Raw genomic sequence first — 72,089 nt, forward strand, 5'->3', positions numbered from 1 at the left:
ATCTATCTGCACTCTTTTCAGGTCTCCTCACATCCAATGGCATGTACTTAGGAAATAGCTGGCAAAGGTTCAAGGTGCAATCTGTGGCTAAGAATGGAGAAACATCAACTGGCTTATGGACAGATGGACCAACAGCTCTGGCCTGATTAGCTAACTGAACAAAGACACAAAACTAATCACATGCTTCCTCTCTATGCAGACCATTTGTCTTTAAAATCAAGTGAAAATTTGCATACTCCCTAAGGACAGCAACCAGAGAGACTCACAGCAACGCCCCCTCTACTAGCCTGCTGTTTATATTTCCCAAACATTACCTGTGTACCCAGATGAATGAATGGTTAGTGAAGGAGTAAATCTCTACAATATCTATTATCATGCCTACCGTTTGGGGAGTAAAAAGATGAACATATAGCATCACTGCTGTGCTTAAAGGGCAATAGAGAAGGCAAGAAAAAATGGCCACAAATAAATGTAATCCAATAGCATTCTATTCTCCTAGGAGAGCTGCCAGGTTTGAAGCCCTGATTAAATAGGACTGTCTTTCTGTGATCCAATTTTTTCTCTGTGCCACTCTGAATAAGCTATGCCTCTGGCCTCCAACAGCTGGGTTCTAGTGCTGATCAACATGGAATCTTAGATGTATACCTTTAAGCAATCAGACTCACATGTATACACACACTTAGCTTATTCACCTGGAGTTGTGCCTAAGTGCCCATGCTGTTTCCCAGTTCAAAAGAGCAACTTCTCCCTACCCCTCAATTGTCCTCACAACACTTAAAAACAAATGAATCAATCTGGCATTGCTCTCCCAATCCCATCAGACTAAATGGAAGTCAGCACAAAAGTCAGAGTTTCAGAACCAAAATAGGAGATGCCTTAATGTTATTTCTTGCAGATTTTAAGAGTCAAACAGTTTATTAAATACATGAGATGAAAAATTAACAAAGGATAACAGTGTTTGTGCTACCTCTCCAGAAAGTTAACACTTTTCCAGACGATGGCTTGATTTCTAAGAGAATTTAAAAAGCATGGGAGTAAATTATGCATGGAAACATACAAAACAGTTTAAAAGCAGGCTATTTTCTAAGAATCTAATTAAAGCCTCATTGAAAATTTTAAACATTTCACTCTAGCAGATATTTTGGCCCTGGCCTCAATTACTTTTCTTACTGATGGTCTTTACTGCTCAGTATTTTACTTCTGACCTTTTTACTGCGGAGATGAATCTGATTTGGGTTTTCAATTGCTCCTGTGTTAGCGGCGGCACTAGAACCAGAAGGATTTACTTTCCAAGTGACCTCTTTGGGATACTTGAGGGTATTTGAAGATACCTGTATCCTTTGTCCACACATCCACCAGCTGGAAAAGAAAACAGTGGTCATATGTGAGGATCAACAGTAGGCTGGCAAACCTGAGTTCACAATATTGTAAATTTGAAAGTCAACAGTTTTGTATGCTGTCCAGCTGTTTTCCTGACCACGGGGAAGTAGAGAGGAAGGAAAACATCTGAGATCATTAGTAGATCTGTCTCTCTTTTTACTTCCATCATTACCAAGAAAGGGCCAAGACCAAGGGAAAGATAAGTTTTGAAACATTTCATAAATTGTAGCTAATGATGATTTTTGCAAGTCTTCAATTGACCTTATAGCAATACTTTGTAAGTCTAAGTGTTTTCACATACAATAGCACTTACTGTATAGTATTGTTTGTGTGTCTGTCTCAGACATCAACTGTATATTCACGAAAAAAAGGGGATGTGGCAGTCTTTTTGTTTCTTATCTCCAACAACCAGGCATACAAAACAGCTAATATTGCCATTAGGTTAGGAAATCAGAGAATAAGAAATGCATGATTTTGTTCAAGACCACCTGATAATAACAGAATGAAATTAGGGTTTTGGGATAGGTACATTTATATATTTTTCTTCAAGTCAACTTTTTTTCCCGTTATACCATTCCGAACAGGATTCATTCATTCATTCGTTCCATTTATTCAATAATTTATCAAGGGCCTAATATGAGCCAGGCATTAGGGATTCAGTAATGAATAAGTTATCACCCATAAACAAATGAAAATGACAGTCTATTAATCAACGAACTATAAAATTAATAAGGTAATAAGTGCAATTACACGTGGAGTAAATAAAACAAGACTATATCTAGACTAGTCTAGGGGTAAGAAAAATTTTCCTACAGAGAGGCAATGTCAAGTTTTCCTTGATATTTGAGTTATGTTCTGGAGGATAAATAAAATACAAACTAGAAGTACATGTGTGCATGGGAAGTAGGGGTTGGAGGGAGAGAATGTTCATTTCTGGGCAGAGGGAACAACACTGCAAAAATCAAGGCATAGGAAGGATTGCTGCTCTTTAGAGCAGTATTTTTCAAATGTGGATACCAACTGGGGGATTATGAAATCAATTTATGGGACATAATAACTATTACATAGAATAATAAAAAAATTAGATATCACATTTACTAAGGGTAGGTATTGTTTTATAAAACTTCCCTCAGTCTAATATATGTATTTATTTTTTTAGCATTGGGTCATGATGTAAAATATTTTTCTTACTCTGTAGCAGTCAAAATAGTTTGAAGCTACTGTTTTAAGGGACTGAGAAAAGGCCGGTGGGGCTTGAGGGTGACATAAAATGAGGCTGATACAGCAAGAAGATAGCAGATAATGAGAGCCATATTAAGGATTCAGTCTTTAGGCTAGAAACAATAGGGAGCCACTGAAGGATTTTTTTTAATCAGGGGAGAAAAATGATCAGATTTAAACTTGAAAAGATTATTCTAACTCTATAATATGGAAAACAGGTGGGAATAGGGGGCCAGGGATAGTTATAGGGAGAGTAAGTCAGAAAATATTGTATTCTGGGGCGCCTGGGTGGCTCAGTCGTTAAGCGTCTGCCTTCGGCTCAGGTCATGATCTCAGGGTCCTGGGATCGAGTCCTGCATCAGGATCCCTACTCAGCGGGAAGCCTGCTTCTCCCACTCCCTCTCCCACTCCCCCTGCTTGTGTTCCCTCTCTCGCTGTCTCTCTCTCTCTGTTAAATAAATAAAGTCTTAAAAAGAAAATATTGTATTCATTAAGGGATGGATGCTAGCCTGGGTAAGAATGGTGGCACAGAAGTCGATGGATTCAAAACACAGAATATAAGATAAATTCAAAGAATATAAGTTGGCATCGAAAAATGGTAAAAGAGGGCACCTGGGTGGCTCAGTTGGTTAAGCGACTGCCTTCGGCTCAGGTCATGATCCTGGAGTCCTGGGATTGAGTCCCGCATCGGGCTCCCTGCTCGGCGGGGAGTCTGCTTCTCCCTCTGACCCTCCCCCTTCTCATGCTCTCTCTATCTCATTCTCTCTCTCAAATAAATAAATAAAATCTTTAAAAAAAAAAAAAAGGTAAAAGAATAAGAAACTTCCAAAGATGAAATAAGTCACTGAAATAAGAAATTCCATGGAAGCTTAAGAGCAAATTAGACACAGTTGATGAGGCCATTAACAAACTAGAAGACAGAACTGAAGAAATTATGCAAAATGTAATGCAGCACAGGTGGCAGAGATACAAAGTATGAAAGAGAGGGAGGTTTGGGGGGGGAACTCAGAAACAAACAAAAACCTGATGAACCAGGAAGAATTATCCAAAGAGATAACTTTCCAGAACTAATGCAAGACAAAAGCCATTTTCAGAATCAGAAGACCAATGAATCCCAATCAGTATAAATAAAATTCACACTTAGACACATCATAGTGAAACTTCAGAACACCAATGAAAAGGAGATCCTAAAAACAACCTGAGGAAAGTCTCATTACAGGAGGAATGAATAAGAAAAAAGGCATTATTGTATAAAATAATGTCTAACTTATGAAGTTACAATAAAAAGAAGAGAATGGACACAAATAACTGGGGAGGAAGATCACTGCAGTAGAAGTTTTCCTTATATTGTTAGAGAAGGGCAGAGATATTAATTTTAGGACATTAAGTTAAAAAAACATGTTAAGATTTCTAGGATGATCACTAAATAGAAATAGAACATTTAGTTGCTCCACCAGAAGAGAGTAAAATCAAACCATAAGAAGGCAAGAAATAGGGGGTGGGGTAAAAAAAAGCCAAAGTGGGACAAAGAGAAAGCTTGTAATGAGATGGTAGAAATAAACCCATATAGGTTAGTAATCATAATAAAAGGAAATGGATTTAACTCACAGTTAATAAACACAATTGTGAGACTGGTTCCAAAAACTCTAGATAAACGAGAACATGGAAACACCATGTGTTCACCAATATTTGGTTGAATTACATATGGTATATTCAGACAACAAAATACCACAAAGCAGTGAAAAAGAATCTACAGCGGAATACACCAACAGGAATATATCAACGTCGATGAATCTCAGTGCTGGGAAAAGCAAGCAATAGATTACTAAGTATGATTTCAATTAAATACATGTCAAAAACATGTTAAGTATACATGTGTCCGTAAACTAGACAGAAAAGCAAAGGAATTATTAACACAAAAGTCATGGTAGTGGTTGCTTCTCAAGGGCAAAGAGGAAAATGCAGTATGAAGGCCCACAAGCTTGTTAAAGTTACTAGGACTGTTCTATTTCATAAGGTGAGTAGCAAGTAGGAATATTGGGTAAATGATCATTGGTTTTTCTTTCAACTTTTTTGTATTTTTTATATTTTGTATTTTAAAAAGCATAAAGACATGCTTGTGAATGCATAGAAACTTTTTAAAAAATACACAAGAAACTATTTACTTAATGTAAGCCTTGTGAACTCTTGTACTTCACTGTGTTCCCAGTGCCTATAAATGTTGCTGACACATAGGGGGATCTATTTATTGAATGGAAACAAAAGAGCACAAAAAAGAAAATTAATCACTACATAATTTGTGCTCAACATCTTACTGGGACAGTTTACCTGTTATCAAAAGTTATGATTAAATCCAGAACCAGGTAATTTGTTTTTATGTAAATTTCAAAAATGCACTTTAACAATGGCCAAGTGTAGATAATGTGTAAAAATAGCCATTATAGTTTTTTTTTTTTCTGATTGATACTAGTAATCTATAGTGGCATCATCTTTCAAGTTCAAAGGGCAGCAATATGTGAAAAGTAAAAAGTGGTAGGAAAAGTGAACATTAATTATTCATATAATGGATAACCTTGAAGGAGCAAACCGTAAATAGAAAAAAATCAAAGAGATGTTCATCAAAGTTTTGTCTGTTCCAAATAGATTTTTTTTTTGGTGGGGTCACTAGTATCCAATGATTATACTGGTAGAAAAAAATAGAGAATCTTTTACTCTAATTTGAAGATAATGGTGCCAAGAGACTTGAATAGTTTTGTGGCTCAAGATCCTCCTTTACAACCAACCTACTAACCATATACCACTTAACCCTTTGTAAATTTAAGGCAATAATGTTGTAAGAAGGAGCAGTGTGATGTAATTGAAAAAGCCTGTTTTCAATTCATTGCTTTAACGTTTAGCAGGTAGGACCTAGAGTAACCATCTGTTTCTTCATCAATAATAGGCAAATATTAACACCCAAATTTCAGTGTTTCCAGGCAAAATGAGGCACTCAAATGTTAGCTTTCCTTCTTAAAATTCTCTAGATACATAAATGTGAAAATGCTTGACACATAGTAAATGCATAATATTAGCTTCCTATCTTTCCTCCTTGGTTTTTTTTTACTGGTCCACTAAAGCACATTAAATAACTGTTAAGACTTGCTTTTAAGTGCTATGTAATCACCTAGAAATCCTTGCCATTAATGTGGTTTGGCTGAACAACAGTCTTAAGATAAAAAGTCATTAATGATGCCTCTAAGAACTTTTTGCCTTTGGATCACTGGTGGGGAGGGAAACAGGCAGCTTAACATACTTCCCATTTCTGTATAGCTTGAGTAACAGGTAATTTTATCTAGTTTTGTGTAACTATTTCTTATAGATCTGTACTTCTGATTCATGGAATTAGCTCTTGCACTCAAGGTAAAATGGACCTGTTCTAATCTAGTTACTGATATGCCCCTTTTTGGTACTTCCTCTATGAACCTTGACCATTTTGTACTACAGATGAGCCTTTAAAGTTGGCATTTTCACAACACTGGCTAGAGAGGAATAAAAAATTAGCATTTGGCTTACCCTAAACCAGCAACCCTCCCTTTACTTCAGAACCTCTGGGCTAGTTTAGAAGAACCAATACCATAATCCAGGGATCTGAAACCACAGTACATGGACCAAATCTAGCCTATATTCTCTAAACTTAACTGCAGGTTGAAGGTGACCTGATCAGATGCCAAATAAAAACCCAATATGCATGTATCTCCTATCCTTGCACCAGTCTTTGAGTGCAGAAACAGAAATGTCTGTTGTCTGACTAGGTTTTAGTTCAACAACCAAAGCGACAATCAAACCACTTCTGTGTAAAGGAGACCCAACCAGAGCTTTATATATTTAAAGATCTTGGGTATCCAGTAAACCGTGTGCGTGTGTGCATGCGTGTGTGCAATATTCAAGAAGTCATTTATAAAATTCAGCTTATACTCCTTTTTAGTCTCTGTACCTGCCCAGTGAGTGACAAGGAGCCACTTTAAAAAGTTAAGAAACAACAGCTTTATTTGTAATAGCCCCAAACTGGAAACAACCATAATATCCTTAAAGGTACATGGTTAAACAATGTGGTGCATCAATACCAAGGAATAAGACTTAGCAATAAATGGGAAAAAACTACTGATATATATAAGAACTTGGACAGATCTCAAGGGCTTTATAATGAGTAGAAAAAGTTAAACTCAAAAAGTCATGTTGTAGAATTCCATTTCTAGAATACTCTACTGATGACAAATTACAGAGATGGAGGACAGATTAGTGGTTGCCAGGGTTTAAAGCTGGTGGAGGTAGGTATGACCACAGGGGAAGGAGCACAAGGAGAAGGTCATGATGATGATAGTTATCTTTTTTTTTTTCCTGAACAAAAGGTCTCACATACTTACTACTGAACCAACCTACTGGTGCAGAAGTATAGTAACAGAAAAAATCATTTCCCCCATAAAATGTCTATTGTTCAGGTAGCAGTGATGTTCACAGAGTGACAGGATATGAGCACATGACCTTCATGCAGCATAAAGAAGAAAAGAAGATAGTTCCTTATCTTGACTGTACTGAAGGCTACACAAATCTACACAAGTGATAAAATGGCACAGAGGTATTTGCACACATTGTCCCTATGTCTATATCCTGGTGGTGAGAATGTATTATAGTAACACAGATGAAAAACTAGGGTAAACTAGTTCATGACACCTCTCTCTACTATTTTTGCAACTTCCTGTGAATCTACTATTCCAAAATGAAAAGTTAAAAAAAACACACACTTGGATATACAAGGAAATTCACAACAAGATAAAATGAAACACAGCCAATTTTATTCAAATTCCCCCAAATTTATACTCAATATGTTAATTGTTCCTAAGATGTACGTCACCCTTTATATAATGGTTTTATTATTTCATCTTTATTTTATAGTTTTTTCATCTTGTCTTTATACAGTTCTTCAGTAGAAGCCAGAGTCCTGAGTTGCCCAGTTAGGAGCCTAAAACATACAAAGAGAGATGGACAAGGTGAGAAGAAAGTACTTTCTGAAAAAGTTAACTTAGAAAAAAAGTGATACTAGCATTTCCTTTTAGTCCTCCAGCCCAAACCACTCTCGAAGATTTTAACAACCTCCATATTTCTAAATGTCACTTGTGCCACTTAGAACAAAAAAACACACATCAAAATACCATCTAAACCAGTTTTTGACCAATTATAAAGTGTAACAATGACAGTACCACCAATACTGTAACAAAAGTCACTACAAATTGATCCCCAAGCATACAGAAAAGAACATTATATAAAAGTTGTTTTAGGTTGAGTTATTCTGAGTTGGTTGGAAAAGGCATAAGCATAATTTCCCAATTCTTCCTCTCTTTTAAAATTGAAGAACTATTCAAAGGACACAAACCTTTTGCTAAAACTTCAATCACATGAGGTCTCTGAATGTCCATCTATTTCAGGAAGCAGCTGTGCTTCCTAAAAATAAAAACTTCCTATCCTCCAGTTACACATAATCATAATGGCTAAAAAGCATTAAAGCTCATTTGGGATTCCAAAATTACAAGGCCATTCAAGTTCCTTTAATATCTAATATGCACAATCTCTACCAAAAGGGGGGGGGGATATATTTTTTTGACACAGTTAAATATGAGTATCAGATAAAATCAAGTTTTTAAAGATCAACACTAATAGATAATAAGACCAACATTTTTATAGAAGTATTTCTTCAGATTTAAAAAGAACACAATTTTTTCAGTTTCCTTAGCTAACACATATATCTAAGAAAAATTCTTGTCAGTTTAGTAATGTATCTTTAAAAAAATGTTCGCACCCCCAGTTAGAAATACAAAATCAGATATAACCAATATATCAGAATGTTCTCAAATGAAGTCCAGTAATAATTATGTTACATTATTGCTAAATTCCAGACAAAACAGAAAATGTGTGGTTCTTACCTCTGACCTACTATTCTGATTAAGTTTCTTCTCAATATTCATGGCCAACATCTGGCTTCTAAACGAAAGGCTTTTGGTCTTTTCAATCACTTGCTGATAGGGTGAAACTGCATTGTTACCCATAACCACATGACCCTAAAATGAGACCAAGGGAAATTGATCCTGTAGTATTACAACTGGGTTTCCCAGGTAGGTCATGAGCATGACATCACAACACTACATGACTGCTGCACACATTGTCATGCACTGTACAGAGATGACAATATTCATCCAGCAACAACAACAAAAGGTGACTGCTGTAGCTTTAACGCAAAGCAAAAATTCTTAACAGAACAGAATAAAATGTCCTAGTGAAAAGTTCTCAAAAAAGTATTAAAGTAGTCAGCAATTTACAGATATAGCATAACTAATTTAATACTCACTAATTTGGAATCAATCTTGGCATCCAGCCTTGCATTTCTAATCAAATTTACAATCCACCTTTCAGCTTCTTCTGGAGTCATGTTCAGTTTGTCTGCCAACATGCTAATGAAAAAAGTAAAAACAATGTTAATGGAGTCTAAACACTTAGTTTCATACACACAATCTTTGAACCACACTCTGCACAGAGACTTTCAGATATTTATGGATATGGTATTTATGGATAAAAAATACCTTCTTTTAAATACTATGACTCAGTAACTGCACTGTTCATATTTGTGCTATTATCTTGTACTGTGCATGACCTATTCCATTTCACCAACCAGTAACAGAGGAGAGGGGACCACATTTCACATTTATAGAAACTCTGGCCTCTAGAATAGTACCTTACACTTAGGAGGTGCTCAATTAATAACAATCTAAGGGAGAAAAAGGTTTTATGATGCATAATGATTACACAAATTAAATCTACTACAAGGAACATCAGTGATAAGTATAATATAATGAAATAACCAAACCTTAGCGTTAGTGTGCATGTTTGTGTTGTAGACTCTGAGGGCACTCTGGGAATTGCATATTATATAACCTAAGTGGCCACTGGATTTCAGAGGAAAGAGAAAGACACACATATATACAGGATGAGAGAGAGGGGGAGAGGGAAAGGAGCAAGGGAGATGACTGGGTTGAAAAAGAGGCATTACAGGGCTTAATTAATCGGAACTAACAAAAGCACCCCTTGGTAGTAGGTAAATACATCACCCAGCTGATGGAAGAGTATGCATGTATAATATTTAAGAGTACACAGTATACATGTATGCATATATGGGTGTTTAAACATTAACTGTTCTCTTTTCACCTCTCTTCATTGAAGACATTATACACTTGCCAGGCCCTCTAATGTTATCACTCGTTTGATGAAGAGAATTAGAATACCAGTAATAGAATCTTTCCTTAGAATATTATGAACTAAAATTCCTGATCTGATAGCCTTCCTGGTTTCAAAATATAGTCAAGACACTGGCAATCACATAATTATGTAATTCCTTATGAGAATAGTATCTGTGCTATTCCTATTTTATATATTTACTGAAAAAGAGTTAATAGAATTTCATTCAAAATGTAAAAATTAAGTTAGGTCATCAATAAAATAGTTACAAACTAAATCTACAAAAACATAACCATTTAAAATTTATCCTTAAAACATGCCTGGAGTTAAAAACATCTTGATGATGAATATGAACCAACTCAACCATAAAACTCCCTGGATTTATGTGTCACAATTTTGTTCTCTGTGTTTTTGCAATCTATTTTGTTCTAAGCACACTTTCTCAGCTAAAATAAAGAACAATTAATCCATGACTATTATTTCAGTTTCATGGATTTCATTTTATTCTCTTTATCACTGTTCTCTACTAACCCTCCTTTTATTTAAGCTACTAAAAATAGGGAATTGTGTCAATTTACTTAAACAAGAAGGCATTTTTTTTTTGACTGGTAAAAATTCCCACAGCTGGTGTTTCCTGCTGGTGCCTGACTTAGTTTAGAAATGTGTAAATTTCATTGTCTCTGCACTGCTATAGTTAGCAAGTATCTGATACTCTTACCTAAAGCTCAACTCTAAAAGTAAATAACAGATTTTCCAAAATATACTCATTATTTTATCACATCCTATAGCAATTTATCTTTTGTGTGTCTCCTGCATCCCCCAAAACACAACTCTTTAAAGTGAGGCCAAAAGCATTTTACTCTGAAAAGCACAGAAGAAACTGTACTAAATATATTAAAACTCCATGTTTAAGATCACTTATATTTTGTTTTAAAGAGCAGAAAAATTATTCCCAGTAAGCTACAAATTATATGGAGTTGGTATTATAAACATGTTTTTTAATTATAATATAAAACCTACTTATGAGGGCTGTTTAAAATTTTAATGAAACATTCAGTCTTGAAGCCTAGGTTATCTGTTGGATTCCTCTTCTTGCTGCCATATACAACTGAAAAGACGTAGAATTCTCTTTAACCACTGCCTCTTATCTAACCATTCTACTCTTACATGGAAGACTCCTCTCTACCAGCCCTACTAAACCTCTCTGTTCATTAAACATGCCAGGTTTTTAATCACTTCAGGGCCTTTGCATATACTGTGTCTTCTGCTTAAAAGGCTCATCCACCTTCTTCTTCATTTAGCTAGCTGTTACATGAGTCTCAGCTAAATCAGTACCCTCATAAGCCTTCCAAGATACCTCTGCAAACTGTAACATATCTGTCTGATACTTTCATAGCCCCTCTATTTTCTTTGGAGCAGTCATAATAGCTGTAGTTTTTTCTGTTGAATATTTGCTTTCATAATACATTGTATATATAACCAAAGAGCATTCACCATGGCTTCTTTGTTCACTGCTATCTATCCAGCAATTAGCACAATGCCCAGCTTACAGGAGGCAATTAATAAATATTTACTGTATGATTTCTTAATTGGTCAACTCCCCTAGTCCAGGCTCCATTACTATTTCCCAGTTTTTTTAACTAATCTACCTCTCTAGTCTCTCCTTAATCTATTTTACATAATTGCCAACTAACCAGTTTATGCCCAAATTCCTTTCAAAACTTTAACAAAGCCCTTCTAACAAAACAATAAAATCCAAACTTCTAAATTTCTCATTCATAGTTCTCTACAATTTAGCTACAACCTCACTTTCCAAACTCTCATTATTCTCCCCCATGAGTACCACATGCCAGCCAAACCAAACCAATTATCTTCCTTCCTTGCCATTCATTCAACAAAATATGAACTGTTAGATGCTAATGACAAAATACAGTCTATTCCCCACTTTTATAAAGTTTAAGCTGGGGGGTGGGGAGTAGAGGACAATCACTTCATCCCCAAAATATATAAACTATTCTAAGTATAAAGATGAAAAAGAAGAAGAAGCTATGTGAGATGCAAAAGAGTTTACTAGTTGTAGTCTGGAGGCTTGGGGACATATTATTTAAGGAAATATTTAAGGTCAGATTTTAGCATAAAAGAGAGAAAAGTCTATTCTGCATAATAACTCCACGTAGAATTCTTCATCCTTTCTTTCTTTACATCCATATTCTGTCTCATTTTCCTACGTGGCTGGGGCAATACGGCAACATGCATCAAGACCCATAAATATTTGCAAGCTCTGACCCATAATCCTACTTGGGGGATTTACTGCTTCGCATTGTACTTGTTGATTCTTTATGTATTACATCAGGTCAAAGCAAAACCGGAAATAAGGTCCAAGAAGTATTAGTAAATTACTGATGGCATCTCAGGTTATCTAGGCTACCATTCATTCTGAGAGTGAATTAAAGAATGTGGCGACAGTCCAGTTTCTTTAAAATAACAGGAAAATATACAGAAAAGAAATTAAATGATAGAAATGATATTTCTCTTACAGTCTACTGATTTTATGCAAAAACAGTAAAGATTTAAAAATAAAAATATAAATCCTATTAAAGCTTAAAAAAAACAAAAAGTTGGCTTAAGCTATCCTATACAATGCTTGTCTTATTTAAAATAATTCAGTTGATCAATAAACTAAAAGACAAAATGTATCAAAATGCTGAATTTCTGAGAAAAATATCTAATCTGATCAAGATCTTAAGCACAAAAATAATTTCCTGATTATTCAGACTGTATAGAAAATCTCAACCTTGTCTACAGGCAGCTTAAAGCAGACATTTAACTATTTTGTGTAAATATCCCTTATACATATCTTTAAGTTGACGAGCACTCCTTTCTCAAGTGATGCAACAACATATTGAGTATGTTAAATAAGAAATATATATGGAACCACAAAAGACCCTAAACAACCAAAGCAATCTTGAGCAAGAAGAACAAAGGTGAAGGTATCACACATCCTGATTTTAAATTATATTACAAAGCTATACTAATCAAAACAGTATAGTATTGATAAAAATAGACAAATGGAACACAACAGAAAGCCCAGAAATAAACCCACGCATATATGTTGAATTAATTTACAACAAAGGAGCCAAGAATATACAATGGGGAATTGTATATTCTCTGATTATATATTCTTTAATAAATGGTGTTGGCGAAACTGGACAGCCACATGCAAATGACTGAAATTGGACCAATATCTTATACCATAAATTAACTCAAAATGGATTAAAGACTGATTAAAGACTTGAACATAAGACTTGAAACCATAAACACCTATAAGAACACACAGGTGGTAAGCTCCCTGACATCAATTTTGGCAATGATTTTTTGGATCTGACACCAAAAGTAAAGATGACAAAGGCAAAAATAAACAAGTGGGACTATATCAAACTAAAAAGTCTGCATAGCAAAAGAACCCATCCCACAAAATGAAAGGGCAAGCTATCACCAAATGGGAGAAGATACTGCAAATGATTAGAGCTAAGAGGTTAATACCCAAAATATATAAGGAACTCTTACAACTGAATAGCAAAAAAAACCTAAATAATTCAACTAAAAAATGGGCAAAGGATCGGAATAGACATTTTTCTAAAGAAGACATATGGACAGCTAACAGGTACATGAAAAGATGCTCAACATCACTAATCATTAGGGAAATGCAAATCAAAACTACAGTGAGATATCATCTCACAAATACTAGAATGGCTATTATCAAAAAGATAAGAAATAGGGACACCTGGGTGGCTCAGTGGGTTAAGCGTCTACAGTTGGCTCAGGTCATGATCCCAGGGTCCTGGGATGGAGTCCTGCATCGGGCTCCCTGCTCAGCAGAGAGCCTGCTTCTCCTTCTGTCTGCCACTCCTCCTGCTTGTGCTCTCTGACAAATAAATAAAATCTTAAAAAGAAATAAAATGTGATATGGGTAACATTTCAAATTAATGGGGGAAAAGATCATTTTTCAAGTGAATACATGAATGATAAGAAGCCAACATTGCCTTACTGCTGATAAGGAGAAATTTTCAGTGGTCTGGAAAAAAGATCAAAATAGGCACAACATTCCCTAAAGCCAAAACCTAATCCAAAGCAAGGTCCTAACTCTTGTCAATTCTATGAAGGCTCAGAGAGGTAAGAAAGCTACAGAAGAAAAGTCTGAAGCTAGTAGAGGTTAATGAAGTTTAAGGAAGGAAGTTATTTCTATAACATAAAAGTACCCAAGATGAAGCTGCTAATGTAGAAGCTGCAATGAGTTATTCAGAAGATCTAGCTAAGATAATTAATGAAGGTGATTACACCAAACAACAGATTTTCAAGGCAGAGCAAATAGCCTTATATTGGAAGAAGATGCCACCTAGACTTTCATAGCTAGAAAGAAGTCAATCCCTGGATTCAAAGCCTCAAAGGACAGACTTACTCTCTTATTAGGGGCTAATGCAGCTGGTGACTTTAAGTTGAAACCAATGTTCATTTACCATTCCAAAAATCCTAGGGCCCTTAATTTTTTTTTTTTTTAAGATTTTATTTATTTTTTGTCAGAGACATAGACAGCGAGAGAGGGAACACAAGCAGGGGGAGTGGAAGAGGGAGAAGGAGGCTTCCCGGCGGGCAGGGAGCCCGATGCGGGGCCTTGATCCCGGGAGGTCCTGGGATCATGACCTGAGCCAAAGACAGATGCTTAATGACTGAGCCACCCAGGCACCACCCTAGAGCCGTTAAGAATTATGCCAAATCTCCTCTGCTTGTGCTCTATAAATGGAACAACAAAGCCTGTATGATAGCACATCTGTTTACCAAATAGTTTACTGAATATTTTAAGTTGAGATCTGCTAAGGAAAAAAAAAGATTCCTTTCAAAATATTACTGCTCGTTGACAATACACCTGGTCACCCAAGAGCTCTGATGGAGATATACAATGAGATTAATGTTGGTTTTGTCCCTGCTAAAACATCATCCATTCTGCAGTCCATGGATCAAGGAGTAATTTCAAGTCTTATTACTTAAGAAATATATTTCCTAGGGCTATTGCTGCCATAGATAGTGATTCTTCTGATGGATCTGGGCAAAGTAAATTGAAAATCTTCGAGGAAGGATTCTCCACTAAGATGCCATTAAGAACACTTGTGATTCTAGGGGCGCCTGGATGGCTCAACTGGTTAAGCGACTGCCTTTGGCTTGGGTCATGATCCCGGAGTCCTGGGATCGTGTTCCGCGTCCGGCTCCCAGCTCAGTGGGGAGTCTGCTTCTCCCTCTGACCCTACTCCCTCTTGCGCTCTCTCTCTCAAATAAAATGAAACTTAAAAAAAAGAACATTTGTGATTTATGGGAAGAGGTCAAAAGAGCAATATTAACAGGAGTTTGGAAGAAGTTAATTCCAAGCCTTATAGATGACTTTAAAAGGTTCAAGACTTCAGTGGAGGAAGTAACTGCAGATGTGGTGGAAACAGGAAGAGACTAGAATGAGAAGTGGAGCCTGAAGATGGGACTGAATAGCTGCAATCTCGTGATAAAACTTTAACAAATGAGGAGTTACTTCTTATGGATAAGCAAAGAAAGTGGTTTCTTGAGATGGAATCTACTCTTGGTAAAGATTACTGGAAATGACAACAAAGGATTTAGAATATTCCATAAACTTAGTTGATAAAGTAGTAGCCGGTGTGAGAGAATGGACTCCCAATTTTTAAAGAAGTTCTACTGTGTAAAATAAAAAAAAATAAACAGCATCATATGCTACAGAGAAATCATTTGTGAAAGGAGGAGCCAATGGATGTGGAAAACTTCACTGCTGTCCTAAGAAACTGTCACAGCAACCCCAATCTTCAGCAGCCCCCACCCTATCAGTCAATAGCCATTAAAATCGAAGCAAGACCCTCCCACCAGCAAAAAGATTATGACTCACTGAAAGCTCAGATAATGGTTAGCATTTTTTAGTAATGAAGTATTTTTTAATTAAGGTATGTACACTGGGTTTTTTTAGACATAATGCTATATTGCACACTTAAAAGACTACAGTATAAACACAACTTTTATATGCACTAGGAAACCAAAAAATTTGTTTGACTAATTTTATTGTGATATTCACTTTATTGCAGTTGCCTGGAACCAAACCCGCAACATGTCTGAGGTGTGCCACATATTACTTTATAGTTAGCACAGAAATACAAAACGGCTTTTGAAACTATCTTATCTCCATCTGGAAATGCACCTTTCTATATTTCTCTTTAATATCAGGAAGTATAATTATGAACATAAATTGCTTTGTAGTAATAAGAACTTTAAGAAAAATATTAAGATCTAAAATGTTACTTAATAAAATAAGCAAAGTAGAATGACTTCATAACTTAAAGAAATGCAAGAGTAGTTGGCAAATACCTTCTTTTGTGAAAAGCCAAACTAACTAAAGGAAAATTATATAAATGTATGCTCCAACATGTTTATCACACACATTCAAAATATTACTTCCATACTTTGTTTTATCTACAACTGAAAACTGGTCCAAGAATTATTCTAGAACAGCTTTTAAATTTCAGACACACACCATATCTGATTAACTATTCAGTGATAACTAAATTAAATCCCACCATAGTAATCTTTTTTGACAGATGTCGCATACTTTATGGTACACAGATTGGTAACTTATCCTACAAATCTATAAGGCTGTATATAAACTGATAAAAACATTCTTAATATGCAGTTTTATAAAGATAGGACTATCGTAAGTGCTTACAGCCATTAGTCAAGAAACCTATCAACTGAGAATGTTCCAAATCACAAACGGAAAGAGTTGGTTTAATAAACAACAATTGGTTTTATAATACGTACTATTCTCTTCAGCATTTAAAATGTGTCCACTGTTGGACAGAAAGGACAGAGACAAATCCTTCCCCCCTTTACCCCCCCCAAAATAGAATATCAAGTAATTTTAAATTAGAGGCAAAGATAGATCAGCGCAAACTAGTGAATGGAATAATTTGTCATAATTAGTATACAGTGGAAAAGAGTCTACTTTGCAGCTTAAAAATATTCCATTTAGTGAGTTATCAGGGTTCACTGAAGCTTCAATCTAAATTACTTCTCTGATTTTCCAACACACAAATTATGTCCATGTCATTCTAATTACTCTATATTTTTCTTCAAAATACCTATCATAATTTGTAATTTTGTCTTTATTTAGTATGTTTCTTCCTCTGGACTTAAAGCTCTGAGGGTGTGCTTCCTACCTTCTAGCCAGCGCTTGGTCAGAAGAGCCACTCATTCACATTCGTAGTATTTCCTTCTTTGAACACCTGTACTAGTTATACTGCTATTACTAATTACATCATAATCATGATACATAGTGTATTTATCCTCTCTGGAAAGTTGAACATTACCTTCTAAAAAAGTTTCTGCATATTCTTTTTTTTTTTTTTAAAGATTTTATTTATTTTTCAACAGAGGGAGAGACAGCGAGAGAGGGAATAAGCAGGGGGAGTGGGAGAGGGAGAAGCAGGCTTCCCGCTGAGCAGGGAGCCCGATGTGGGACTCGATCCCAGGACCCTGGGATCATGACCTGAGCTGAAGGCAGACGCTTAATGACTGAGCCACCCAGGCGCCCTCTGCATATTCTTAAAATGACAAAATTATAGAAATGGTTAACAGATGAGAATGTATCAATGTCAACATGTTGGTTGTGCTATTTTACTACAGTTTGCAAGATGTTATTCCAAGATGTTATATTGAAAATGTGAACTGTGTAAATGGGAAACTGCTGAAGAACAAAGGGGATCTATTTATTATTTCTTACAACTGCGTGTGAATCTGTAACCACCTCAAAATAAAAGATGTAATTAAGAAAAGCGGCTTTATATCAGAATTAGAGGAACTCTAAAAAAAATATAGATGCCAAGATCTCCTCCCAGGGAATGTTTCAGATTTTTAGGGGTTGGGCTCAGTCAGAATGTATGTATGTATGTATGTATATATGTATGTATTTTTAAGATTTTATTTATTTGCAAAGGGCACCGTAGCACTCGGGGAGGGAGAGAAAATCTGAAGCAGACTGCACTCAGCACAGAGCCTGACACAGGGCTCAAACCCACGACCACAAGATCATGACCTGGGCTGAGACCAAGAGTCTGACGCTTAACTGACTGAGCCATTCAGGCACCCCTCAGTCATCCCTTATTTTTATTTCTTTTTAAAAGCTTCCCACTTGATGCTAATGTGCTGTGAGGACTACAAATCGTTAATTTAGAGCAATGTTTCTACCCAAGGCTGACTATACCTGGGAAGCTTTAATCTCAGATTCTCAAGCCTTGATTCCAGAGATTCTGATTCAGAAGATCTGCAGTGAGGCCAGAAAATCTATTGTTTTTAAGTTGCTGTTGTTTTAAGTTCTGTACAGCTAGCTTAAAAACCTGGTTTATAGAACAATGATTTTTTTCTATGTATTGTTTAAAGGTAAACATTAAACTTGATTGGTCATTATCACAGATTTCAAATCCTTGGAGTCTGAATGAAGATGTTTTCTGTATTTATAAAAACCCAACTTAAATACCTAACATTATTTTAAGCCATATTCCTAACCCATTAAAACAGCTTTAAAAAATGAAAAACTGGGGCACCTGGTTGGCATAGGTTGGTCATCCAACTCTTGGTTTCAGCTCAGGTCATGATATCGAGTCCCATGTTGGAGCACTCCGTGCTCAGCACACAGTCTGCTTAAGATTGTTTCTCTCTCTCCACCCACCCCCTCCACTTGGAAGCGTGCTCTCTCTCAAAACAAAACAAAACAACAAAAAAACAAAGAAAACAACAACAACAAAATCCTAAACCCTGGACTAAGTCCTACTGGATACAACCTCCCCCCTGCCAATGAACCTTACAGAGATCTCGTTGTTGCTCTAAGATGAGTATTTCTTTTTTCACCTGAAGCTATATATTCTGCTTTGCCCCATCTTCTTAATTCTTTATATACTAAAAATATTAAATCACTGATTTTTCTTTCCATTACTTTAACAGGCTGTAAATGTGTGCCTAAAAATTGGCAACCTGATGCAGGTTCTTAATCCTGGATGTGCTTTGGAATAACCACTCTGAAGGTATAGTATAGTAGCTCTGTTACACATCATAGCAGAGCATACTCAGAAAATCTGACCCGAAAAGTCTGAGGTGGCTTCAGGGAATCTGTATTTGTAAAACAAAACAAACAAAACTCTACAATGATTCTGAGACACAAAGTTAAACAATGACTTATGGTTTCCATCTTTACCCTCTGGCTTTTAGTGAAAAGACTAATGACAAATTAGTCTAAATCTGATATTTCTAAAAATATCAACTGTGCACAATGAAAATGAGAGAATTTATAGTGAGGTACAATACAATGAATGTCAGAAACCTATCAGTCCAGGCTCTGTCATTAAATAAGACCTAAGCAGCTTAATGTCTCTGAGTCTTTAAGTTTCCCAGCTATAAATAAGGAGCTACAAAACCACTAGAAAACAAAGGAGCTGTACTGGATCTTTTTTTTTTTTTTTTTGAAAACGGTGTTTCCAGAAGTTTTAGGGTTCCACAGAAGTGTTTCAGCTGTCAGGAGGAAAGCCGAAGAGAGATAAGCTAAACAGCATGAAGGGGCTCTGATTTGACTTACACAGACACACAAACATATATATATATATAATGCCACATCTGAAAATAAGTTATTAACATACACACACGATTTAAAAACCATGGTTCTAGAATTTGAAACCTGAGCCACATTTAAAGTGCTCAAAAGCCACAAATGACTATTGGCCACTACACTGAACGATGCAGATATGAAAACATCTCCACCACTGCAGAAAAAAGTCCTATTGTTGATGATTCAGTAACTGTTCACTGTTGGATCAGAAACTCTCAAAGATTTCTTCCAACTCTAAAAATCTTTCTTAATATTTGAAGAAAATGCATTAATGTACGTATTCAAAATCTCCTTAGTTAGAACACATTCCACAGGTAGCCAAAAACATTTAAACAATTAAAACAAAAGGGAAACACTATCACTGGAAAAGAGAAAAGATTTCTGGACTTTAGTTAGTCTGAAAATGCTTTAGACTTTGTCCAAAACTTTCAAAAAACTACAGGTATCAAAGAACTACAGCAATCAAAGAAAAACATAAAAACTATACTGATATCAGCTTTAAAAAATTCTTAGATAATGATAAAGTCACATAAAAGCTTCTGGAAGCATTATCCACTCTATTACCTCCTTTGAGCTATACTTCTTTCTTGAGTACACAGGACAAATAGTTTATTTTACTGTTAAACATGGTAAACTGAATCTCATAAACATAAAATAATGAATGAACAAGTCAGAAGTGGAACAAAACCTTCTTACTCATAGTACCTCTGAAGCAAACACCAAAGTGAAAAAGCATTATCACGGATGAAAATACAAATTCACTAATACAAAGAAAAGAAATTTATTCATTTAGCAAATATTTATTGAACACCTATACTGTACAGAGTCAGTATACTAAGTACTAAAGATATAAAAAGGAGAATTTGCTTTCAAAAGGGTCATAACAGGGTTAATTAATAAGGTCTAGACAAAACACCCAAGTGACCATATCATAATGAGAAATGGGGGAAAGTCCACAAGGAAAAACCAAAATATTAGCATCCGTTTTTCACAAAGCTGAATTATAAATCTTTAAAAAAAAAAAAAAAAAAAGGCAGTGCAAGAATTCAGTTATCTATTGTCCACTAGCATCCCACATATAATTCATCTCTTTATTTCACAACCAATGACACATTAGGAATCTGCATGTATTCTATAAGAGAATCAGATTTTTTTAATTATATGTTTGCTAGCTGTAATAAAGTACTAATAAAACTGGTCAAGGCTTGGGCGCCTGGGTGGCTCAGTTGGTTAAGCAACTGCCTTCGGCTCAGGTCATGATTCTGGAGTCCCGGGATCGAGTCCCACATAGGGCTCCCTGCTCAGCGGGGGCTCTGCTTCTCCCTCTGACCCTTCCCCTCTCATGCTCTCTGTCTCCCATTCTCTCAGATAAATAAATAAAATCTTAAAAAAAAACAAAAAAAAAAAACAAAAAACTGGTCAAGGCTTTAAATTCCCATAGCAAAAGCCCCATGATTACACTATACTTCTAACTCTGAAAAACCACTTCAATAACAACCCAGTAAAAGTAGGCAAACAAGTGCGGATGCCTCAGAAAAAACAAATGGCACTAAAGAAAAATTCTGGTCTACACACAATTCCAAAGAGGCAAACATTAAAGTAATTTTTTAAACATTTATGGAGCATATTTACTGTTTGACCTCATCTGTGGCCAAAAGGGCGCTAGTTATTTTTCAAATTCTAATATGTAAAATTAGTTTCTAATAAGTTATGTAAGTTTCACAATTTTTCTGCCAATAATTTTCTCACACAACAAAGAAAAATTTCAATTGAAATTCCCCATACTTTCCATGTTTCAACATTTTAGGATGTCACAGTTTACTATATGAGAATTCAAATATATAATTAAATAAAACAAACTCAATTAACTGAAATGATTACCAAATGTGGTCTTTCAACAGTATTTCTGATTCACTAATGGCTAACTTCTTCCTTATTTGAACTCCTGTTGAAACCATTCTAAAACTGGCTATTTCTCTTTTCTCCCTACATAGGGCATAAGAGTACTTTTTAAAAGGTTAACTGACAATCATAATACTGCCCTGAAGTTACCATTTTCAAAAATCATGCTATGCCACACACACAGAAATAAAGAAGGTATTTCTGAGTCTGTAGCATCCCCAAATAGAAACAAGTTAGGATTTTTATAAATCACTATCAGATTGTTTTTTTTCTTCTAAAGCAAAGGGAAATAAAATAAAAATCCAATTAACTGGAATCCTATTAAGTATAATTTTACAGTCAATAGAAATTTCCAGGAATTTAAAAGTAGAAAAATACAAATCAAATCAGTGTTCTTACTTAATGCTGATACACTGGTGGATGCGACAAAAAGTCTCAAATATGAAGAGACGAGCATTTTCAATGAAATCCTCAAGACAAGCCACCAAGAAGAAGTCATTCACAAGTACCTATTTATGTAAAATATAACAAAAAAATTAATAGCACTGACAAGCAAGTTTCAAAAATGCAACCCAAAATACTTCCTGTGTGCTTTACTTGTTGTTCCAGTTACAATTCTCTTACTTAATATCAACAAGTTCTACACACAGCACTTTCTAGAACACTATGTTCAAGCCTCTGACAATTTAAAGAAGTAAATGAATGCTACGAGAAAAAAACGCAAGCACTGCCATGTTTTCTTGTTCTAATGAGGACTTAAGCAACCTTGTGACAAAGTAGCTTTGTCCTATCCATTACCCTACATAAATGCTTTGTAGATAACGTAACTTTTCTAGCTTTTTAAAATAGTTATAACAGACTAAAAATATGCGTATTTCTGTGAAGTAGACTTGGAAATAAGCAAAGGAAAAAAAAATTCAAGGGGTGGCTCCTACTCCACAGATGGTATCATAATTAAAAGAGAATTATTTTAACTTCATTAGTGTATATTTAACAAATATACACCAAAACATAAATATAACTATATGAACACAAATTATCACATTGGAATCTATTTTATATTTTGTCCAATGTGTGAAAATCACCTCTGAAGTTATACTTACATGATAAAAATCTTAGTCCTTCAACAAACTCTTCATATTTTGTGTTAACATTTGGGTTCAAAAATGAAACTGACAACTAATAACATGGATATGGTAAATGTATTTAAAAGGTAAGTTTTTAGTTTAATTTCTTAAAACTCTGCAAACTAACATGAAAAAAACCCCCAGAAATCTAAACTCTTTCAGTTGCTCCAAGGTACTTTAGTTTCTACCAATCAACAAGACATTACTGTTAAAAAATTCATGCCCTTATAGCTTTACTGGTTTATAGCAAATGTGAAGTACAATCGTGTGAAAAATTCTGAAGATAGGTCCATTTATGAAACAAATTGAGAATCAGTTAGTATGTGTAATTCTATACAATCTTATACATACATATGAAGTACTTCACATATTTACTCATATAGGATAAGACACAGAATTATGGGCATATGTGTGAATTTATAATGTCGCCAATGTTTTAACAAACTACTAACAAAAGGGATACACATATGGCAATAACATTAAAAATGTCTTTACCCTAGCACATTTCTAAACAATCATTTTAAGATTGTTTCTGATACAATTACTTTAATAAAACACTACAAGTTAACTCTCACAATATCCAAACCTTAAAGAATGTTATTAATTTATAAGTAAAAATTCATACTTACTGATTCACATTCCCTCAGCTTTTTCTGAGCCCCATCAAAGTCAAAGTTAACATATAAGCATTCAACAAATTCTGTAATTGGGTCTTTATATGTGTAAGACTCCTGTAGAATTAAGTCAAAGGTCAAGTTGGATCAGATTCAACACTGTTTGGTAGACTGCCCCTAGAATATCCCAATCTTCCTGTTTTCTCCTCCCTTACCATTAATTTCTAGCAAATTACCTAGTGTCATCTTTTCGAAGCAACTGCTCATATCCTGATTCCAGGCCATACCTTAAGCTTATAATGCCTTCCAGACTGAGTTCTCTAAATTCTCATCCTAGAATCATTCCAAAGGCTTTCAAGTTCCTTTACTGACAAAAGTCTCCCATAGTCAATAAACAGTGATGAACATCCCCAAGTATAAGAGTATTCATACACTGAGGAATTTGTCTTTTTATATTTAATTTACTCTTAGGTCAAGTAAGTAAGTTATTTTTCTAACCCATAGTTATTGCTGAGAAGCTCACTAAAAAAAAACAATCAATCAGTAGGGCTGCAGCTTTTGTACAACTTGGGGACTATTAATATTGTATCCTACATAAAGATCACTTCTCTGGAATTATGCAGGTAAGCCATATCCCAACAAACAGTGCCAGGCTCCAAATCTTCTTCACTCTTTGCAATAAAGGCAACACTAATATACAATGTATATTAAGTATCCACCCAGCAGAGAGCAGTATTCATTCATACCACATCTAACATAAGTATATCTTGGAATTAGAGTAAATGCCCATCTGAGTATCCTGGGCTCCTCTTTCTCTATGTATACTGCATGTATCCTTTCTCCTATTTTTAAAGCATTTTTACCTTAAGAATTAAGAGTCTTACTCTAGAAACAGATGATAGATCTAGTTTAGACACATTTTAAAACACAATAAAGATTTTAGTTTTTACCTGTTGAATAACTTTAACAAGATCTTTTAGCACCTGTCGGCGTTTCCGAACATCTTTGTTTGTTATGACGGCTGTAGTCAAATAGCGCAGAATATGTGGACACATTGTCTGAATTGCATTAAGATACCTGAGGTAAAAATATAAATAATTTTAATATTAATAACTTACCCAGTTTCTATAAATCTGTAATTAACCACATGTGATTTAAAGAAACACTTGAACAGCCCATTACACTGTGCTGCTTCAGTAACGTAAGACTGCAAACACTTAAGAATTATTATTATAAGGACCATCTCCTCCAAAGAAATGAAAAAACAGGAGTCTGCAGAGAATGCCAGCTTATATTGCCCAGTTTGAAGTGAATTGGAAGATTCACTTCAGAGGTAAATAATCCTATTATTATTGTTGAGTAAAAGGATTTTGGAAGGCCCCTATACATGCTGTCAGTCTGTTCCAAAAGACTGCTAAGCTATGGTGTTCAGTCATTCACCTTTTGGAAAAAGTGTGTGAAAACCTTCTATGTGCAAATCAGTCATCATAATCAGAAAATGAGGCACTTAAAGATTCAGAGGATGAAAGACTTAAAACTACAGGGAGAAGGAAACTGTTACAGTATTATAAGGCTCTGATTAAATTGGTAGCACTGGGAATTAGAAAGGAAGGATTATATGTCAGACAAACGTCAACAGGGGCGTTGCTAATATTTAACAAATCCTGCTATTCTGATGATCAGCAGCTGGCCACCCTCTGTCATTTCGCGTTTATCCTGTATTCCTCCTGCTCAACTCCTTAAATAGCTCCCTAATTTTTATCCAAGAAGTACCTCTGAGTGTCAGGCACTATGACAATCTTGGAAATATATGTCAATAAAGTCCATTCCTCTTGGCTGAATATATAAACCCCAAAGTACCATCCAGCTTCATCTCCCACCAGACCATCATTGACTGCTTCCTGTTTTTCTCACTTAAAGCTCACTCCACATGGACTGCTCTCTCAAACACATCCTTCTGAAAGCCTAAACTCTACCCATCCTTCAAGATCCAGCTCAGATACCTTATCTTCCAAATTCTTCTAAACTATGATATTAATAAATCTTTGTATTTCATCACATTGTAGATTCTCCATAAAATGTTGTTTGAACTCCCTAGAGGACACTAGAATCTGATAGTAATCTAACAATTAATAATATTTAGTCCCCTCCTTAAATTCCCTCTAAACAAGGCAGGGAATAAAAAGAATCAACACTCAAGAATAAACCAATTTCTAGGGAAAAAATAACTAAATAAATCAGCTAAAAGTTGCATTATCTGAAATATTAAGCCTGATTTTCAGGCAGAAATTTTTAAACTGCAATCTTCATTCAGAGTACTTCTTTGTCTCAATACTCTCTTGCCAGAGATCTCATGTACAAGCACAAGAAAGGACGACTGTTTTTCAATACTGATTTTGAAGTAATTTTAGTAAGCATTTCTGGAACTCAAACTTATCCATATGATTTAAAAAACTAAGTTTATTGTATAAGATGTTAAACATATTTTATTTACCCTAGCTTTATATCACTGCATCACATGTATCTTCATTGTTTTTAATGGAGGATAACTTCTTGGGAAATCATATCCCACTCTTTTTGAGAATATATGGTAGGTGTTAGCAAAACTTTTGTAAAAGGCCAGATAATAAATATTTTAGGTTTTGCAGGCCAGGAGGCACAATTGAGAATATCATACAGGTACTTGTATGAAAAGAAAACAAATTTCCAAAATATTTTATTGATAAAACTCAAAATATTAATAGTGAAGTATGATTTTTTTTATAATTATTTACTAATGAGAACAACAGCATTTATCTATTGGGGATAATTTTGCTTAATTGCATTCTAAGTTAGAGATCCTAACATTAAAATTTATTGCAAATGTTTATCTGTTAATGCTGTTCTGTAATGAAAATTTACATACTCAGTCTTTGTAAATGTTTTTCATGAATCTAGTATTACCAAAAACTGATATCAATTGATAGAAATATGATTTTAATTTATCATATTTATCACCTGGAAGGCATTACAGAACTCTGTTAAATTCTTCTTTTGATACTGTCCTTTAGGGTATCATTACACTGCATAAAAATCACTTCCAATTCAATAGCACAGTTAAGTGAATTTAGGAATATGGAAATTCCCGGGTGCCTGGGTTGCTCAGTCGTTAAGTGTCTCCCTTTGGGTCAGGTCATGATTCCAGGATCCTGGGATCGAGCCCCGCATCGGGCTCCCTGTTCAGCGGGAAGCCTGCTTCTCCCTCTCCCACTCCCCCTGCCTGTGGTTCCCTCTTTCCCGGTCTCTCTCTCTGTCAAACAAATAAATACAATCTTAAAAAAAAAAAAAAAAAGAAATATGGAAATTTCCTTTGTATTTACAATGAGGTCTAAAACTCTGGAATTATAATTTGAGCTTGAAAAAATATATCTGCTACAAATCTGTGTGGGAATGAAGGTCTCCCTTCTTGTTTTACCATGTGAAAGAACAGAAAACATATAAAGCAGCTGGACATTATTTGTTATTCATGCTATGTTAGTTGTCATCAAAGTGACTACTGCAATATAGTTTTTCCATATGAACACTATTTTGTTTTGTTAATTTTAGGGTGATTTAAGAAACATTAACAAGGTACAGCAAAAGTTAATTTCCAGAGCCACCCAAGGCTTGATAATAATGTTTGAGGGCAATTTTTCTCATTCAGAAAAAATTCAATCTTGCCCCAGGCTCAAAAAAAGTCACACTGGAACTGCCATTGCTAAGCCACCCAACTGTTGTTAAGTAGAGAAAGCCAAGACATTCTATTTCTGACAAAAATTCATGGACTGGTAACAGTGAAGTCCACAGGAGCAAGAGAAGTTCACTGCTGACAAAAACGGTTCAAAAATATACCACACGGGGTACCTGGGTGGCTCAGGCAGTTAAGCGTCCAACTCTTGATTTTGGCTCAGGGCACGATCTCAGGGTGGTGAGATCAAGACATGCATTGGGCTCTATGCTGGGTGTGGGGTCTGCTTAAGATTCTCTTTCTTCCTTTCCCTCTGCTCCTCCCCCCTGCTCGCTCACTCTCTCTGAAAGAAAGAAAGAAAGGAAAGAAGGAAAGAAAGAGAGAATACACCACAGATTCAAGTATTTTCCACAAAGTATCTGGTGATGAATAATGTAACAAATAACCATAGGCTTTGAAAAACCTCTTTTTTTTTCCTCCATTACATATTTGCCACCAAGTTTTAACATATCTTAGCAGATTCCACTTCAGGTTGTATTAAATTAGTGTTTTATCAACTTTGAAAATATTTTCATCTGTAGCTGTTCCACAGAGACTACTTATTCATAAAGTCATATTCTTTAATCACTTCAAATCCAACAATGATTCCTCAAATCAACAACTAAGCCACATTGGTAACATCTGTTGACTCCTCAAGAGCCAAGGAAAATCACTAAAAATCATGTGCCTTGTTTTTTAACCAATTGATGTTGCTCCAGATAACTCCAACTGTTCTCACCAAAAAGCTAATATTTTTAAACAAGTTTATCTTTTCTGGACATTATTTCTTTGGCTGCTGCAACTGAACATGATTTAGAATCACCACTGGTAAATGGCTTTCCCTACCTGGCTAAACAAGAGCCACTCAGAAACTTACCTGCTTGAGCCTCATTTTCATTAATTTTTGTGAGGAAATTCTGCTATGATGAGATATTCTGTTTTAAATTTCTAATTTTTCCGATTGTTGCTTTGCTGTCAGTTGGAGTATTATAATGAGTGATTACAATCTTGCAACGTGAATTGAACCGCATTCTTTTAGCATACCTACGGTGTCAATTCAATGCTTTGCTTTCTAATTCAAACAAAATAATCCCCACTCCACTGTGCCTTAAAAGCACATTTGAAGTCTACTTGTCTTGTTTTGACATGACGAGTACATACTGGTAATAAAGTGCTGCAGTATGGCAATACACAGGACCCTTGAAACATTGGCCAGGTGTAACTGCAGCATGGCATCACTGGGATTCATAGGGCACTGAGGAGCAGTGTGAGTCAACGAGAATGCAACATTGTATGATCTCTGTCACAACTCAGCTCTGCCTTTACAGCTTAAAAGCAGCCAAAGACACTATATAGATCAATGAAACTGGCTGTGTTCCAATAAAAATTTATGGGCACTAAAACTGTAGTCTCATATTTCACACGTCACAAAATATTTTTCTTTTAATTTCTTCAACCATTTTTTTTTAAAAGATTTTATTTATTTGAGAGAGCAAGAGAGAGAGAAAGCACACAAGTGGGGTGAGGGGAGAGGGAGGAGAAGCAGGCTCTCCCCACTGAGCAGGGCCTGAGCCCAAGGCAGACACTCAACCAACTAAGTGACCCAGGCGCCCCTTTTTCAACCGTAAGAATGGTAAAAGCCATTCTTATTAGATCACAGGCCTTAAGAAAAAAGGCAGTGAGCCAGATTCAGCCCACAGTTCAGATCCCTAATATATAACATTACCATGGCTCCTGACTTCCCTACCTTCTAGAACAGAAGTGATCCTTCCTATGTATGTAGATCTACATAGATCAATACATAAGGAAGGGGATTGGGGATTAAAAGTGACTTGAAGTTATCTTAGTTCACAATCTTATAGGATCAGTGATGATATATTTTATTTTAGTTCAAATAGAAGCAAAACCACAGATGTGGTTTAACAGTCTACACGTCTGTCGTGCTCTTTTGTTCTCTTTCTTTCTTACAATCTCCTTTCCTGTCAACCGAAATTTAAGGGTCAATTTTCATCTTTACTGGACTCTTCTAACTTTTCCAGATCTTACTGGTTGCTGTTATACCTACTGTGTATTAATAATGCACAATACATCAGTCCTTAGTTAAATATGTTCTTAGGCTACTTCTTGTATTACTTGTTTGGATTATAAACTATTTAAGAACAGAGGCTGTAACTCTCCTATTTTGGAATCTAATTTTATTATTTTTCTTTTTTTTTTTAAAGTAGGCTCCACACCCGGTGTGGAGCCCAACATGGGGCTTGAACTCATGACCCTGAGGATCAAGACCTAAGCTGAGATCAAGAGTTAGACGCTTAACCAACTGAGCCACCCAGGCATCCCTAGTATTTTTTCTTTTAAATAAGAGCATTGATATTTACTGTGTTCTGAGGTATAATTTCATGATAGGTAATTAAAAATGTTTTAGTATATTTTTTCTCTAGTACAACCCCACTCCAATTGTACAGCTTTATGGAACTTTTTTACAGTGTTTTCTAACACTGAATAGCCCAAAATAAAAAAATATTTAAGTATCTATCATGTGCCAGATACTACAAGAACAGAGAGAATAAAAATTCTGCCCTCAAATATGCTTATACTCTAGTAGGAAAAATAAAGCAATTATAAATTATTTTAAAGACATTAAATAATTAAATATCAAATATAAAGTAGGCACAATATACAGGACTTCATGAACGATAAAGTAAACCTGAACTGGATCTTCAAAAACAGGCAGGCTTAGATGGAGGTTCAAAAAAAAGAGAAGGGCATTTCTGGAAAGACAGGCTAACAAAAACAAAAACAAAAACAATGCAGGACACTTAGCAGAACATCAGAGGACAAATTTTTATTTTTATTTTATTTTTTTAAATTAATTTATTTTTTTTATTCTTATGTTAATCCCCATACATTACATCATTAGTTTTAGATGAAGTGTTCCATGATTCATTGTTTGTGCATAACACCCTGTGCTCCATGCAGAACGTGCCCTCCTCAATACCCACCACCAGGCTAACCCATCCTCCCACCCCCCTCCCCTCTAGAACCCTGTTTGTTTTTCAGAGTCCATCGTCTCTCATGGTTCGTCTACCCCTCCGATTTCCCCCGCTTCATTCTTCCCCTCCCGCTACCTTCTTCTTCTTCTTCTTTTTTTTTTCTTAACATATATTGCATTATTTGTTTCAGAGGTACAGATCTGAGATTCAACAGTCTTGCACAATTCACAGCGCTTACCAGAGCACATACCCTCCCCAATGTTTATTTTTATTTTAGATGGAAACCTTAAAGGTCATCATCTTGAGCTAGAATAGGTAAGATACCTGCATGAAAAAGAGTTTTCTTATCAGGAACAATTAGAAAATAGGAAAAATAAAGATGGAAAGGTCAGTCAGGACAACGTATGAATAGCACCCAGCTGACTATTAATGGTAAAACGTGAAATTTCTTAGGGTGTTTATGTTATTTTTATTTAGAAAACACTCAAAGGAGTGTTTAATTCAAACTGAACTTTCAATCTTTTTACAATGGAGAGTAATAACTAGGGCACTGTTTACAAATGCAATCTTTTCTCTAATAGCATCTACATTTGGTGACAAAGCCTCATCTCTTATTAGTCTATGAACACTTCTCTTACACCTGATACCTTATCTTCTGTATAATGTTACATTTAAAAGTTCAACATTTTTCAAATGTGTAAATCATCTCCATTTTAGATTCAGAATAAATTACGGCAGAAATGGTAATATATATGATGTAAGACTTTATTTAACCTGCACTGGCATCTGAACTTTCACCTCAAGGACAAAAGTATAAATTATCAACAAAGTACTTTTTTATTTTACAAAAATCCTAAAGTCCACAATCCACATGAACTATCAATTTAACACAATTTTATCAATTAATATACTCAATGAACTACATTTAACTGTATTACTGTGCTATTAGAAATTGAAATCAGGAAGAATAAAACTTCACCAGTTTTTACATTTATCAAAGACAACTGAAAAGCACATACTGATTGTAGACATACAAATGCAAATCACTACTTTCTAGTAGCTACTCCACTTGAAGAATATACAATCTAGAAAAATGGCTGAAACAATGATCTGTCAAGCCAACTGGGTCTATTCTCATATGAAAAAAGTTAGAATCAAGCAAAACTCTAAACAAACCATGAAGGGATTACTATTGAGGGAGACTACTGATGGTAACCTAACCTTACAGAGAGAAGAGTAAGCACAATATTTTAGTGAAAAATGAAAGCTGTAATCCTACTGGAGTAGTTTATTTTCCACATTGTGCTAAAAGGCTGTTTCTGTTTAAAAAGTTCCACGGCTATGAAGATTCTTAGTAGCCAGTTGAAAATGTTCAAAAACTGATTTATGGTGATGGTGCCAACACCTGGTAAAGTTACTAAAATTCACTGAATTGTAAACAAACAAATAAATGAAATTTTGAGTACCTTAGAACAAATCAGGATAGTGGCATCATTCTATACTAGTAGTAGTCACTGTTTTTTTTTCACTACCACACTCTTGCAGTTAAAAAAAATAAATGAAGCAAGTTTCAACTGCCCTTGATTAGCAGTACAGATTGTTAATTAAAAAAAAATTTCAACTCCTGCATACTAATCTTTTTAATATTCTGTATGACTTAATGGGATGTATAATGCTCTTCTGCTATATACTTCAGTATCACAGTTATCTTAAGGAAAAGCACTTGTACAACTGAGTTGTAAGCTTAACTGTTTTTCTCACAGAACACTATTTTTACTTGAAACAATGAGTGACAGATACACCAAAGCTATTCAGAATTGGGTATTTGGCAGACACTTTCTAGAAAATAAAGTGAGCCTAAACTTCATGAAAAAAAAAAGATAAAATGAGACCTTTCCCATGAAAGTAGAATTTTGGAAAATATCTGTCACCAAGAGCTTGACTACTTTCCAATACGTTAAGCCTTTTCTAATGGGTTTAGTGGTGATACAGATGGGTGATTTTTTGGGTATTTTATGTATGTCAACATATTTGGAATACCTGAATAACCCACAGATCCAAGATTTCCCAAACAATCAATGCATGATAATTATAAGGGCATGGGTACAAGATCCACTAAGGTGCAAGACTGACCACTATAGTTTAGAATACCAGTATAGTTTAGATCCAAAAACTGAATAAAGTTTCAGATTCCACTTAATAATAACCTTTAAAGTACTACTACTTGTTTTGTTGGATTACCAAAAAAGAATATTCACAACTATCTGAAAAGGCTAGTAAAACAGCTCTTTTGTAACTACATGTATGCGTAAGGCTAGGTTTTCTTCATATCCTTCAGACAAAATAACATCAGGTATGAAAATATAGTTTATGCCAGTATTGAAAAGTCTGCAAAAATGTAAAACGTCACTGCTCTAACTAAATTTTTGTTTTTAAGTTATTAAAAAAAAAAGTCAACTATAATCAATTTACTACTTGTCAATTATCAAATATATTTTTATTTTCCCAGTTTTAATTTCTAATACAGTATAGATAATAAATTTAGCCAACACAAACAAAATTACACTCAACAATTCTTCATAGTATGAAAGGGTTCTAAGACCAAAAAGCTTAAGGACCATTCACTTCTAACCATTACATTCCAAAGATAATTTTAATGTCTACTTTCTTTTTTAATAAACATGCAATAGCTTCTCTGTATTTATATTAATTTGGGTCTTGGAGGGAGTGCAAAGCTCTTTTTGGATACTCCAATAGAGTCCTATTTGCCTTACAAAGATAAATGAAGACAATCTCTCTCTATACACATACGTTCTTTAATGCACCAAAATGAGCAATAAATCGATCAGAACCCAGAGTCCTTTTAGTGGAATCACTGAAAAACAAAACAAAACAAAAACATCTCAAAATTCCTTCCTCACTTCACTGATCTGATAAGGTAACAACTTGTGTCACCTAGGGCATTTCAGGTTTTGGAGAATATGGTACAAGTACACATAGAATTCCTTGTAATTTAATTATATCACTTGTCATATAAAGCCATTTTCATTTCTCTCTCTTCATTCTTGAAATGAAATTACCAGTTTTAATGTTAGTAATTTCAACATTTTATATTGCTAATTTTCACTGCCTTTATTGTTTTTTTCTGTACTTTCAATCAAGGTTTTAAAAGCTGAATAAGTACTCAAGGCTATGAATTAATCCGAGTGTTGCTTTCACAAAATTTTGTTTATTAACACTTACTCTCTTCTTTGATTCAGTTCTTTTTAAGACTTCGAATAATTTATAGGTTTATTGTATTCTGTCCAGAAACTACAATCTATAAAATTTATATATTTTTAAACTTATCAGATTTTAAATGGCAAAAGGTATGGTCTTTTTTGTGTATGAACCATGGAATTACAAATGAATTGTACCTATTAATCTAGAATAGCTTCATAATAGTCTTAATTCTAAGTTGTTACTTCAATTATATTTCTATGACCATGAACCTCTATCTTACCTTAAAATTTTTTTAAAAATCTACCTTTTTTTAGGAGGAGTTCTGGGGAAGACAGCAGAGTAGGAAGATCCTAAGCTCACCTCATCCTATGGATACAACTAAGTAACACCCACGACAGTGTAAATAACCCACAGAACAACCTGAGGACTGGCAGAACAGACTCTCCACGGCCCAATGTAAAAAAGAGGCCGCAATGAAGTGAATAGAAAGGGCAGAGATGTGGGTGGGAGCTAGAAAGACCAAAGGGACTGTTCATAAAACAGGAATGCCTTGGGCTTGAAGTGGGGAGAGAAAACGAACCTCATGCCAAGCACCCCAGGCACAGAAGCGCAAACAGGGAAGACAAATCCCTATAACATTTGGCTTTGAAAACCAGAAGCATGGAATTTCATCAGTTGTTCCATCAGTGCTTAACACCTGGAACTTTAAAATCAGTGTGTGGCTCTGGGAGAGCCAAAAGGGAGGGAAACTGAGTCATCACCCCTAAAGAGCACAAAAAACAGCTTCTAGAAGATACAGCCATAAAAGCAGCAGTTTGAAAAAATAACTGGGGTATGCAGGAGGGAGATCTGTTTACTAATCTCAAAGCCTATGCTGGAGGGGCAGGGACTGTTGGAAGACTTCTCCCAGAACAAAAGAGATGGCAGGCGCCATTTCCCTCCCTTGCCTCTCAGATACCTGGGTACCTGCAAGGAACCAGTGCAGCCAACACTCTCCACCTAGCTTGCTAACAAGGCACCACACCCCCACATTCTCCTGTGGACACACCCTCTCCAGCCAAGAGTTGGCACCAGGTCTCCTCCCACAGTAGACAATGCACAAACCTTCCTGACACTACCCATCCTCACTGGCCACCCCCTGACCTTCTGAAAACCCACCCCTTCCAACCCCTCTCAGCCTCCCTCCCAAGAGGCTGCAGATCTCCTCCCACGACAGACCAGCTAGGACCAAGCTGGCACCATATACCCACCCCCTCCAGCCCTGCAGCAGGAGTTTTCTCAAGTGGCTCCAGGCTCCCATCACATGAGACCCATGCAAATCTTACCAACTACCAACGTTGAAATTCAATCAGTAATCAAAAGGCTCCCAGCAAACAAAAGTCCAGCACTAGAAAGCTGCACAGGTGAATTCTACCAAAATTTAAACCTATTTTTCTCAAATTATTCATAAAAAATACAAGAGGAAGGGAAGCGTCCAAATATGTCCTATGTGGCCAGCATTACCCTGATACCAACATCAGATAAAGGCACTACTAACAAAGAGAACTACAAGTCAACCTCTCTGATGAAAATAGATGCAAAAATCCTCAACAAAATATTAGCAAACCAAATTCAACAATACAAAAAAATCATTCAGCACAATCAAGTGGGATTGATTCCTAGGATGCAAGGATGGTTCAATATTTACAAATCAATCAACATGATACATCACATCAATATGAGAAAGGATAAAAACCATATGATCCACTTAAATAGATACCAGAAAAGCATTTGATGTTAAAAGCATTCAACAAAATAGGTCTAGAGGAAACACACCTCAACACAATAAAGACAATATATGAAAAACTCACAGGTAACATCCCACTCAATGGTGAAAACCTTAAGAGCTTTCCCCCTAAGGAACAAGATAAGGATGTGGACTCTCAACACTTTTATTCAACATTGTCCTGGAAGTCCTAGTTAGAGCAATCAGACAAGAAAGAGAAATAAAAAGCATCCAAATTGGTAAGGAAGCAAAACTTTCACTATTTGCAGATGACATGACATTAAATATAGAAAGCCTGAAAGATTCCACTCCAAAACTACTAGAACCGATAAATGAATTCAGTAAGGTCGCAGGATAAAAAAGCAATTTACAGAAATCCGCTGCATTTCTATACACTATTAATAAACTAGTAGAAATAAAATAATACCAGTTATGATTGCACCAAAAATAGTAAAATACCTAGGAATAAACTTAACCAAAGAGGCAAAAGGTCTGTACTCTGCAAACTATAAAACACTAATGAAAGAAACTGAAGACAACACAAATGAAAGATATTCTATGCTCACAGACTGGGAGAACAAATACTGTTAAAATGTGCAATCTGCAGATTTAACACAATCCCTATCAAAATACCAATAGCTTTTTTCACAGAATTAGAACAAATAATCCTAAAATTTGTATGGAACCACAAAAGACCCCAAATAGCCAAGGCAATTTTGAAAAAGAAGGCATAACTGAAGGTATCAGAATCCCAGATATCAAGATACGCTGCAAAGCTGTAGTAATCAAAACAGACACAGAGATCAATGGAACGGAACAGAGAGCCCAGAAATAAAAACACATATATAAGGTTAATTAATCTTTGACTAAGCAGGCAAGGATATGCAATGGGAAAAAGATGATCTTCAATAAATGGAATTGGGAAAACTGGAGAGCCACATGTAAAATAAAAACTGAACCACTTTCTTACACCATATACAAAATAAACTCAAAGTGCATTAAGGACCTAAATATGAGACTTGAAACTATAAAAATCCTAGAAAAGAGCATAGATAGTAATTTCTCTGACATTGTCTATAGCAAAATTTTTCTAGATATGTCTCCTGAGGCAAGGAAAAAAAAACAAAAGCAAAGTACTACATCAAAATAAAAAGCTTCTGCACAGCAAAGAAAGCAATCAGCAAAACTAAAAGACAACCTAGTGAATGGGAGAAGACATCTGCAAAGGACGTATCTGATAAAAGGTTAGTATCCAAAATATATAAGGAATTTATACAACTCAACACCAAAAAAATCCAACAAAAACCCAACAACAACAAATAATATAAAACTGGCCAGAGACATGAAGAGACATTTCTCCAAAGACATACATATGACCAACAGAACATAAAATGTTCAACATCATTCATCAGAAAAATGCTAATCAAAATCAAAATGAGTTATCACCTCACACCTGTCAGAATGGCGAAAATCAAAAACACAGGAGACAACAATTGTTGGCAAAGATGTGGAGAAAAAAGAACCCCCATGCACTGTTGGTGGGAATGCAAACTGGTGTAGCCACTCTGGAAAACAGTATAATGATTCCTCAAAAACTTAAAAATAGAATTACCATATAATCCAGTAATTCCACTACTGGGTATTTACCCAAAGAATACAAAAAAACTAATTTGAAAAGATAAACACACTCCTTGTTTATCGCAGCATTATTAACAATACCCAAATTATGGAAGCAGCCCAAGTTGTCCATTGATAGATGAATAAAGATATATATATATACATATATATATAAATATATAATGGAATATTGCTCAGCCATAAAAAAGAATGACATCTTGCCATTTGCAACAACATCGATGGATCTAAAGAATATAATGCTAAGTGAAGTCATTCAGAGAAAGAAAATACCATGATTTCACTCATATGTGGAATTTAAGAAACTAAACAAAGGAAAAAAAGAGATAAACCAAAAAACACTCTTAACTATAGAGAACAAACTGATGGTCACCAGAGGAGAGGTGGGTGGGGGCATGGCTGAAACAGGTGAAGGGGATTAAGAGTACACTTATTGTGATGGGCACTGAGAAATGTACAGAATTGCTGAAATCAATATATTGTACACCTGAAACTAATATAACCCTGTATGTTAACTATACTGGAATTAAGTTTTTTAAAATAATCTACTTTTTTGCATTTTTTACCTTTTGCAAAGTTTATCTTTTTTTAAAGATTTTATTTATTTCAGAGAGAGAGAGAGAGCACGAGCGAGAGCATGAGTGGGGGAAGGGGCAAAGGGAGAGGGAGAAGCAGACTTCTGATGAGCAGGGCCCTGGGATTGAGCCCCGCATCGGGCTCCCTGCTCCGCGGGAAGCCTGCTTCTCTCTCTCCCACTCCCCCTGCTTGTGTTCCTTCTCTCGCTGTGTCTCTCTCTGTCAAATAAATAAATAAAATCTTTAAAAACAAAAAATTTCATATAAGCCATAAGGTTGTCAGGAATTGATGCATCTTGTTCCCCTCTTGTATTGTATTACAGAATTTTCACAGTGGGTTTGAATACTTTTATTTTTCTTGTTTGCATGCTTCTTTTCATTACTTGAAAATATTCAAAGAGCCTGTTAAATTTAATATTCCTTTCTAAATACATATGTAACTGCAAAAAACACAGAAGAGTGGGCCTACTAGTAAGTAGTACCATGGAAAGCCAATTCCTAATGGTTCCTATGGCTTACTTCAGGAGGAGCTGTTCTTATCCTTAACCCATCCCCTAAGTGTCAGGATCACAGCCAGGTGTTAACAGGCCAATGCCTGGGTCCAATCTGCACATTCCGAATAGGCTCTTCCTCCCACACCTGATTTTGGGGCATTAATCAACTCTTAAGAAATCTTACAGAATTTAATAATCAGGACACAGACAAAATACTAACGTTAGTGTTATTTTATTTTATTTTTTTAAGATTTTATTTATTTGGTAGAGAGAGACACAGCGAGAGAGGGAACACAAGCAGGGGGAGTGGGAGAGGGAGAATCAGGCTTCCCACGGAGCAGGGAGCCTGATGCAGGGCTTGATCCCAGGACTCTGGGATCATGACCTGAGCCAAAGGCAGACGCTTAACAACTGAGCCACCCAGGCGCCCCACGTTAGTGTTATTTTTAATCTCTTTTCATTTGAATGAATGTTTGGTTAATGTCCATAAATACTGAGAAATATATCCTTAATTCTTTTTTAAAATTCTCAGAAAACACCTTTTCTATAAGAGGCATAGATAGTTTAACATAAAAGACAGGTATGTAGCTATTTTACTAACCAACATTCCCAAATTTCTCGCAGTGATTTATTAGTCATTTTCCTGGATACTCCAGATTCATCCAATATTGATGTGTCTCAACTATTGCATGAGATTGTAATTGTCAGTATCACAAATAAAAAAGCCTCTTCTAAAATGTAATGGTTGCATAAAAGTACTTCTCAAAGGGTACCTCTCAACAATCACTGCCCTGAGAAGATTAAATAAAAAGTGTACCACAGCAGAAAGAGATTAATCAATTTACTCTCTGATACGAGAAAGCTCCCAGATCAGGAAGACTTGAGAACTTGATAAAAGACATTAACATATTTAAATCAGAATGGGGGATGGGAGTAGGAACACAGTGAGAAGTACTGATCTGAAATGGAATTATGAAAAGAGAAATAAAAAAGCAAATCTCAGAAATGCCCATCCAAATGTTTAGGGTGACAAATCAAAAAATGTTCATCATCTGGTCCTAGTGCAAGAACAGTCCTACTGTGAAGATACATATGTTAGGCCAACTTAACCTGATGGTGCCATTAACGGTCCAGTCACAAATTAACTTTCCATTCTGATTCCAAGTACTCTTAAAGCAACCTTCTCTTTATTATATGGCTTCCTATGCGTGAAACTTACAGACTCCTCCTCAAGAAGCTAACATTGCCCCTGTAATCTGAATCAGAAACTCACTCCTACCACTTACACTCCTCATTATGAATTACTGATGGCATTCTGGTTTTATAAATCAGTTTTTCTGAAGCTGGTTCAGCTTTGTTCTTCATAAATCTACCTTTAAGATACTGCCAAATAAAGTTGCTTAGTTTACCATGCTAAAGCCCAGAACCAAGTACGACACCCTTCTAGGATCTCATTTTAGTGTACAATTAATTGTTTTTGGTTTTTTAAATCCTTCCCACTAGCCTTTCACTTAATTCAACATACAGACGATGATTTATGTAACTTTTCAGATTATAAACAATTTATCATGGCATTCAGCAAACAGTAAAATATATACCAAATACAATTTAAAAATTGTATATATACAATTTTAACAGTGAATTTCCCACAAACAGGATGTGCTTAAGGAATAACAGCTCAGAACGAGGCTATTATGTATACATTAGTGAATAATGTGAATCTAGAAGGCATACTTAAGTACTATAAAATATCTCTAATAAAAAAAATACAATGCTATGTAAATTATAAAATTTCACCTCTTATCATTTATATTTAAAATGGGATGCAAAGATCATATTGTCTTTTACCTTACCTAATGCCATGTAGTTGTTTTTTTCTTTTTTCAAGGAAAGAAAAACAATCCTGTTACAAAAACTCCTCTGCCTATGTTTGATTTTAACATACTAGGTCACCATGTCATTAAAATACTGACTAAATACATTAATATTGAACTTACATTGCAATGTTTATATTTCTGTTAAGACTGCTTCTTTTTACCAGATTCAGGGGAATATTTAGCATTTAATGCAGAAAACAGAATATACACCATTTAAAAACGGTTCCCTGATTCTCCATAAAAAAAGTTACTGGCATTTCTCAGTTGGCTGGATATTTTTCATCTGTATTACCACTAATAACTTAATTTCTTTTAAATTCCAAGTGCTGTTGATTATGTTAACAACTTCACTGAAGAGGTCAAATATTTTAGAGTCTTAAAAAATCTTACTAAAATGAGCATTTAAAGTACATTTATTAAAGTACACTTATTAAAGTCACATTTATTTACGTGACTCAGTTTAGAATATCCTATCAACTTATCCAAAAATATTGCCATAGATACTATTTTCAAGACTTTGGAAATTACAAAACAACTTAAAAACAGGTTATTCAATCTTCACTGATGTTTTAATTCAGAAAGGTATTACACCATCTATTTCTAAGCTATACCTTTATAAATTAAAATATATATGCATTTTAGAGAAAAATATTAAAATCATAATTTGACAGAAAATAATAAGCAGAAATCAAGTGAAATGTAACAACTATATCTTCATTTAGGTTAACATATAACAAAAGTATGGCCCAAGGATGTTTATACTAAGTTTAGCTAACAATATAGTCAATATAAGCCACACCATGTAGGAAATGCGAATGTTACTCCAATCTTGAACTATGTTTATATAAGCACACATACAGGTCAAGAAGCTAACACTGCCCCTGTAATCCATAAAACTCAAGTAACAATCCTGGGAATTTTAAAGATCCGTATTTTGAGAAGACTGTGGATAAACTGGCAGTTATCTAAGGAGGGCAACCAAAATACTAAAAAGTCTGAAAAATAACACACTTGATAAAACCATAGATATTCAGCCTGAAGGAAGAGATACAGAAAAATTATCTTCAAATATCTAAGTGTTTCCACCAAGCAGTTTTGTTTTCTGTTGTTCTAACCAAATAAGAAATAAGATTCAAAGGCACTTAAGCTCAAACGGAAAAATAAATTTTTAAAAATGATTTGTAGCTAACAATAGAATAGTCTAGTTCATAGTGAATTTCTCAGCACCAAAAGTTGGATAATTGAGCAATGATATAAAGGATTCTGGGATGTATTTATTTCTTCCGTGTAATTTGGCCTGGAGCCCTAATTCTAAAGCTTTAGTTAATATATTAATTACCTGGGATCTTGTTAAGATGGAGATTCTGATTCAGTTCTTCTAGGGTAAGGTAGAACCATGAGATTCTACATGATGCCTATTCTGCTGGCACAGGAAACACACTAAATAGCACTTCAACAGGCTTAAAGTATGTTTTTCAAATAATTTACTAGAATTACGTGTAAGCTTTTTCTTTTCTTTTCTTTTTTTTTTTTTTAAGATTTTGTTTATTTGAGAGAGAGAGAGAGGGAGCACAGGCAGGGGGAGCGGCAGAGGGAGCCCCACGTGGGGCTGCTCATCCCTGGGCCCTGGTATGATGACCTGAGCCAAAGGCAGACGCTTAACCAACTGAGCCAGCCAGGTGCCCCACGTAAGCTTTTTCAATTAATAAGCTAATCTACCACGTGCAGGGGAAAAAAAAAAGGATGACAACAAATTCAAATGTTAGAAGTGCATTTTTAAGTTTAAAAAAAAAATCCATGTAATTTCATATAACGAAAGCCAGAATTATACAGTGAAATAACTTACTGTGGCTGGTAAAGGAAGAGATCAATTATGTTATCACGCCCTTTGGGGTGGTTGAAGAAAACGAACAGAGACCAGTGGATGAGCCATGTTCGCTGCTGAAGAGACTGAAGTGGAGAACTCACAGACTACAGGGTTAAAAAAATACATACATAGGAAATCTTAATATATGAGAAAGAGGCAAGAGAATAAACACAGCTGATCTCCGAATTTTAGTTAAAAATGAGAACCTTCTGAGGCATGATCTATGGCCATTAGGATCTAAGTCCTATCCCCCAGACCCTCTGCACTGACCTCAACATTAGAAATTACCTCCCTGCTCTGAGAAATAGATTCAATAATGTCTGCTAAGCCATTTTTATAGAAGCCGTAAATTATACTCACACCAGAAAACATTTTAAAAGGACTGAACTAAATACTCCATAAGTTGTTTTATTAGACATAATTATAAGTGAAAACTGTCATCTTCTACATAGGACTTTATTGAGGACCTATCACTGAGGTGGCACTAATAGTATTATGCCCTTTTCACTGTACAAATAAAAAAGGTACAATAGTTATAAGAGAGATGAAAACTTGAGTTCTTTTCTCTAAGAGCCAAAAAATATTTGACAGTTTCTTTCAGGGAGATTCAGTGAAACTAGTCACCCCACAAACCCACTGTGATTTTTATGTCAAGTCAACAAAAGCTAATCTGAACATTTTTGTTTCCCTTCTTCCCTCCCTCCATCCCTCACTCCTTCCTTCCTTCCATTCCTCCCTCCCCCAGCCCCACCTTTTTAAAAAAAGTACACAGTGTTTTCTTTATCAGAAAGTATGAAGGATACACAAAAATTTCAGAAAATCACCCTGGAAAAATGTAACTCACATTATTATCTATGGTCTCTTTTAACCGTGTAAGGTCTTCCATAGCTGCATCCCAATTCTGCATTAAGATTTCAGAGGCCAATTTCCCCCAGAGTGAACTCAAAGCATTTCTATCTGTTGCTGGAACCTGTTTAAGCAATCATAATTAATTATATTCTGAATATTCTAGGAAAAAAAGATACTGTATATTTTATACCTTACATATTCACCTAACCTACTAAAAGACCTGTAGCTTTCTAACCCAAACAGTAATTATCTAAGTCCTTATTGGATCACACTGCTAAACGGATTCAGTTTCCATTTAACTTAATTTACTAAAAATATTAGCTCGGAGCGCCTGGGTGGCTCAGTCAGTTAAGCATCTGCCTTCTGCTCAGATCATGATCCCAGGGTCCTGGGATTGAGCCCCACATCAGGCTCTTTGCTCGCTCTCTCTCGCTATCTCTCTGTCAAATATATAAATAAAATCTTTAAAAAAATAAAAACACATAGCTTTTTGATATTCAAGTCTAAATCAGAAAGAGTAACTTAAAACTAGAATACAGCACTAGTGTTAAAAGTATTATTTTCAGAACAAAAAATACCCAGGGTGCCTGGGTGGCTCAGTCGGTTAAGCATCTGCCTTTGGCTCAGGCAAGATCTCAGGGTCCTGGGATCGAGTCCCATCTCGGGCTCCCTGCTCAGCAGGGAGTCTGCTTCTCCCTCTACCCCTCCCCACTGCTCATGATCTCTCTCTCTCTCACGTTCTCTCAAATATATACGTAAAATCTTTTAAAAAAATCCAAATTATGACACAAATGAAAGGAGTTAGAGAGAGAAAAGCAGGTATACTAGTTAATAACAATTAATAATTATCAAAGGAATAACGTACTGAGGAATAAATGTTCATTTTTCACATAATCCTAATAGAAACATTATAAAAGGTAAATATTTTTTAACCCCATTTTAATTAAAGAGGGGAAACTCATGCATGGAGAGTATAATCTGCCCAAAACTACACTTCTAATTATGAAAGCTATAAATTTTTTTAAAGATCTATTTATTTTTAGAGACCAAGGAGTGGAGGAGGGGCAAAAGGAGAGAATCTTTTAAGCAGATTCCCAACTGAGCACAGAGCCCAATGGGGGGAGTGGGTCAATCCCCACAACCCATGAGATCATGACCTGAGTCAAAACCAAGAGTCCAATGCTTAACAAATGAGCCACTCAGGTGCCCCAAGATCTATAAATTTTATACCACAATCTAAACCACAAAATAGGAGGGCTAAGGGCATCTACCTCTTTTTGCCACTGATGGAAAAGGGTCACAAACCCAAAACATCTATTAGGGACTTTGACGGTAGTAATTAACTCTCATGCACTCAATAACATTAAGCAAACTCTAACAAACACTAAATTCGTAAACTAAATTTTGAAACATATCCATGAAACCACTGGTTCTTATTGTTACAATATATGTCCACAAAAAAAGAGTTGTATTTGAATATTCGTGGCAATTTTTTTTTGTAATAGACAAAAACTAGCCTTTTTTTAAAGATTTTATTTATTTATTTGACAACACAAGTAGGCAGAGCAGCAGGCAGAGGAAATGGGAGAAGCAGGCTCCCCGCCGAGCAGAGAACCAGATGCGGGGCTTGATCCCAGGACCCTGGCATCATGACCTAAGCCGAAGGCAGACACTTAACCAACTGAGCCACCCGGGCATCCCTAGAAGTTTTTTAATTCATGTTTCTAAAACCACAACCAATTCAAGACACATCCCAGTTTGATATTAAAATGTGATAAATTATGCATCTGAAAATCAATATGAGACATCTTTTACATAACCAACATTACCAAACAGGGCACATCAGACCCAAAACTTCAGCCAAGTTCCCAAAGCTTCCAAAAGTCATCATTACTTAAGCTTTCTTGAGTCAAGGAGAAGTACCTTTAAATCAAATGGCATGTACTTACAGGCGATCAATTTTAAATTCTGAATGAAAACAACAACAAAAATCACGCTACTAAAATATGATCACCAACAGTCCTAGCATCTTAAAATCACTTTTATTTCAAGTAGCTGCTGGATAAGGGGAGGGGTTATATTTTCAAGTCAGATCAAAAGGACAGAGAATGCAAATTTTAACAAACTAATTAAAATACAGTGTTAATTCCTTTTATTTTTGTAACTTTTAAAACAAAAATTTTCAAAAATTCCTGCCAATTCTCCTCCACCATTTCATTCCAAATTAATGCATTTCTTAGAACACAACCAAATAGGATGCATGTAAATATTCCTTGATGTATTCTAAAAAGCCATCACATTTTTTAAAAATAAAGGTAGATTCTGGGGTCACACAGCTTTAATTTACACAAAACTGACCTACAATAGGTCACCTGGAGAGTCAAATTCTAATCTCAGATCATAGTTACAATGGTTCTTTCATAGCTTATGTTTCCCTAACTATAGATTTAAAAGAATAACCAACCACCAGACAAGAATTTAGAAATGAAAAAAAGGCTATTACAAAAAAATAAAAGTAAATAACTAATATGTAAAACACTGATATTTTTCATCCCAAATCCAATCCAGGATTTTTAATCTTTGCTATTAACAAGATTTTGAACAAATACATAGATTTTATAGTAGTGCCTATCTAAACAAAAGAAAAAGCTAAGTAAAATTATCCGTTGTTTTAAACTTAGCTTGGTTAGCTCCTATCAATATGCCAACTCCCAGCTACTCAAATGTTCTGTCACACAGGTGGGACATAAATTTAAAATAAATTTCACATAATTTCTAAGCACTATCCCATCACTATATTTTGACTACTCTTAATGTAAAACGTTGATTTTTGTGTTCAAATCATGGTAATCAATCACCTAACCAAATGCCATTTGAATTCCAACACAAGACCTGTTAGGCAATGCAAAAGCTTAAAACTGAGATTTTTTTTTTAAGTTAGGGAACAAACCAGGATCTTCACATTTAAAAAAAAAAAAGGAAACACAAAAACTTCACAAACCTTTAAGTATATATACCTATCATTTGTAGAAATTTTCAGACTAATTATAAAACCACACTACATAAATGTAATATGCTGTTAAAACAAGGATATGTTATATTTGTTAGGATAAAAGCTTTTTGTAGCAGCAGAGCAAGTTTTTTAATCCCCCAAAGGTTCATGCGTACTACTCTGGCTCAAGTCCATGTCATTACAGTTGGCTCTTCATACCAACCTGCTTTCAAGGGTGGATATGCTAGAAGAGTTTCAGTATCTGGATTTCCAGCAGTTACCTTAAGTTTCCATGTCTTAGCAAAATGGCACATTCACTCACTGACCAGCAACAATAAATTTACTGTGCTAGAACTCTAACATGACACTAAATCTTCATTCTCAAAATTCACTCCCAGCATTAACAAATGATATGAATAACCAACTCTTTTCATGTACCTGTAATCATATCAGGCTTCTGATTTTACAATCCTGGTTTAAGCTGTTTACATTTCCAAAGTAATCAACTTTTGCTCTCCTAAATCCTTCGTAATATTCAAAGTAAAACTGATGGAATTTTATGATAAGCACTACAAGTTTAGAATCACTGATTACCTTCAATGCACTTGCAAGCTAACCAAGCTAATCTATAAATTAAGAATATTCACAAATGGGAATAAGAGAAAAATAAATTTTTTTCAAATCAAACTTTGAAATAAACTGAAAATCTTTATTTCCTTTTGAAGGAAGGATGGTAGCTTTAAAAAACGAAGCTCTCTAAGTACTTTTTAAGTGTAGAAATTAGCTGTATTAATAAAACACAAATCTCTTCCCCTTCCTTGCTGCCCCAAAAAGAAAAATTTAATTTCCTAGAAAACAACCAAAGATAGCAGCCATAAGTCTTTTCTTTGTGGCAGGCATATGGAGCTAAAAGAATAAAGGCACCAGAAAGTAGAGACAGAAGAAATAGACTCTTCCAAGGTTAGAAAACAAGAAGTCCCTGTCTTAAGAGGTCATTTCCCAACATCTAGGATTAACTAGAGAAATCAGAGACTTAGGTACTTGCTTACTAACCCAAAGTGAGTAACAAATTATAATTTCTCAAATGAGAAGTTCGTTAAAACAAGGGCATTTTGATAACTCTAGAAGGCATTAATACAATTACCTACACAGAAGACAGAATGAGAAAAAAATCTTTTCATTTGAAAGCCTTATTTTTTTCTTTGGCTTCATGCAATTTTCCTTTTTCCCAGAAAAAGCACTGAATCTAGGAACTTGTCAATAGGCAAATGAAAATAACAACAGGGCTCTTTATGGTTAGAAATTTGCTCTAATAGTACAATTTAAATTCACCTTCCTCCTACATTATTAAAAAAAAATCATTGAGTTTTATTTTCTAATAGCTAAGGCAGAAGTAAATGGAAAAAAATTACTATTAAGGCATAATTTTTTTTTTCAAATATCATTAGAACTCCTTAATTGTTTGAAACAAACTCAAGGGATATATATAGCATAAGATATTTAATTAAAATTAGGAATAATGGATTTATTCAATAAATATTTAAGCATCCACAATGTCCTGCTCACTGTGCTACACAGTAATATAACAAATTGATTACATGATAGAATTCTGCTAATGCTTATCATTTAATTATACATAAAATAACAAATTAACGGGTCCTACTTTTGGATTTCAAGGAAAGTTAAATCTCCCTCCAAATTTTGAGGTCCTGATATAAGCTTTCCTATTTCTATTTGTTCTTTGTTGAGAAAGTTTTTCTCCTTTCACCAAGGATTCTTGAAAATTTATGTACAGAATCAAATCTATAGATATGTTTTGACAAACCAAGGGAATCCTACAAAGTCTGAGAGAAGAAAAAAAATTTACTCACCAACACTCTAAAGAAGTAAAGATATTCTGCGGCTCCAGAGTAATTCCCACATTCATATTGAAATTTTGCATACCTATAGAGTGTATCTAAATATTCCTGCCTAAACTAAAAAAAAAAAAAAAAAAGCGTCAGTTCTGTTTTTAACTTTTGAGTTTTAAAATTCAAACCATTTACTCCTTTAAATGTCCCCAGACGCGTCAATTCTCTCAGTGTACCCCAAGTGTCACAAAAAAACCAAAATAAAACAAAAACCATGATCAGAAACATATGACTCTTAAAACATACATTAGCAATTGGTAGATTTTTCATTCATAATTCTGGTCTCAAAGAGTTATGAATTGTAACAATACCTAATTTGTTGCAGTGAGAATTTGAATTGCAGGGAAAGGTCTGAGGTGAGTCTCTCAGTTAGTGACTAAGCTTAGACAACTACCAAACACATGAATTCCTATAACGTTTGTGATTCTGTACAAATAACATGCACAGTAAATTTCAGTTCTCTGTGAAAACTGGCCCCCAAATTACAGCAACTTTTAAAGTTAGCAATGCAAGGAAAGTGAAAGTAATGTAAGAGAAGGGCTACGAACTAGAACATTATTAAATATACCAAACATTCTATTTGGAAACCAGAAAGAATAATCTGCACAGTGGTCAGCATACCTCTTGTTACAGTTGTTAAATGAGAGAAGAAACTTGAATGCAAGTAAAGAATTAATTACATGCAAATCCTCACACTTTAAGTTAACACAAGGGAAAATGAGACTGGGAGACTACTAGGGAAGTCTACGATAAAATTCCTTTATGGGGGATTTATGAAGACCTTGATAATGTCAAGAACTACTATATTCCACAAGGCAGCCAAAGTATTACTTAATTCTACTGCTCAAAACATTTCTAATTCAAATTTAGTTCTATCTTTGTTAATCCATCAGAAATATAAAATGGTACCCATTACTTGATTATTCTAAAAAAATAAAAAGTTTTGAAAATTTCTATGATCTAAAGTATAAGCACCTCATTTTCCCATCAGCATCAATTTTTAAAAACTGAAGTTTCAAAAACATACTAGGTCTTATATTTAATAAATTAATCTAGAAATTATAATCTTGCCAAGCCTCAAACCTATCTATACAGCACTATTCTTTAATTAGCCTTATTAAAACAGGACAACTAAAGAAAATTTTTAAAATACCACTTACACCATGCTTGTCTGCCAGGTAGTCAAACAGCATCCGACCATCTCTTAATTAGAAACAAAAATTATTGTATTTTATAGGTCATAGAAAACAAAATAAGCATAACCAATGTTCATCCTATTACCCACATAAAGCCATTTAAATATCTTAATACTTAAACAGTAGAAATAGGACTTCCAGAATAAACAGAACAGTACAAAATTAATCAATTATGCTTAACTTACATTTCTATACCACACACCCTATATAATTATTACCCATATCAGTGTCAACCCAACTGAACTTTTCTTAAATTGGCTTTGCGTAACTAAGACGTTGCCAGGCTGGTAAAAGACAAAATGATAACAAAGACACCAAGGAACAAGTGATAGATGGGCACAGTGGCCCACTTACTGGGCATTTTCAAAAAAGAAAACATTTTCTTACGCTTATCACAGAGGGAATGCTGTGGCATGTTTTTCCAGAGCATAATTTTACTTGAAGATTTAATGGGGAGGGAATATATCATCACCAACATTAACATGGTATATTATAATAGTGAATATGAAATATGCATGAAATTTTAACAAGATTTCAAAAAAAAAAAACAAGTGTGGATCACAGTGAATAACTTTGTGTTACACTCCTTGTATCTTTCAGGTACATAATCACTATCCTTTGGTTGACTGGGTATTTCTGGGAAAGTATGAGAAGTAAAATGTTATACATTCAATGAAATTTAAAAACAGGAATTGGCAGGAAGAGGTTATTCCTTTGCAAATTTTTAAAACACAGTTCCATCCTTTCATTCATCTCAATGCTATGCCTATTAAACCGCAAGGAGTCTTCTCTTTCTAATAATTGGTGAATAAATCTATATTCATCTTGATTCATATCCTAATCACATTAATTTCTAGTATTTAAGTAACTAGACTAAATTTAGAATTTAAATTCTAAATTTTCTGTTGTACCCTAACAGCTAGATTATTTCAGCTGTTCCTTTGGGTGCACTTACATGTGACCTGCAGGTCTAAGTCATTATATTCTATTCTGTGTAATAAGTAGTATAGTGCGCGTGCACGCACACACATAGCTATATATGACTGCTTTGTAAGATATAGCTATCTGTGCATATATGTATATATCTATCTGTATATACACAGATAGATATAACATGGTGTAGTTAGTAATGTAGCAGGTTACATTATAATGGTATAGTAATCGTGTAGTATTTGCTGTTTTGCTTAAAATTATCTGGTTAACACTTCCCCAAATCACAAATGAAAATCTGGAGCTAATCTCTCTAAAAATTTGTTCTGGTCACATATTGTATGAACTAAAGACACAACACGGCAAAATCTTCAGCAATGTCTCTAGTAAATACATTGGCAGCTAAGATCTACCACAATGGCAATATTCAATTTTAGTAGATTTTGTCTTAAAGAATTTCTAATAACCCAAAGGGTTTCAATTAATGATATACATTAAGTCAGAATGAGGCAACATGCATTCTTTGGAAACCAAGCAATAAGTTTATTTCTAGTTAAGAGGAAATTAAGAATAAAATAACCTTATCAGCTCTACACTATCCTCCCTTTTTGGGCTGGGCAATGAGGTTAGAAGGATACAAGAGAATGCAGTCAAGTGATAAAGTGAGCTCAAGTTTCCCTCTTGGTACTGCCCAGGCACAGGTACGTCAACCTCAGTACTGACACTTTTGGGTTGGATATTCTTTGTGGAGGGGGTAGGGTACTGTCTGATGCATTGCAGGATGGCTAGCAGCATCCCTGGCCTCTCCTTGCTAGGTGCTAGTCGTACCCCTTCAATTGTGATAACTAAAAATGTCACCAGACATTGCCAATGTCCACTGGGAAGAGAGGAAGAAGGCAAAACTGCTCCAGCATAATCAGATTTGGATAACTGATAAAGAAGTTAAAAATAAAATTAGGATTAATATTTATTTAGGAATTCCTGGTCCCTACACCATAAGGACAAATGAAAATAAACAGGTAAAGTAATCAATTAAGCCATGAACTTTTATGATGGGATATTAGATAAAATTTGAATTAACATTAGTCTTAATCCAGAAAAGAGAATTTTCAGAATTCAAATTAAGGGAGGTTACCTGGTTGACTGCATCTGCCTTGTAGTTTCTGGATCTTCAAACATCTTCACAATTGGTTCTGTTTCTGCCTGAAGCTGTTTCAGTTGTGCAACAACTGTGGTTCTTTTTTCTCTCAAAGCTAATTAAAAATGCAAAGGAGTACTCTAATGTTAAACTATACTGCTCACCATGAGGATGTCTCTGGAAATTTTTCAATTTATTTAAATTATTCATAAATTTATTTACCCCCAATATATTCATATGCCAGGAACCACCAATTCAATGTCTCACAGATCCATTTTTTACTTTCTAGCAGTGCAAACGCACATAAAGAGGGAATCTTCTTACTCTTAAAGAAAACTGAGGAAAATACAGATACAGCTGGAGGCAGGGATGGCTGCTGAGAAACAATTACCTAATTCCACATTTCAGAGACTTCGCTCCTATTGTTTTTATATTTGTTCTCATTGAATTTTCTCAGGTGAATATTATCCCAGAGTTTCTGAACAGAGACTGAGAGGGTTTACATATTACTATAGATTTTCAATTAGGTTAAATGGAATTTAAATCCAGTCAGTAATCTCTCTTTTCACTATAAATCTAATTCTGTAATCTCTCAAACCCAGTTCTAGTTTCCTTTTACTGCATTATGAAGAGTTAGAGAAAACTTGCAGATAACCTACACTGCAGGCATGTTTTAAACTTTCACTAAGGAACAGTTAACTTTTTCATCACAAACTAAAATTTAAAGAGCTACTGTCATTTACTATAATTTAAAAAGGTGATTATGTTTAGTGTAATAATGTGTTATACATTAAAAAGTATTACTACAACAATGTTTCTCAAACATAAAAGGGTATCTGTGATCAAATTTTGGAAAATGTCAATTTAAACAAAGTAAATTATACTTCTCTACTGAAAGCATTCTTAGAATTTTTTAAAATACCAGGTTCATAAGAGAAATATTTTTCAAACTTATGGGAAAACCTTTTTTTTTTTTAAAGGAACATCAATTACCACAGAAAACAAGAATGTGGAAAACACCATACCACAGTAGTTCTCCAATTTAAGTGCTGGGCCTCAGCCAACACTTTCTGATTAAGTAGATCTGGGGTATGACCCCAAAATTTGCATTTCTAACAAGCTCTCCCAGGTGAACTGATGATGCTGGTACTGGGGACAATACTTTGAGAACCCTGGCTATTCCCAGATGCTTCAAGATGAAAAGAAGTCTCTAAGGCACACAGATGCTAGCTCAAAAAGTTAGCAGACCAAAAACAGCAACATTCTCAGATCATTCTAAGGAGACAATCTGATTCATAAGCACAATTTTGATGAAACATACTATGAACTGAACATATTTGAAAATCATGTTTTAAAGTAGTATCATACCTTCTGTGATGAGAAAATATACTTTAGATGACATGTAACCTTCATATTACCTTTCATCCAGAAAACTTTTAAACCATTCAAATAGTTATTAAAGACTTTTGACTAGAGCTCTTTTATAAATCACAAAACTTTAACACACACACATATTCAGTTCATGAGAGAAGCTGACAAAACTTACCATGTGGAATATCATCAGAATAAAGGTTTTTGTATACATCCATAGCAAAGTCTACCATGTTGGTATCACTAAGTAGATCCAATTTCCCTTGTAATAATTCTTTTTCATTATATATCTGCAAGAGAAAATTACTTTCTAATGAATATGTTGAAGTTCCCCCAAATAAAATGATAAACAGCCACACCAACTCTACTGACAAGCACATATAGTTGTTTCCTTACCACACCAGGTGATTAGGAATCAACTCAAAAATTTTTATCTTCTATCTCACATCCACATGATACCTACTCATCTCTCCTTGAGGTAGCCTTTTATCTACCCCCACATATTTTTTCACGAAATCATTTGAATCCTTTCTTTATAATCCTTCCCCATCCACACCATTAAAACAGAACTAGCACCTATTCTCTAAGTCAACCATATCATAGGTTTTTGCAAGGACTTAAGAAACAATTTAACCCACAGGACAAGGACCAAATAGATATACCAGCAAACTCACATAAACTTGAAGTTTAGGGCAATGAGCAGTATGAAAGGATCCTACACAACAGTATTCAAGGAGACAGAAACCAAAATTTAAAAAAATTTTTTTAAATAAGCAGTCAGCAAGATAAAGTTTCAGCAAAAGATTTGCATACTAAATTTTATTTTGTCAAGGAAAGAGAAATGCAGGAAGATTCCACATTTAAATGCCTGTGAAAAGATGAAGGTGATGAAATGGTACAGCCATGATCAAAACTGAATCTTCCAAACTCCCACAAAAAAGTAAGAAAATAGAGGACTGAAAATGGCTAAAAAATTTTAATAGCCACTTTACCAGAGTATAACCAAATGGCCAACAAACACCAAATATCTCAACTTCATTAATCATACAGAAAATGAAAATTAAAGCCACATTAAAAAAACAAAAACAAAAAAATGGCAATACCAGTACTGGTGTAGATTTAGAGTAACTGAACACTTAACTCTTCTGGCAGAAGTACAACTGCTTTGGAAAACTGTTTTTATCTCCTAAAATCAAAAATACTTTTAGACCTAGTAATTCTGCTCCTTGATACCCAAAAGAACCTGGTGCATATATTCAAAGGACATTTCTAAGAATGTTCATAGTAGTACTACTTTAATAGTCAAGTTTATCAACATTAGAATGGATAAACTGTAATATATAACAGATTAACATTCAGCATTCGAATCAAAGAACTATAGTTATCCTACCAACTTGGATGACTGTCACAATGTTGAATAAAAGAAGTCATAAAAACAGTACAATGCTTAATTTCATATATGCAAAATCAAAACCAGGCGAAACTATTCTAGATCAGACTAGTGCTTACCTTTGGGAGGTGTGAGTAGTGACTAAAGGGTCAGAGGAAGGTTTTTAGGATATTTGTAATGTTTTATGGTGGTCACACAAGTGCTTTCACTTTGAAAAATGGTGCTTATATTTGGCACTTTTCTGTATGAATGGTATATCTGATAAAAAGTTTACTTAAAAAAAATCAAAGCTTCCTTTCAGTGTACCCTATAGAAACCTAATCTTGTGAAAACATCTTTTCCTAACATGCCAACTTCTTCTTGCCACCCCATTAATAAGCTTTTAATTTGTATTTTCTCTATCTATTGTAGACTCAAAGCACTGCTCCTCAGCCATCAGATCTTACTGGCCTCTTAAATCTGTATCTGCTTATATCACCTTCCCTAAATTCTGCCTTATAACCACACTTACTCTGTAAAGGACAGACAGTAAATATTCTAGACTTTTGCGCCAAGAAGCAAAAATCTAGGAAACTAGGGGCGCCCGGGTGGTCCGTTGAGCATCTGACTCATGGCTTCAGCTCAGGTCATTATCTCAGGGTCCTGGGATAGAGCCCCAAATGGGGGTTCTGCACTCAGCAGGGAGTCCATTTGAGATTCTCTCTCTCTCCCTCTGTCTCTGCCCCCCTCACCAAGTGTGCTCTCTTGCAAGCTCTGTCTCTCTCTCTCTCTAAAATAAATCTTAAAAAAAAAAAATCTAGGATAATATTTGTAAGTACTATTAAGAGTTTCCACAATTTCTTTCCTTTTTGAAGCAAAAAATAATGGAGTAAACTTTTTTTGTAAAAGAGATCTACTAATGAGAAGAATGAAATTTTGGGGGTGTAGGAACTATTAAGGTACAAAGTTAGTGTTCTATAATTGAAAATGTTTGCAAATGTTCATCTGTTAAAAATTATTTTTAGGGGCCCCCGGGTGGCTCAGTCGGTTAAGTGTCTACCTTTGGATCCCAGGGCTCTAGGACAGAACCCCGCATAGACTCCCTGCTCAGCGGGGAGCCTCTTCTCCCTCTCCCTCTGATGCTCCCCCTACTTGTGCTCTCTTGCTCTGTCAAATAAATAACATCTTTAAAAATTAAAAAAAAAAAAAATTCCTTTGACATCTCTTCCTGCTGTCATCATCCACAAATCCAACATCCATACTGATGATTCTTAAGAAACTCAAATCTTAAAATTTCCCACAACTTTCCACAACTTTCATTTAGTACCTCATCTCTAAGATTTCAACTTAAAATCATCTCTTTCACCATTACCATTAAAATGCTTCATTATACCCTCCGTTCTTTTTAATTTTTATAACATCCTTTTTTGGTTGTCACTTTCCACATTAGTTTAGATGCCATTTTTAGCTATTTCAAAGATTTTCTCATTAGTAGTATCATTGATTCCAACCATTTTCTCCAACCAAACACAATTCAGTGTCAGTATTTCTGGAAAAAGTCATCTGTCTTCTATGTTCTGGCTAAGGATGACTATAAAATGTTGCAAAAGCAGGCAATAATGCTATTCAGTCATATCTGTGCTTTTTTCTGCTGATCAGCAATCCATCTCTAACTGACGTATATCTACAAGCATAACTCCAAACATTTCTACACTACTTAAATAACTTTCCACTGCTGCTCTCACTTCGAGAGTTACGTCATCAGCTCTTATAAATGTATGATTTTCAATCTCAGTTGGGCCATCCACACTTACCAATCCTTATACTTTGGTCAGTTTTCTCAGTCCCCATTTCCATTCCTTACCTCGCTCCTCAAAACCCCAATTGGCTGCCTCACTCCTCTCTCACACAGGATGGGCTAGCCCCCTAATGGAAAATATTCAGGAATACTCACTTTGTCCCAGAAGGTTAAGGTGCCTTCCAAGATTGGTGGCAGTATCAACACTTTACGCATGAGACAGGCTTACTTAAAATGAGAAAGAAACATCTCTGAAGTGCAGAGATATTAAATAATCATTAAAAGACTTTATGCCAGACTCTCTTTTACATGCTAAGGACACAGCAGAGAACAAAACAAAGTCCCTGCTCTCATAGAGCTTACATTATCCAACATATTACAAATATATCAAATTGTTACTCTTATGAATCATGATCATTGCCTCTATCCTAACCATCTAAAACTCAACTTAAAACCTATCCTCAAAGTCCTTTTTGCCCACTCAATAGAATCTCTTCAATTTTGATAGCACTCTGCCAGTACTTCTCTGACATATGTTCCTTTTTGCCTCATATGTAATTATAGATCTTTATCTCCTCTAAAGGATAGGTAAGTTTTTCAGCGGTGAAATGTCTGGGTTTTATCCTGGATTTAACACAATTCCATGATAGCCCTATTTGGTAACTGCTAAGTAAATACTCCAGCATCTGTCTTCCTCTTGGTGTATTCCAGCCATTTTACCAACATTCTCTACAAAGAGGCAAGTACCGAGCAGTTATTTTCCATGGATTCTCAGCTGCCCTTCATGGTTTTGGTCTTACCCCATGAAAAACTAATTTACACTCACATATTCCTTCCTTTTATCTATCTGCCTTGTAAAACAAAAGCGTAAAGAACACATTACAAGAATATGAACTTTGGCTGATTTAGAAGCATTTCTACAAGTAGCTGATAAAGGATTTCAAGTATGGCATTTTTCTATTCTTTGATCTTTGGTGAATTATCCTCACACATCCAGAAAGGGAAAAAAAAAGAATGTACTGTTTTAGGCAAGCTCTAAAATATAGGTGTAAGTACATCCTACATAAGGAAAAATAAAGAAAAAACATATCCTCTCATGATAAAGCTTTATATTGCTTTATTTTTACATTCCTGAAATTTACTGAAAATAAACTTTGCTGTTCCCTAACAACACAACTTCAGAGTCCTTAGAAAAGGATCAGATAAATTTGAGGATTATACCTGTCTAATGAACAGTAACTACCAGGAAGATCTGAAAAGTTATCAGAACAATTTAATGTTTATTTGCAGAGCTTTTCTGTTTTATTGTTGTTGAGCCACACAAATCTACTCTCCAAATCTAGAGTTCCCTAAAGTAGACTTACGTTGTAATCGGCTTTCAGATATAGAATTCATTTACTTTTCTGGCCAATAATCGAATCCCTTCATCATAGTAACATTACTTTATAATTACTACAATGTATCAATCTCCCAACAAACTCAAGGTATAACTAAGCCCAAAATTTCAAAACTTTCAGGATTGAGACGTTTTGAAATGAGGTACCAGAACCACAGGCTAGTTCAAGGTATCGTGAGTAGCTAAATGAATGTTAACGTTCAAATTTACTCGAAGTCTGTATACACCGGAAAACCACTTTTAAGTAAAAAAAATTGTCCAGGTTTTTTTTTGGGGGGAGGGGGGAAAGCCGTCCCCATCCGACAAAATATGCCACGCTTCTAGGAAGTGGCTACTTACCGAAAAACCAGGAAAACTCTTTGCGAAGAATTCACAACTTCATGTAAATTAAAGTACTAGGCATTTAAGTGTAAATTATTCCAAAGATCCGGCAAACAAAAACACAAAGCCAAGCACACCCCTCCCATAGTTCCCAAAAGAAAAACCAAAATCTTTAACACTCCCATTTGCTTTTAGAAGCAAGCGTTCCTACAGGGAAGCTGGCGAGTGGTCGGTCAACTTCCGAAAGGAACTGACGCGGAAGTCCCTCCGGCACTGTCACCTCCAGTAGTGAAGCAGAGACCTCTTTCTCCCCTGAGTTGCCTGCTGTCACCTCACTTCTCGTCACAACCAAATTCTGCGGTGCTAATTAACTAGGACGACGCTAAATTACCAGCAGATCCTTACTGCCCAACTCAGGACCAAACTCGCGGCCGCCTCACACGTGCGGCAGGCCTAGGGCTATGGCCACCGCCTCTCAGCCTTGCCCCGCGCCTCACGCGCTCCCACGCCTTCCTCGCGGTCAAAGCCCCCCTCACCTCTTTTACGGAGAGAAACTCAAGCAACGGAAAGACTAGATGCCGATCCAAAAAGTGCGCTATGCGAGTAGTCAAGTCGTACTCCGCCATCTTGCCAAGTAAAAAGAGAGTCTGTACTCGCTGAAACTTTATTGATAACGCCGACAAACGAACAGACAAGTCCACGTTGCTCATGCGCAGTGGTTAAACACGCCAAGGGAAAGGGGTGGGGTTCAGCCCGAAGCGCTCAGAGAACAATGGCGCATGCGTGCGGGTCCTCCCTTCTTTTAGGCGGCTCTGGGACTGGGCGGAGCCGCGGGCGTAATTTCTTCTGTTTTCAAGTTTGCGGGTATCGTACTCTCCGTTCCGCTAATAAATTTTGAAAAACAGATTTGACTGGTGAGGGATTGTCGATTACATTGGGATGCGGCAGAGGACAAGATAATGAGGCCCTTGCTATCCGGAAAGTTGAGGTTTTATTTGGCATATAGTGATCATTTTGTAATCGTTTGTTAATTTAAGGTGGGACGGGTTTCTAGACGGGAAACAGTGAAATAATTTTAGATTATAGTAAGAGCCATAATTTGGTGGGGGTGGTCGGGCTGGGTTTATTTAATTAGGGGGGTTAGAGAAAAAATTCAGAGTACCAGTTTAACTGAGAGTTGCAGTGACAGAAGGAAGCGACTAAAATTGGAGCCAGGGTGAAACCATGCATGGTGGATGGCTTAGCAAACGAAAAGCCCATGAGACAGGAAAGGACTTGGCATATTCCAAAAGCTAAATATCCTGTGTGACTAGACAGCGAGGTGAAAGACGTTGAGAAGGGCCAGGTCATGATTAAGGTAAGGAATGTGGATTTTATTCTAAGTGCTCTGAAGTTCCTTTGCTAGACCGTTTTCATCTTTCAGGCCTCTTCATTTTGGAGTGCCTCAGGGTCTTGGATCTCTTCCCTATGTAAGCCAATACCCTAGTTGATATCGTTCAACCTAAGGGCTTTAAATGCAGTCTATACATTGACAACTTCCAGATTATAGCACCAACACAGACTATTAGTTAACCGCAGACTCACATAAAATCTATCTAGCCACTCAATATCTCAATATTAACATGTCCAAAACTAAACTCCCCCATGTAGCTCATCAAACCCTGCTCTTTTTCGCTCTTCTCCATCTCTGTGAATGCTAGTTCCATCTGTCCAGTTGCTCAGACCCAAAACCTTGGAGTCATCTTTGACTTTTCTCTTTCTGTTACACTGTGCACTGAATTCACCAACGGACCCTTTGGTTTTAACATTTGAAGCATATCCGGATCCAGTCAGTTCACATACCACCTCCAAAGTCACATCCTTAGTCCAAACCACCATCATGTCTTGTTTTGATTTTTGGGAGTAGCTTCTTCACTAATTACCCTGCTTCCCCTCTTTTCCACCTGTGATTTATTCTCACACAGCAGCCAGAGTGACTTTCAAATATGCTTAAAACTATCCAAGCCTTGTTATGTCGCACTGACTTCATCTTCATCTCCTCTTCTTGTTCACTCTACCCCAGCCCTAAGCAACACTATTTTCTGTCTGTATAGATTTCCCTATTCAGGACTTTCATATGAATGGAATCATATAATATGTGGCATTTTGTGTCTGACTTTTTTCACTTTGCATAATATTTTCAAAATTCATCCAAGTTGTAGCATGACCAGTACTTCATTTCTTTTCATGGCCAAATAATATTCTATTATATGGCTATATCACATACAGTTTACCCATTAATCCACTGATGGATGTTTGGGTTGTTTTCTACCTTTTGGCTACTATGAATAATGCTGCTGTAAACATCTGTTACAAATGTTTGTGTGGACATATGTTTTCAGTTTTCTTGGTTATATACCAGAGATGGAATTGGTGGGATATATAGTAACTATGTTTAATCACTTGAGGAACTGGCAGACTGTACTATAATTTTGCAGGATGTTAACACTGGGGGAAATTGAGTAAAGGATACATGGGATCTTACAAGTGCCTGTGAATCTACTATCCCAGAATAAAGTTTCAATTAAAAAAAAAATGATTCCTAGACTTGGGGCATAAGAAACTGGGTTCCCACTGGTGACTAGTAGATGGGGGGGGGAGAATGGTGAAGGAATAGGTATGAGTGCTAAAATCAGGAACTCTGTTTCAGACAGAATAAGATCCCTATCAGATATCCAAGTGGTGATGTGTAGTATGCAAATTGAGATACTATTCTGGATCAGTTGATATAGTTGTTACCACTTACCATGCGTGTAACCTTGTACCATAGGCCCCCCGCCCCCCCCCCTTATCCACAGCAGGTACATTCCAAGACCCCTAGTGGATGCCTGAAACCATGGACAGTACTGAACCTTATATATACTATGCTTTTGCCCATATATATGATAAAATTTAAATTATAAATTAGGTACAAAGTTTCCTGGAAGCCCAAAGACTAAAGTTGTAATAAAATATAGACAGAAAAAGAGGAAGTTAAAGAAAAAGCAGCCAAGGCTTCCAGCAAAAGTGACCTGGGGCAGAGGAAGAAAGCAAGCAGGTAGCAGTATGGAAACTTGCCAAAAAAGGAACAGAGGGCATTTTTGAGAAGCAGAGAGAAATAAGATGCAATTCAGTTTTATTAACATTTTGAACTTTTACCATATGGAAGGTACTAAACTAGGTGTTAATGGGAATATATAATCAGTAAAAGCTATATAGGAAGGCTATATAGGAGCTTTCAATCTAATAGGTAGCAATTATTTATTCATTCTGTATAAATCAAATACTTACAATGTTCTAGGTCCTGGGAATATAAAACAGACCACCTTCTCTAGAGAAGTTTATATTTGAGGGGAAGGAGATGGATAAAAACATAAATATATACTTTGTCCAGTGGTGGTGAATGCTATGAAGAACAATATGCAAGGTAGAAGTTAGAGAATGGTGGGGAAAGACTTCTGATTTATATAATGTGATTAGGGAAGGGCTCTCTGGTAAAGTAGAATGTGAAAAGAGACCTGAAGAAAGTAGGGAACCTGTGGCTCTCTAGAGGAGGAAAATTCCAGGTAAAGGAACATTAAGTATAAAGGTACTGAAGCAAAATGGCACTTGGTATCAATGAGAAATAGCAAAGAGACTAGAAATTCAAGATCTGACTGAACAAAAGGAAGTATGATAGAAGATGAGTTCAGAGAAGGAGTTGTGGGACAGATGACATAATGTTTTGGAAGCCACAGTCAAGACTTTGGGTTGTATTCTGAATGAGGTGGGAAACTATTGGAGAGTTTTGAACAGAGAAGTCACATAATCATAGTTACACTTTAAAAAGACCACTTCAGGGGCCCCTGGGTGGCTCAGACGGTTAAGCGTGTGCCTTCAGCTCAAGTCATGATCTTGGGGTCGCAAGATCAAACTCCACATCAGGCTCCCTGCTCCGTGGGGAGTCTTCTTCTCCCTCTCCTTCTCTCCCCCACCCCTGCTCGTGTGCTCTCTCTCTCTTGCTCAAATAAATAAATAAAATCTTTTTAAAAAATTAAAAAGACCACTTCAAAGGTTGAGGGGTAGGGGTGTCAAGCATATACATAGAGAAATCAGTTAAGAGACTATTGAAATAATTCAAGCAAGAGATGAGGGTGGCTTAGACAAGAGTAATAGCATTGAAAAAGTTGTGCACAGTAACAAAATTCTGAATGTATTTTAAATGCAGAGCTATCAAAATTTGCTAATGGATTAGATGAGAAAAAGAAAGGGTCAAAGATGACTCCAAGGTCTAGAACTGAGAGGCCATTTACTAAAATGAGGAAGGGTATGATAGATGCATGCTTTAGAGGAGAAGTCAAGAGTTTAGTTTTGGACATACTTTGTTTTGGATGCCTATTAGACATCTAATTACAACTGATTAGGTAGTGGTGTATATGAATTTGGAATTCAGGAGACAGGTAAAAGCTGGAGACAGAAAACTAGATCTTGTCAACTTATTGATGAAATTTACAAACATATGACTGAATGAGATCAGAGTACGAGTGTGTTTGAAAAAGATACAAGGAAGGCTAAGTCTTAGGCACTTCAGCTTGTAGAGGTTGGGACAACTTAGATCAAGTGAAAAAGCTAGAGAAGGACGGGCCAGTAGGTGGTGGAGAGAAGAGGAGAAGAAAGAGAAAGTGTCCCAGGCACCAAAGGAAGAGAGTGGTCCAAGCAGCAAAGAGCAATGAACTATGTCAATTGGTGCTGTTAGTTCAAGAAGACAACTGACTATTGCCCTTTGGCTTGGTTATTGATGATCTTGATAAAAGCAGTTTCAGTGAGTAGTGGATGAAAGTCTATTTTATGTGAGCTTAAAAGATGGGAGAAGAAGTGAAACAACATATATAAACATATCTTTTGAGGAATTTTACTAGAAAGGGAAGCAGTGAAAGAGGGCTATGGATGTGCAGTCTAGGGAGGGTGTTTTAAAAGATGTGTATATATTGATTGACATTCAATACTTATGTATATAACTGTAGTGGAAGGATAGAGTATTAGCAGAAACTGTAGGGAATATGAGAAGAGCATGCGTCCCAGTCAGGCTGATCCCAGAGATTGATTCTCAATGGGAGTAGAGAAAATGGAGAAATCTTGGTGGGTTGGATGTCTTTTGTATTGGGACTACTGACTTTTTACAACAGCTATGGAAGAGAGCATGGTAGGGGTTCAGGAACAATTTGAACATTGTAGAGATACAAAAACAGGAAAATGGAAGAAATATTTGAGAAAGACAGCTTGGGAAGTTAGCTGAAGATTGAAGACTAGGGAGGATATGCCAGAAAAGAAAAGATGGGGGCCAAATAGTAGAAAGCTTATGTGAGGAATTTAAAATTTATCTGAAATGATGAGGAACCTTAAAATATTTTTAAATATGAGAGTGAATAATTCTCTGTGTTTCAGGAAGATAATTCTGACAGTTGTGTGGACAGTGGATTAGATAGGTGAAATGCAGCCAGACTGTGGAACGTCTTCAAAACCAGACTGGGAAACTTGGATTTGATCAGATAGGCAATGGGAGCCACTCATTAAGTTCTTAAATAAAAAAAGACATGAAGACAGTGGTGTTTTGTCCTTTAAAATTAAACTAGAAGTGATTTACAGTTGGATTAAAGTGGTGACAGATTGGAAACTCTGATGATTTGCCTGGCTTTTCCCCTGGAATTTTCCTTGCTGGTTTATGAAAATATCTTGTTTCTTTTTATAAGAGATTTAGCCCCAAATATGGAAAATCTGACTTTCTTGCTTTAGTCTCTTCCTAGTGTTTTAGTTAAAAAGAGATATTACAGAAGAAGGACAGGCAAGGCCTCACATGGTACTCAGTGGTATTTGATTCTCATTCATTTGTTAGATATTGATTAAATACTTTCCATTGTCTATCACCAAGTCAGACTCTAGGGAAACAAAGAAAGGAAACCAATAGCAGCCCACAGGGAGCTTATAGTTTATCAGTGGTAGCAGGTGTGTAAAGTGTAAAATAATCATAGCACAGTGTGAGAGAGTTCATGCACAGAGTGCTCCTGAGAGTCCAAGGGAAGGAATGATTTGCTGCCAGAGGAAGTTGGAGCTTCATGGGGAAGGTAACATTTGACTACCTGTACCTGAATAGATGTTCTGCTAGCTAAGAAAAGGGGAAAGAATGTTTCAGACAGAGGGATGAGCAGGCACACAGGCTTGGCCTTGAGAAAAAGCCTAGTGTGATCAAAGACATTGAGAAGGTCTTTATGCCTAGAGGGTGCCATGTGTGATGTTGAGTGGCAGAATATGAGTCTGCATTGAGGGATCATGGCTAAAATGTCAAGGGCACTGAGGACTTTGCTTATAAGTTTGAATTCTAGCTTGCAGGCCCATCTTCCTGATAACTCTTTTAACATCTCCCTTCAACACATCCTCTTCCTCTGTCTTTCTAGGTCAGGCTCTGATCATCTCTCATATAGACTACTGGAAGAGTCTTTCAAAGGTTCTCACTGTCCCCGGTCCTGTATTCATCTAACCTAAGCTCCCCTCTGCTGTCTGAATGACTTAAATATACATCTAACTTTGCTATGAATTGAATTGTGCCCCCAACTCCCAAAATTCATATGTTGAAGTCCTAACCCATCGTAGCTTAAAATGTAACTGTATTTGGAGATAGGGTCTTTAAAGGGGATAATTAGGGTGCCTGTGTGGCTCAGCCGGTTAAGCATCTGCTTTCGGCTCAGGTCGTGATCCCAGGGTCCTGGAATCGAGTCACACATTGGGCTCCCTGCTCAGCAGGGTGTCTGCTTCTCCCTCTGACCCTCCCCCCGGCTCATGTTCTCTCTCTCTCCCAAATAAATAAATAATTTTTAAAATAATTTTAAAAATAAAAAAAAGAAAGGGGATAATTAAGTTAAAATGAGGTCATTAGCTGAGCCCTGATCAAATATGACTGGTATCCACATAAGACAAGGAGATTAAGACACACACATGGACAGAGGAAAGACCATGTGAAGACATGGGGAGAAGAGGGCCATCTACAAGCCAAGGAGAGAGGCCTTTAGAGGAAAGAACTCTGCCAACACCTTGATCTTGGACTTCTAGCCTGTTATTAAGCCACCCAATCTGTGGTACTTTGTTATGGCAGCCCTAGCACACTGATACACTTTGCACTTCTTATTTCATATAGTAAAAGTCAAAACTTCTTAGCACACTATATCAAGTTCTTTAGAAATTTATCTCTCCAGAACCTTATACCTTTCCATGCTAAGCTCTGCTCAAACAAACCACCAGGTTTCTTGTTTTTCTACATTAAGAAGCAAGAAAGATCCCAAATAAACAACCTAACACCTTCAAGAACTAGAAAAAGAACAACAAGCCCAAAGTTAGTAGAGGAAAGAAAATAATAAAGAGTAGAGCAGAAATAAATGAAATCGAGAACAAACAGTAAAGAAGATTAACCAAACTAAGAGTTGTTTCTTTGAAAAGATAAAATTGATAAATCTTTAGCTAGCCTAACCAAGGAACAAAAACTGAGGATGCAGATCAGCAAGATTATAAATGAAAAGACATTACAACTGATACATCAGAAATACTAAGGATTATAAGAAGCTCCTAGAACAACTATACACCAACAAACTGGACAACCTACAAGAAATGGAAAACAAATTCTTAGAAACATACAAGTTATCAAGACTGAATCAGAAAGAAACAGAAAATCTGAATAGAACAAGTACTAGTAAGGAGATTGAATCAGTAATAAAAAATCTCCCAATGAAGAGAAGCCAAGGACCAAATGGCTTCACTGGTAGATTTTACTATTTAAATAAGATTTAACACCAACTCTTCCAAAATATCAAAGAAGAAGGAACACTCCCAAACTCATTTTATGAGGCCAGCATTATCCTGATAATAAAAGTAGAAAAGGATACTACTAGAAAAGAAAACTATAGGCCAATATCCCGGTAAATACAGGTGCAAAAACTCTCAATAAAATACCAGCAAACAAAATTCAGCAGCACATTAAAAGGATCATTCACTATGATCAGTGGGATTAATCCTGGGATACAAGGATGGTCCAACATATGCAAATCAATCGATGTGATACATCACACTAATAGAATGAAAGAAGGATCTTATGATCATCTCAATAGACAAAATGTGTCTCTTACACATCTACATCTAGGTGTTGTTTAAGTCTTTTTTTTTTTTCCGAAATAATTATTTAACAAAATTCAACAACCATTTATGATAAAAGCTCTTAAAAAGTTAGGTATAGAAGGAGCACATCTCAACATAATAAAGGTCATGTATGACAAGCTGAGAACTAACATCATACTCAGTGGTGAAAGGCTGAAAGCTTTTCCTCTAAGATTAGGAGCAAGACATGTGTGTCCACTCTCACTACTCCTATTCAATATAGTCCTGCAAGTCCTACCTAGAGCAGTCAAGCAAGAAAAAGAAATAAAAGGTATCAGAATTGGAAAGGAAGAAGTAAAATTGTCTCTATTTGCAGATGACATGATTTTATATAGAGAAAATCCCAAAGACTCAACCCAAAACTGTTAGGTCTAGTCAATGAATTCAGTAAAGTTGCAGGATACAAAATTAACATATAAAAATCAGTAGTGTTTATATACACTAACAACAAATTTTCCGGAAAAGAAAGAAATCAGTCCCATTTACAATAACATCAAAAATAAAATACTTGGGAATAAATTTAAACAAGAAGGTGAAAAATCACTACTCTGAAAACTACAAGACATTGATGAAAGAAATCAACGAAGACACAAATAAATGGAAATGTGCCTCATGTTGATAGAATAAAAGAATTAATATTGGGGTGTCTAGGTGGCTCAGTCAGTTAAGCTTCTGACTCGATTTCGACTCAGGTCATGATCTCAGGGGCGTGAGATCAAGCCCCATGTTGGGCTCGCACAGAGTGTGGAGCCTGCATAAGATTCTCCTTTGGCCTTCTCCCCTGCCCAGAAAGAACTAATGTTAAAATATCAATACTGCCAAAGCCATCTATAGATTCAATGCAATCCCAATCAAGAATCCAATGGAATCTTCTACTTTCTACAGAAGTGGAAAAAAACCTAAAATGTATGTGGAACCAAGCATTTTACTGTTTCATCACTTGCTCTCCAGCAGGTCATTCAAATTAAAATGCCCTTCTGCCCCATCCCACCCCATTGACAACCTTTTCACTTTTTAAGACTCAAATGAAGCATCCTCTTTCCCATTCTGTATCTGAAGTAATCAGTCTCTCTTTCTACGCCCTCTCTACTGGCAACAAACTTTTATCTCAGCCTGTAACAATCTAGCTCACTTTTTCTTTTTTTAACATGTTTTTTTCCTCCTGCTATACTAAAGGCTATGTGTGTATAAGGACTTGAGTATAAGGACTATGAATATCTGTCTTTACAGTCCCCATTCCTGCCTTAGTACCTGGCACATAACAAGTACTCAATAGATGCTATGGAAATGAATAAATGTGTATAGAGACTGGATATCCAGACCTACATGTTCTTGAAAGAAGTTCAACCATATTTTGAAATAGTTTAATGAATACCTATCACTACTATAGGGGGCACATTTTTTAAAATGCTCGTGTCTCCTGATTTAATAGCTCTCTTAGATATTTATAAATAACATTATTTGTAATCCAATTACCCCCTTTATATACTGCATGCAGATGCCTATTGCATTTTTTAAAAGATTTTAGCTCTCTTAGATATTTATAAATAACATTAAATAACATTATTTATAATCCAATTACCCGCTTTATATACTGCATGCAGATGCCTATTGCATTTTTTAGAAGATTTTATTTGAGAGAGTGAGAGAGAGATTGAGAGAGAGAGAACGAGCAGTGAGGAGGGGAAGAGGGAGAGAGAGAGAGAAGTAGACTCCCTGCTAAGCAGGAAGCCCGATGCAGGGCTCCATCCCAGGACCCGGAGATCATGACCTGAGCCCAAAGCAGATGCTTAACCGACTGAGCCACCCAGGCGCCCTGCCTATTGCATTTTACTGTCTGCCTTCTTTAGTTATATTTCCAGTTCATTTATTCAAAACACGTTTGTTCCTATTTTGTGCCAGACACAGTGCTAGATTCTGCGGGTAAAAAAATGACTAAAACACTGTTTCTATCTAAAGGAACTCATAGTGGGGCGCCTGGGTGGCTCGGTTGGTTAAGCAACTGCCTTCGGCTCCGGTCACGATCCTGGAGTCCCACATTGGGCTTCCTGCTCTGCGGGGAGTCTGCTTCTCCCTCTGACCCTCCCCTCTCTCATGCTCTCTCTCTCTCTCATTCTCTCTCTCTCTCAAATAAATAAATAAAAATCTTAAAAAAAAAAATAAAGGAACTCATAGATATGTAGAAGGGACAGATACATAAAACCAGTAGTTATACTTTAGTGTGGTAAGTGCAATGATAGAAATGTACAGGAGGTATTAATGGAGTAGTTTAATTAGATTGAAAGCATAGACATATCTTACATCTAGGTGTTAAGTCTTTTTTTTTCCCCCAAAATAATTAATGCTTCTTGGAGTGTGTATCTTCAGAAGATGACTTTTTCCTGACCTTATTCTCTTGCACTGGAGGAACTTTCTTGTAACTCCTTATGTACTGATTCCACCCAATGCCTGTGTGAGAATTTCCAGAAGCCTCTGTCCTGCTGTCATCCTCATTAAAGTATCACAGAGAGAGCAGGCGCCTTTGGAGAACTTGAATCCCCTTCTTTCTTCACTTACCACCTCATATAAAGCTAGGATTGACAGCTAATTCTATTCAACTCTGAGACCTTGTAGTAAGCGCAGTGAAGGATATTGGGCAAAGGGAACCATCACTGCTCTTACCTGTCTCCAATACCAGGACCTGGAATGTGGCTACCCCATTCTTGAGGGAAAGTAGCAATTATCAGTAGTTGGGAGTATCTCAGAGGAATCTGAAGGAATTGTGATGAATCGAAAAGAGTTGACAAGCTAATATAAACCACTAGCCACTTCAAAACCTAATTAAAATACCTGTGTATCTGTTCAAATACTTCCAATTCTGTGTGTCTTTTATAGAATATTCTGTGTTGGTATTATCTGTCTTTAAAAATTCCTGCAGTCCAAATAAACGCTTCCTGCCTGATTACCAGACCGATGTGGTTGGTTAACATACTAAACAATAGAAATATGTACTGAAATGCAGTACAAGCTTCTGATAATGACATTTGTCATTTGAATACATTCTCTTATGTGATAACAACCAGCTCCAATTATCTGGCTAAAAATCCTATTTAGCATTTATTTGGAAATTTTGATGTAAAAAATGTGGGCTCTAAAAAAGTAATTGTTTGATGAAGTTTCCATGTTACTTTAAGTTATATATCTCAAGCCAATGCTAGGATCTACTGGCTACGAAGGAATTAAGCTAGTATTGCATGCAAGTCCAGTTACTGCTGATCTAGCCAAAAAATAAAAAGTAAATATTGAGATGATATAGGGAGCCAGGCAGAATTTTCAGCCTGGAACCCAAACAAGAAAACACAGTTTTCTAGGGACTCCAGTGCCCCAAGCAGAATAGTTAAGTAGGAGAACAGTAACACTGTTCATATTTGTGGTATACCCTTTGTCATATTCTATTTACTTGATCTGTTTACATGTCTGTCCCTTCCACTGAACTATGAGTTCTACAAGATCAGGAATGAGGCATATTTATGTCTATACCCATGTACCTTTTGGAGGAAATAAAGAAAAGGGAGGGGGGAGCCCTGTAGGTAGCCCCAAAGGAGAATAACAAGTGGGATTTATTGGAAGGCATTTAAATATTTTAGTATTATCAAACTAATGGTAAGAGACTACGGATATGGTTAGTGAAGTCTTCCCTGACTTTCTCATTTAGAATAGCTTCCTCCAACATTTCAACACGTTGCTTATTTCCCTACCAGTGCTTATCAGCATCTGTAATGACCTTATTTGTTTACTGGTTAAATCTTTCTCACCTCAAGGTAATTTCATGAAGGCAGGAACCTAATCTGTGGTCTTGTTTGTTACTGCCTGATAACTATTTGTTGCTTAGTAACTATTTGCTGAGTGAATCTTTGAATGAATTAATATGTGTTATTTAGGCGGAATGTGTTTGCGTCCTGAAAATTTCTTACGTGATACAAAAGGCTTATACACCAGCATACACAAGGAGAGGTAGAACTATTGAAAAAGGAAAGAATGTAAAAATGCCTTGATTCCTGGTGTTTGATCTCTGAGAGAGAGAGATCTCCCCTTTTTATTCTCCTACGTGACAGTGGAAAATGAACTCAATGCCATGGAGGAAGGGAGCTGGGTTAGTGTTACTCTTATCTTTGAAGGCTTCTCTGAGTCCTGGAGATCAAGAATGAGGGAGTTGTTACAGGCATTAAGCTCCATTTATTTAACAAAAGTATTCTGTACCTGTTTTGTGACAAGAACTGAGTGGGGCCACAAGATACAAAGATGGCTAAGAGAAAGGTTGTAAAGCAGCAACAGGTAAAAACCAGAGCTCCCAGTCTGTAGCTGCTGGAAAAGATCTGTGTACTAGCTTGACAGTTTTTTTTTTTTTAAATATCTTCATTTCTTTTTGATTTTTAAGATAATTTGTTTTTTAAAATTAGAAATTTTCCTTTTTCACTTTCTTTTTTAAGGCATTAACATAATTCTTTTTAATTTACAGATTAATCGTCTAATTATTAGATTAATCATTTAATTATTTTCTAAGTTCTGTTATCTCAATGCTGAGCCTAATTCTGATTGATGATGTTCTCTCACATCTTGTATCACTTTCTTAATGTCTTTTAGGCTTGTTTTGAAATGGTGGGTTACAGTTTAGAGCTGTTTTGTGAGCACATCTTCCTGGTCTGCTTTCCTTGTTTGTAGGAATGTTAGTTTGCTCCTTATTCCTTTTTTCTTATAATATTTTTTTGTCTTGTTTTGTTTTAATTTTATTTTATTATGCTATGTTAATCACCATACATTACATCATTAGTTTTTGGTGTAGTGTTCCATGATTCACTGATTGCGTATAACACCCAGTGCTCCATGCAGAACGTGCTCTCTTTATTTTTTTTTTTTTTTAAGATTTTATTTATTTATTTGACAGAGAGAGAGAGACAGCGAGAGCAGGAACACAAGCCGGGGGAATGGGAGAGGGAGAAGCAGGCTTCCCGCCGAGCAGGGAGCCCGATGCGGGACTCTATCCCAGGACCCTGGGATCATGACCTGAGCCGAAGGCAGAGGCTCAACGACTGAGCCACCCAGGCGCCCACGTGCTCTCTTTAATACCCATCACCAGGCTAACCCATCCCCCCACTCCCCTCCCCTCTAGAACCCTCAGTTTGTTTCTCAGAGTCCATAGTCTCTCATGGTTTGTCTCCCCCTCCAATTTCCCCCCCTTCATTTTTCCCTTCCTACTATCTTCTTTTTTTTTTTTTAACATATAATGTATTATTTGTTTCAGAGGTACAGGTCTGTGATTCAACAGTCTTACACAACTCACAGCGCTCACCATAGCATAAACCCTCCCCAATGTCCATCACCCGGGCACCCCATCCCTTCCACCACCCACCACTCCAGCAACCCTCGGTTTGTTTCCTGAGATGAAGAATTCCTCATTTCAGTGAGGTCATATGATACATGTCTTTCTCTTATTGACTTATTTCGCTTAGCATAATACCCTCCAGTTCCATCCACGTCTTACAATATTTTTATATGGGATTTTCCGTCGATACTCTTCTCGTGCTCATTTCTATGGGAAATTAGGTTTTTTCCTCAACATTTACAGTGACGCTGGTGGAGAAAAACTTTTCTGACTTCAGCACGCTCCCTCTTCTGTTTTTCTTGTGTAGTGGTCAAAACCTTGGTGGCTTGCTGTCTGGAATTCTCTGACCCCGTTTCCTACCCCCGTACCCCCCCCCCACCTTTTCTGTCCTTTGTCCCAGTTGTCCAGCTGTTGCTGAGATTTATTCTACACGCAGCAGCTTCTCCTCAGTGTGGACCCGTGCGCCAGATCAGAGCATTGGAGAGTCGCAGGTTTTGGAGTCCCAGGGAGCGCTCCTGCTCTGGCCCCTGCAGTTCCGCGGGCTGGAGCGCTGCCCCGGCGGGAACTGGCCAAGCGCCGGTTCCCCGCCGAGCTGAGCGCTGCCGGATGCTGAGCCTGGAGCTGCGGCGCCGTCGCGGCGGCCGTGATCGAGCGCACCGGCGGACACCTGCCTGCACCTGAGCTCCCCTGTGCGCTATCGCAGAGCTTTGGCCTCTTCGCAGCTGCAGCCTGCTGGCTTCCTTCCTCCTCCCGCCCTGACCCTGAGAAGCTAATGGGGATTTGGCTCCACCCGCTTTTATTTGGGGTGCCCTAGCTTTGTCGTAAATTTGGCCCAGGCGTTTTGGCTTTGCCACCTAGTTGCTGTGTTTTTGTAGTTGTTTGTTTGCTTTTGCTTTGTTTTTTTTTGTTGTTTTTTATTTATTTCTGCTAAAATTTTTTATTGTCTGAAATATTAAAATAACGACATGCATATGGGAAGTAATTTTAAGTAGGAGCGGCCACATATGCTTGAAATGCAGAGTTAGTTACAACCCACTGCAAATGTTATAAATAGGTCATATTTTCTTATAGAAGTTAAAATATTTGAGTAAAATCAAAGAAAAAAACTAAAAGAACAGAATAATACATAAAAGAAACAAAAGCAAGGTGAGGAAAGTCATCATGCCAAGAATGAAGCCTCAATTTATATTTTGTTATCTGAGTCATAAGAATATCATTTTTTTTAAAAAAATTGATTGTTATGTTAATCACCATACATTACATCATTAGTTTTTGATGTAGTGTTCCATGATTCATTGTTTGTGTATGGAACTGGAGGGTATTATGCTGAGCGAAATAAGTCAATCAAAGAAAGACATGTATCATATGACCTCACTGATATGAGGAATTCTTCATCTCAGGAAACAAACTGAGGGTTGCTGGAGTGGTGGGGGGTGGGAGGGATGGGGTGGCTGGGTGATCGACATTGGGGAGGGTATGTGCTATGGTGAGCGCTGTGAATTGTGTAAGACTGTTGAATTACAGACCTGTACCTCTGAAACAAATAATACATTATATGTTAAAAAAAAAAAGAAGAAGAAGAAGAAGATAGCAGGAGGGGAAGAATGAAGGGGGGAAAATCGGAGGGGGAGATGAACCATGAGAGAAGATGGACTCTGAGAAACAAACTGAGGGTTCTAGAGGGGAGGGGGGTGGGAGGATGGGTTAGCCTGGTGATGGGTATTAAAGAGGGCACGTTCTGCATGGAGCTTTTGCTTTGTTTTGTAGGAATTTAAAACTTGGGGTTCTACCATCTCCCCTGAATCCCGGTCAACTGCATCTAAAGCAGTTAAATGTGGTACCTACACACACAGGAACATTATTCAGCCTTAAAAAGTAAAG

The 72,089-nt window shown here is 36.1% G+C and overlaps 1 protein-coding gene across 1 annotated transcript; it reads right to left on the bottom strand.

Moving 5' to 3' along the window:
* Positions 1–7,411: 7,411 nt before the first annotated feature.
* EIF3E (eukaryotic translation initiation factor 3 subunit E) lies at positions 7,412–57,317 on the bottom strand. Its single transcript, XM_021688752.2, has 13 exons — positions 57,187–57,317; positions 51,942–52,056; positions 50,393–50,510; positions 48,292–48,334; positions 47,093–47,197; positions 42,225–42,350; positions 41,360–41,484; positions 24,158–24,284; positions 23,223–23,324; positions 21,866–21,975; positions 8,981–9,083; positions 8,559–8,693; positions 7,412–7,600 (listed from the first exon to the last, which is right to left on the bottom strand). The coding sequence occupies exons 1-13, from the start codon at positions 57,274–57,276 to the stop codon at positions 7,562–7,564; spliced, it is 1,338 nt and encodes a 445-aa protein (XP_021544427.1). The 5' UTR covers positions 57,277–57,317; the 3' UTR covers positions 7,412–7,561.
* Between the last annotated feature and the right edge of the window lie 14,772 nt (positions 57,318–72,089).

Source organism: Neomonachus schauinslandi, chromosome 4, assembly GCF_002201575.2.
Source record: "Neomonachus schauinslandi chromosome 4, ASM220157v2, whole genome shotgun sequence".
Taxonomy (NCBI): domain Eukaryota; kingdom Metazoa; phylum Chordata; class Mammalia; order Carnivora; family Phocidae; genus Neomonachus; species Neomonachus schauinslandi.

Coding starts and splice junctions, on each gene's coding strand:
- EIF3E (XM_021688752.2), bottom strand. CDS start 57,276: ATGGCGGAGTACGACTTGACTACTCGCATAGCGCACTTTTTGGATCGG. Junction 21,976..23,222: donor AGCTGAGGGAATGTGAATCA/GTAAGTATGAAT, acceptor TTACATAAATAG/GTACTTGTGAATGACTTCTT. Junction 8,694..8,980: donor CCAAGATTGATTCCAAATTA/GTGAGTATTAAA, acceptor GTCTCATTTTAG/GGTCATGTGGTTATGGGTAA.